The following is a 68,749-nucleotide window of genomic DNA, read 5'->3' on the forward strand; positions in this document are numbered from 1 at the left end:
CCTGTGTTAGAAGGAATGGATCACAGAGACTGGTATGATCCATACCACTGGAAAAGGAGTAGCAATAGAGATGTCTACAGCTAATGCATGCTTTGGGATGTACTTCGCAACAGTTTGTACTAATACTCAAGCTTTGGACATGATTCTGGGTGATTCTGTGACTCAAGGGCTACATCCTCTTCCTCTTATTCACAGAAAGTGACTTCTGCAGGGTGGCCTACTTGAATTTAGAATAGGTCAAATACTGACTTTAAAAATATCAGTATTTTTACTCATTTTAAAAGCAAAAGCTTAAATTTTGCTCCGATGTTTTTCCTTTGGGCAAGAACTGAGTACAGGGATTCCAGTCCAAAATACTGAAAGTAGCGGAGGGAAAGCTCTGCAGGTGACGCCAGGGTTGGAGGTAACTGGAAGATGCAGCCTGTGCTGTCACGTGGATGGAGTTGTGGGGGGAGTTACTTGGGTAAATTTATTACTGGTGTGTGCAGCATCCTGTAAATGAGTAAGAAAAGTTAGTGCTGTTAAGTCAGTAGGTGTTAAACAGGTCACATCTCATCTGCGTGGTGTCATCACAGTGCGCAGCTGCACCCGGGCAGTCGCTAGTTGAAGCACAAGGTTTCTTCTAGAAATGGGTAAAGTGCAAAAAGCTGTTACCTGCGCAGCATTTGTGTTCCTTGTTCTGCCCCGTGTCAGCTGTCGGCGTCCTTGATCAACACCGACACGAGAGGAAACCAATACAGCCAAGAGTCTCTGGAGATCGCAGTGATGCTGTGCAGTGAACCTGGGGGCAATGGTGGGGTGCAGCAGCTGCCCTGGGGTGGCATCTGCTGTTCTGCCCAATGCTCTGGTACACGTACAGCACTCGGTGTGGAGTATGTGCTGATGGTAACCAGAAAGACGGGAGAAAACAATCTGAAAGCCTCTCCGCTTGCCTCGCCCGGGTCTATTTGCTGACAATTAAAAATCGTTGCACTGGGAGCTGAAAGTGTAATCCACCATCTGCCATAATTTAGGTGTCACCTGTATACATTTGACAACCCAGAGCAGAATTCTTTTGTGGTTCCCCATACACAAAAGCCCCCTGGAGAACGTGAAACTGAGGCACAGAATGGCAGGGACTTGCCCAGTGCGAATAAAAGCTACGGATGCCAGTTCATACTTCAGACGTACACCTGTTGCTTCGTGTTTTGTAAGGTCTCTGCCAGGCTTTTGGGTCAAATGAGCACGGGACGTGGCTGTGGGTGAGGACAGGAGTGGCAGGCACAACCGCCTGCAGATGCTGCCGTCCTGTGAGTAGCAGAACACGGGATGAATCCTGGCCTAATGTGTCCCAGAGCATCTCGTGTGAAGCACAGCCCTGCTACAGCCTGCACTAGTTAGGTCTAGTGGGATTCATGGCATGGCAGAGCCTGATAAGCCGTGTCAGAATAAATTAAATAATAAAAGCATTACTAAGAGCTACGTTTAAATAAACAAAAGTTCCTAGAATCACAGAATATCTCAAGTAGGAGGGGACCCATAAGGGTCATCGAGTCCAACGCCCTGCGCCTCGCAGGACCGCCCAAAACTAAACCCTACGACTAAGAGCGCCGTCCAGACGCTCCGTGCACTCTGCCAGGCTTGGTGCCGTGACCGCTTCCCCGGGGAGCCTGCTCCAGGGACCGACCGCCCCCTCAGGGAAGAACCTTCTCCCAACGTCCAGCCTGAGCTTCCCCTGACGCAGCTTCATGCCGTTGCCTCGTGTCCTGTCCCTGGTCACCAGAGAGAGGAGATCAGCACCTCCCCCTCCGCTGCCCCCCCGAGGAAGGTGCAGATGCGATGAGGGCACCCCTCAGCCTTCTCTCCTCCAAGCTGAACGAGCCAAGTGACCTCAGCCGCTCCTCCTAAGTCTTGCCCTCGAGACCTTCCACCGCCTTGGTCGCCCTCCTTCTGGACACGCTCTAGGAGGTCGATGTCCTTCGTGTGCTGAGGCGCCCCAAACCGCACCCGGTGCTCGAGGGGGGGCCGCGCCAGGGCGGTGCAGAGCGGGGCAGTCGCCTCCCTCGACCGGGCAGCGATGCTGGGCTTGGGGCAGCCCAGGGCACGGCCGGCCCTTCCGGCCGCCAGGGCGCCCTGCTGACCCCTGTTCAACTGGCCACCGACCCAAACCCCCGATCTCTGGCCACGGGGCAGCTCGCCAGCCTCCTGTTCTCCCGTTTGTACATACAAGTTAAGACGCTTTACAACAGAGGTTGCAGAAATGGAAGTTGAAGCACAGGAGGGAGAAATGGTCTGGTATTACATCAGCCAGGGGGCTCACTGGGAAGCCAGGAATGCCTCCTCTTTTTTTGCCTAAAGTAATGGTTTCCCAGGAATTCATCATTCTGAATTAATTTTTTTTTTTTTTACAGCAAGCATAGCCAGGAATGGGGAACCGATAGGAGAAGGGGAATGCTGGGTTGCTTCTCAAGTGATTTGAGTTTCACTCTGCTTCTGATTCAAATCTGTTTGAACCTCCCACTGCACAATAGGATTTATATGGGAAAACTTTTTTCTATACTGTGCCACTGAGAGTTTATTTGAAAAGGGGGAAGAAGGCAGCAGCAGCAAAGGAAATACATGTCACTTCCTGATTTTCAGGATCTGATTGCTCCATCAGTCTCTAACTTCATCTTTTGTACTGTATTAAAAATTTTGGAGTACAAAACTCAGGGTGATCAAGAACTGGCAGATACTCATGCTACAAAAAAGAGCTTGTTCCTGCACTCCCCGAAGCGAGCAAGACCACTCCTTGCCCTGGGATCGGTGTGGCAGGAGCTGGCCTGCAGCAGGAGCAGGCAGTCTCCTTGCCCGGGCCACTCCAACACGCATTGAGTGCCCTTCTCAGCAGCTTTTTGGGCATTTTTGGTCCTTGTGCTTCCAGTCTTGGTTCCTTCTGCTCCCACCTTCTGCAGATAAGTGGGACAGCTGTTGTGTAAGTGCCCAAAAGGCACGCTTCTTGTGCGGCCATAAAATACGGCCGGGTGGGCAGGTAAGCTGCCTGGGTTTTGCCCAGGGCACTCGGGAAGCACCGCTCAGCACCGTGCAGGAGCAAGTCCTGCATTTCCTCCAGAGAACTAATCAGAGCGATCCTTTTGCTTCCCAGCGCTCTCGGGGATGTCGCGTTAATGTTCTCGGGTTGTCTTGCGAGCCTGTGGCGGGAGCGCTGAGGAGCGGAGGCTCCCGGCTGGGGCAGCCCTGTCAGACCAGGCCTGGGCAGGTGGTTTGGTCTCCGGGGCCCCTTGGCCGCTGGTGAGAGGTCACGTTGCCACCCGTGCTGCGGTCCCACGGCGCGCCGAGGGCGGTGAGGTTGATACCAGTTGACTTTGAGAAAAAGCAGCTTCTGGCTTTCCAGTCCCCCCCTGTCCCACCTAAGCCCAAACAGGGGGAAAAATCGCGTTTCAGGCACCTCACAGCCCCCGCGCGAGGTGAGGGTGGGGGACCCCGCAGCCCAACATTCGCCTTAAGGCCACCAGCGCCGGCTCCGGGCCCCGCAGGACAGTGGGGACCAGCGGCCGCGGCCCAGGCCGGGGGGCTCGGCGGCCCGGGCGTTGCCATGGCGATACCCCCCCCCCCCCCCCCGCCCCCCCGCTAGGCAGCTCCCCGAAATCTTGCGGCGGGATTAAACACTGCCACTGCGGCGTGGAGGAATACGCGGGTTGCCATGGCGACGGCGCTCATTAAGTGCACGCATCTTCCACCTGCCCAATTACCGCCCCCTCCCCCGCGCACACACTCACGCACAGTCGCTCGCTCCCACCCGGCCCGGCCCAGCGCCCCTCCCGCCGCGGGCCCCCCCCCCGCTCCCCGCCCGGTGCGGCCCCTGCTCGCAGCCCCGGGCCGGGCCGTGCGGGCGCCGCGGCGGCGGCGGCGGCCCAGCCGTAACGCGGCTCTGCGCAGCGCACGCCGGGCCGGGCGGCCCCGCTGCGGCTCGGAGCGAGCGCCCCGGCCGGGCCCCGGCCGCCGGGCCCCGCCGTGGAGGTAAGGAGCGCGGCCGGGCGCTGCCCAGCCCGGGAGCCGCCTCTGGTTTCCACCCCAGGCGGGGCCTACGCCGGGCGAGCGGGGCCGGGGCCTGCCGGGGCCGGGATGGCGGGGCCGGGCCCGCTCCGCGCCGCCCCTTACAGCCGGGGCGGCCCCGGGCCCGGCGGGGGAGGGACGCTCCACCATCGCCGCCTTTTATCAAAAGCCACCCCGGGCGGGCGGGGCGGTCTGGGCCCGACGGGAGGTGGCGGCTGCGGGCCGTGACCGGGTGGCGGGGGACGGCCGGGAGCGGAGCGGAGCGGGCCGGGGGTGCCTGCCCTGCGCCCGCGGGGGACGGCGGAACCGCGGCGGGCCGGGTCAGGGCTGTGACAGTTGTGTCGTGGAGCCATAGAGTGGTTTGGGCTGGAAGGGACCTTAAAGATCATCTAGCTCCCAACCCCCTGCCCTGGGCAGGGACACCTCCCACCAGACCAGGTTGCTCCCAGCCCCATCCAGCCTGGCCTTGAGCACTGCCAGGGAGGGGGCAGCCACAGCTGCTCTGGGCAAGGTGTTTTTTCTCAAGGTGAGCCACTATGCCCGACAGTGTAGGATATCTTACCAAAAATAAAATAAAATAAAAAAAAAGACGTGCAGGTGCTTGTCGCCTTTGGATGAGTTCTGTACTGCTGCGGCTGCAGGTCCTGCTGGGCTGACTGGTCCCAGATGGGGGGGTGTGGTGCGAGGCACTGCCCAGGCGTGACCCAGCGGTGTCCAGCAGAGATAGGGAATGGGACTTGCCTTCCCTGGCTTTCCCAAGGGATCCTCGCTAGGGCATACAGAGGTTGGAAGCCCCTTCCAGGGTGGATGCTTGACCATGTTCCTTCTGGTGTGTCTGCATGAGCACATGCTGTCCTGGAGCGTGAAGATGACACCACTGCAGTCCTTGAAAGGGTCCTGCAGCGTGGAGGGCATTAGTCCAGCCTAGCAGGATGCACGACAAACAGCCCAGGCTATGGAGAGGGTGCTCCACATGGTCTAGGACAGGTTCTGGGTTTATTTCTTTGCTAGTTATAAAAGACTGGACACCTTCAAACATTTCGGGATCATGTATCAATCCTCTTTGGATGTTTCTTTGCAAGTGTGACCTGTACTGGTGGAAGAACACCCTGTGCTATGCCCTAACTGTGCAGGGCTGGATGCTGCAGCAGGGCTGGCACCGTCAGTAGGCAGTGGAGTGGAAGGTGGGACGTGGGTGTCCCTTTTGCGCCTCTCTCAGCGGTGGCTGAGGATCTGCCCCCAGTCAGAGCTGCCCAGGCCTCCTGGCCTCAGCACTGAGCTTGGGTGGTGTCACCTTGAGCCCTTTGGGGTGGCACATGAGGTCACTGGTAACTGCTCGTTCTTCCCAGCTGTGGGTCTCAGCAGATCCACAGGCCCAAGAGCTAGTCATGGTGGCAGTGACACTCCTGGGGACAGCAGGTGGCACCCAGCCCAAGTGTCTCTGCTTTGATAGCTGTGTCTGAACCTAAAGCTGAAGGCTGCTTGCTGCTCTCCTGCCCTTCTTTTTCTGATCTCTGTCTTCACAGAATCTAATTGCTATTTTGAAATGTGCAACATGAACAGCCTCTCACTGCACGGAAGGACGTTTTATCCTGTTTTGAGATGTTGATAAATACCACAGTCCATTCCAAACCTCACCCTGTGCTGCAGCAGAACCGAGGAGGACTTTGTGGCCCCTGGTTTATTCCAGAGGAGGCATTGACTCCTGGGTTTAAAGCAACAGTCAGATTTGGGAGGGAAGAGGCGTGTGTGTTTGCCTTTCTCTACTGGGCCACCTGCTTGTGCAAAGGGTGTTACTGAGTGTGCTCCTCTGTGTATATGGAGCAAATACTTTCTGTGGTGCTGTTAGTCTCTTGAACGCCTGCCCTGGGCAATGCCAGAAGACAGGGGAAGATCCAAGGGAGCAGCTCCCAGCCCGCCATGTCTCTGCAGTGCTCTGATGTACCACTTGCAGTTTTACCATGATCCCACCTGGTGCTTTTTCTTAAAAAAGCCACTGGAGGTAATTAATAATCCATACTTCAGCTGTTGTTAAGGATGGGGAAGTTCTCTGTTATGGCTGAGGAAATTCCTGAAAAAATAGTTCACAGGATCACAGAATGGCTGAGGTTGGAGGCACCTCTGGAGGTCGCCGTGTCCAGCCCCCTGCTCTGTCAGGCCCACCCAGAGCCACCTGCCCAGGACCGTGTCCAGGTGGCTCTTGAGTATCTCCACGGATGGAGACTCTACCACCTCCCTGGGCAACCTGTGCCTGTGCTCGGCCACCCTGACAGCAGGAAAGTGTTTCCTGACGTTCAGAGGGACGCTCCTGGGTGTCAGTTTGTGCCCGTGGCCTCTGGTCCTGTCCCTGGGCACCACCGAGAAGAGCCTGGCGCTGTCCTCTCCGCACCCTCCCCAGGTGTTCAGACACCCTGGTGAGACCCCCTGCGCCTGCTCTGCTCCAGGCTGAACAGTCCCAGCTCTCAGCCTCTCCTCGGAGCAGAGATGCTCCAGCCCCTTCATCACCTTCATGGCCTTCGCTGGCCTCTCTCCAGTATGTCCCTGTCTCTCTTGCACTGGGGAGCCCAGCACTGGGCCCAGCACTCCAGGGGTGGCCCCACCAGTACAGAGCAGAGGGGAAGGATCGCCTCCCTCCGCCTGCTGTGGCGCTGCTCCTAATGCAGCCCAGGACACCGTTCGCCGCCTTTGCCGGGAGGGCACATTGCCGGCTCGTGGTCAGACTGGTGTCCCCCAGGACCCCCAGGGCCTTTTCTGTCAAGCTTTAGCTTTCCAGCTGGGTGGCCCCCAGTGTGTACTGGTGCAGATTTCAGGAGTATTTAAAAATCTGAGAAGCCACAAAGCCAACAAACATGTAACATTGTATGAAATACAGTTATTTTAAGCCAATTTTGTGATGAAAAGATACACGTATTTTGACCAGACTGCTTTATGAAGTGCTGACAGGGCTGTCCAGTGTCTCTTTGCTGGGAGCGGCTTTTCTCTGTGCACCTCTATGGCCTGTTGCATGCAGCGTATCCCTCCTCTTTCCAAACAACGGGTCATTCCCTAGCTTTGCTGTGGTTTTGTGGTAGGGCAGGTGTGAGACTGTGGCAGAGTTGGAGGCTCTTGTGTATAGCAACTGGAGAAATGCCTGCTTTCCAACCCCCTGTGTCACTGGTCCAGGATGCTGGTGTGCTAACACCCAATGCTTTTTGTTTGACGAGCTAGAAACTTCATGAGCAGCAGAACCAGTGAAGCCTGGTTGCCTTAAAATGTGCGTTCTGTGGCCAGTTTCCTCTGCACGTGTGGGTACGTGTGCTCAGATCACCTGTCCCCAGCTGCTCTCTGGTGCTCAGGAGGTTTAGCCCTCGCTCCGTGCTGATACCCTCCTCTGTGAGGTGAGGGGCAATGCAGAGACCCTGTCCTCTGTGCAGGTGCTTGGTTTCCCAAACTCAAAGGTTTTACTCTGTCAGAGACCATTGTTACAGAGACACCTAATCTTGCTGTCAACACTGGTTGAAATAGGCTGGTGGGGTCTGACTGCAGACAGACGGCCATATGCACGTATGTACTCGTACGCGGTGAACGTGATTGGAAGAGCTGCTTCACTGGAGCAAAGCAGGCCAAGAAAGAGCGCGCTTCTGGATGAAAGTTGTCTTGAAAAATTCCTCCTTCCAGCCAGCGTGTTGTGGTGGTCTCTGGAGGGACCGCAGGTCAGCATGGATGTGCGTCCAGGGTTTCCTAGGGTGGCCTTTCTCCTTTCTGACTTCTGCAGAGTGGGAATTTGAGGTCCTTGGCTGTCCCTCAGCACAAGGCAGAGGAGAGGAGTGGTGTGCAGTGTTTTAGATCCCTGTGGACCAAAGGAAAGGCTGAATGGCAGGCTTGTTGTGGAGCGGGGCTGACCTACAGCCTCTGAAAGACATGGGGAGTTTCACTCAGTGCTATGAAAAATGGAGAACTTGGGACCTCACTGATAAGTCCACAAGAGCTTTCACCTTTGAAATTGCTTGCTGTTTTAAAATCTGAGTGGTGGGATTTTTGCAAGCTGCTAAGTGTTGGCTTAATTCTGGTCCCGTTGAGCCAGGCAGAGTTTTATCAGATGTCACTGGGGCACGTGTAGGCTGAAAGCTTTTTAAGGTCCCAACTAAATTAAAAAAATAGAAAATAAATCAACCTTTTGTTCGTCATCTAGAGCAGTCACCAGAAAGGAAACACGTTATTTTGTTTTGATAATTGTTGTGCTAATTTGCAGGAAGTATGGTTTCCATCCTGGGAGGTTTTCAAGACCGGACTGGATAAAGCTCTGAGCTGGTCTGATCCCACAGCTGACCCTGCTGTGAGTAGGAGGTTGGACTAGGGACCTCCCGAGGTTCCTTCCAGCGTGAATTATCCTGCGATCCTTCATGGGTCTTGCCAGGGCTTGCAGGAGACCCCATGAAGTGATCTCTGGGGTGGTACCTGCCCGGGCTCTGGCTTCATGCACTGAAGCAACCAGACTTGTCTCAGTTGTGAGCGTCTTCTCCCTGACATCCGTCAGAGGTCCTGCTCTCAGGGAGGAGGTTTGTCCAAAGGGATGTCTGCCAGTGCCTTTTTCCTGCTGTGGCAGCGATGCTAGGGCAGATCGTAGCTGTGGCTGTGCTCCTTTACAGAGATGCTTGTTCTCTTCTCCCCTTTTCCTCATATGCTACTCCTGACCTGAGATATTTCACAGCAGGTTGGGCTTCTGGGTTTTTTTCTGCCAGGATTTTGAAAACTGTGAGCTGCAAACAATGGCTCCGATCCTGATTCGCACTCCCCTGGGTTGGGGATGGAGCTCTGCAGCCTGGGTGTCGTGTCATGCCCACACCCGTCCCACCAGCAAGGCTCCAGAGCATTGCGGGCCCAGGTCCAGAGCAGTGCTCTGTGGCTTGGGACTGTCTGTGCAGGGGTTATCTCAGAAATCCTGAGTTAAAAGTTTGCCAAGGTGTGCTGTGGTTGATGGGAGCAGTGTTGGTGGTAAATTGTTGTCTATGACCATGGAAGCCCTTGACAAGAGGTGGGAGAGCCCTGGGAATTGCTGGGTTTCAGCTGTGGCAACGATATACTTACAAGTTCACGCCAGCGATGTTCTTGCTGCTCATGTGTGGCCTCGGAATAGCTTTGGGCGTGTCTGCCTCCATGGGTCTCGAAAGGAGAGAAATGTGGCTTGAGATATCTGTAAGCGTAAGGTTTTGTGGTGTCTAGGACCTCAAAGTCTTTGCTCCCCTGTGAGATGGAGCGGAACATGTGCTGGGGGAGCTGTTTTCAAAATCTGTGCTCCACATGTGCTTGAAGGGCAGGAGTTGGGGTGAGGTGTTAGGGAAAGGTTTCTGCCACCAAGAAAGAGGGTTGGTCTGGCCAGAGGTGTCAGGCGAAGCATGGACACCGCTGCTGAGGTGCAGATAAGAGGAACAGGACTGAGAGTTTGTTGTAGGGCAGGGCCGTGGGCTGGATGGGCTCTTCTGCCTCCCTCAAGCTCCCTGGAGGGCTCCTGATCCTGTGAGCTGGGCTGCCCAGCAGTGGTGTGGTGGGGGGACGTGCCCTTTGCTGCAGTGAGGCCTTCCCCAGGAGGTTAAGTCCGAAATCTCAGTTATTTAGTTCTTCCTGTTTAAGGAATAGTGCCACCATCTGTAATCCAAATCCATTCTGCTCCCCCTGAGCTCATGAGGCACAGGAGAACCAGTCGGGACAGTACCGGCAGGCAGCCCCACAAGGATTTGGAGTGTTTGACACATGATAATTACTGCTGGTTCTTTCTCGTGCAATTATTTCTAAAGTGTTCAAATCATAGACTGCTGCACAGGATGAGTTTGAGCATCACCCAGTTATTTCTCTTCCTTTCTAGGCATATTCAGTCCACATTTCTGTTTAAATTAAAAAAAAAAAAAAGCCAACAACAACTTCTCACACAAAACAAAGAGTTGACCTTGAAACACTTGACCCAAGTGATGAATCAAGAATAAATATCAAATTTAAGTGCCTAAGAAAGCAGATAGTTCCTAGTGGGTATTAGGAAGCACCAAGACATGTTGGCTGCCAAATTCATTTTGGCTTTTGGTTGGAGTCCGGTGTCCAGCTGAGTTACTCAGTTCCTTCAGTTCTCCTGACACTTGGTGCTTTTCTGACGGTGCACCTGGAGAGCATTAAAGGTCCATACCTTCTGTCAGTTGAACGTCGGGTATTTCTGATCACAAACCTGACAGCACTGTAAGAGAGAGGAAGAAGTAGGTCTTCCCCTAACACGAGCACACCATCCCACTCTTCACCCTCTGGTTCTAACACCGTTATCTTAATGTCTCGGGTTTTAAAATTCCAGACTTTGCCCTTTGTAGCCTGGCTCTTATTTAACCGTCCTTCACTGAAATGATCATCCTGCTTTCCACATGGCTGTCTTCTCTTTCAAATTCCATTTGCTTGCATCAAAAGCGACCAAAACATGAGCATGGTCCCCTGCTTAGCCCCATAGCAGCCCTGCCTCCATGCTGACCGCAAGTGCTTTGGCGAGGGTGTGGGAAACAGGGCAGGTCCAAAATCTTTCCCTAGCCCAGTGTCCTCAGACCCCACCAGTCTCTGGGACACTCAGACCATCATTTTCAGTACGCATGGGGAGATCCACCTTCCCTGAGCACCTCTGAGAATGCGGCTGGTTTTCTGCTTAGCTCCAGGTGTCCGCTGCACTTTTCAGTAGGGCAGGAGCAGCACCGAGAACCCTCTCTCGCCGAGGCGCCCTAGGCACCAGGAGGCAACGCTGTTCTTCCCGCTGGCTCGCAGGCAGGCCCTGGTCTGGGGACATCCTGGTGTAGGCACTGTACTGCCTGCTGGGGCACAGCAGGGGCCAGCTGCTGCTGCGGGGACAGGGAGCTGAGGAAGGCAGCTGGCAGGGCCGTTGTGGCCAGGTCCAGCTGGGAGTTCGGGTCACCAGGCGAGGTCTGAGATCAAGCCAGGATGCCAGCCGGCAGGTCAGGTCCCGCTGCTGCAGCTGGAGAGCAGCACTGCTGCAGCATGGCATAGACAGGCTGAGGGTAGGCTGACATGGAGCCCCTGGGCCCACGGGTGGGGGTCCCAAGGAAGGCTCGTCAGGCCAGTAAGGCCCAATAGTGTTCTCGGGGCCCTGACACCTTGCCTACTCCTTGAATTTCATAGCCAAATGGGTTGAACATCACCAGTCCTGTGAGAAGCTCAGCTGCATGCAGTGGACTTCATGTTCCCTCCTCCCCACTGAGTTAAGTCCTGTCACTTGTGAAATTCTCTTACGGCCAGTTAGAAGATCGAGGGTGACTGCCCAGTGGGAGAACTGGAAGGGGAACTTCAGGGACCTCCCTCTTCTCCAGGGTAGGATTTGCCAACCCTCAGTCACAGTCTGCATCAGAGTGGTGTAGGCCCCAGTGGGAGCCAGGAGCAGCCATAGCCTGTGGTGGACCTGCTGTGCTCGTACCATCTTATGGTGGTGCCAGGTAAGAAAAAACCCTGGGTGTTTGCAGGCTCTGAGCTGGGATCTCCTGTCAGGGGCTTTACTAGGTCGTGTTGATACCAGCTGTGACCTTCGTGCTGTTCTCTGTTGGGTTCAATGGGCCTTTAATATGTCTTACAGGGGTTTCTGCTGGGAGATGGTGGGAAGGGAGGGACCATCCTCCACAGTCTCTTTCTCACTCCTTTGTCATGTTTGTACTTGTACCCAACTCAATTTCTTTCTTGCTGTCTTCCAGTGTCTCACTCTGTGCACAGGCAGGGTGATGGACAGCAGAGCAGAGATGGAGGTTGTGAGAAGCACGAAAGGGAGTGCCACTGGGGAGGTCAGCGTCCACGTGGTCACCACCGAGAGCACTGTGCAGAGCACCCACCTGCCAACAACTGCCTTCATCATACCAGGTATGCGGAACTGCCCTCTCTTACTGGTGCCTCCCCAGCCTTCTCCCCCCACGTTGATACCTCACGCTTCTCGTATATCTGCGCTCCTCCCAAATCTTGGGAGGCAAAGCTGTGCTGCTGTTGCCATCTTAGAGGTTCTCTGTGGCTATCCCACATCATTTGGATGATTTGTGGCTGATCAAAACCACTTGAATTTTAAACCTGTTGTCTGGGGCCCTGTGCCAGTGCAGTGTAGTGTGCTGGGTGCCTGCTCTGCGGGGCGTGTGGGCTCCTGGGCTGCTGCATTATCATAGAATCACAGAATATCTCAAGTAGGAGGGGACCCATAAGGGTCATCGAGTCCAACGCCCTGCGCCTCGCAGGACCGCCCAAAACTAAACCCTACGACTAAGAGCGCCGTCCAGACGCTCCGTGCACTCTGCCAGGCTTGGTGCCGTGACCGCTTCCCCGGGGAGCCTGCTCCAGGGACCGACCGCCCCCTCAGGGAAGAACCTTCTCCCAACGTCCAGCCTGAGCTTCCCCTGACGCAGCTTCATGCCGTTGCCTCGTGTCCTGTCGCTGGTCACCAGAGAGAGGAGATCAGCACCTCCCCCTCCGCTGCCCCCCCGAGGAAGGTGCAGATGCGATGAGGGCACCCCTCAGCCTTCTCTCCTCCAAGCTGAACGAGCCAAGTGACCTCAGCCGCTCCTCCTAAGTCTTGCCCTCGAGACCTCCCACCGCCTTGGTCGCCCTCCTTCTGGACACGCTCTAGGAGGTCGATGTCCTTCGTGTGCTGAGGCGCCCCAAACCGCACCCGGTGCTCGAGGGGGGGCCACGCCAGGGCGGTGCAGAGCGGGGCAGTCGCCTCCCTCGACCGGGCAGCGATGCTGGGCTTGGGGCAGCCCAGGGCACGGCCGGCCCTTCCGGCTGCCAGGGCGCCCTGCTGACCCCTGTTCAACTGGCCACCGACCCAAACCCCCGATCTCTGGCCGCGGGGCAGCTCGCCAGCCTCTCATACCCCAATTTGTACATAGAACCAGGATTACCCTATCCCAGGTGCAGAATCTGGCACTTGCTCCTGTTAAATTCCGTACAGTTGATGATTGCCTAGCTCTCTGGTCTATCCAGGTCTCTCTGTAAGGTGCCTCTAACCCTCAAGGGAGTCCACAGCTCCTCCTAATTTAGTGCCATCAGCAAACTGTCTTAATGGACATTTGACTGCTGCATCCAGATTGTTTATAAAAAAATTAGAGAGTTCTGGCCCTAAAATTGAGCCCTGGGGAGCTACACTGGTGACTGGCTGCCAGCCTGAACTAGCCCCATTTACCCCATTTACTGTAACTCTTTGAGCCTGACCCATCAGCCAGTTGTTCAGCCATTGTACTATGGACTTGTCTAGCTGTGTGCTGGACATTCTGTATCAAAAGCTTTGCTAGAATCAAACCCACATCTGCTGGCTTCCCTTGGTTAACTTGATGGGTGATCTTTTCATAAAAAGAAATTAATTTAGTTAAGCAGGACTTTCCCCTCGTAATCCTGTGTTAGCTATGACCAACGACTGTGTTGTCTCTCCAGTGTTTTTCAATAACTCCCAGAATAACCTTCTCCATAATTTTACCAGGCACTGAAGTGAGACTGACAGGCCTGTAGCTGCCAGGGTGGTCCTTCTTGCCCTTCTTGAAAATTGGGACAACAATTTTCAGCCCAGCTGACCAGTGTCTTTCAGGAGGTGTGCGAGCAAAGCGTGGATGTGTGTTAGGTGAGATCAGGGGTGTTCTTTAGAAGCAAATCTCCGAATTTTTCCTCTTCCTAGTGCCTTGGTTCCCACTGTGGAGAGGCCCTGGGCTGCACAGTGTGCTCCTTTGAAATGAAACTAAAGTAGAAGATGCAGTCCAGGAGCTCACCAGCACATGCCTGCCACATCAGAGCATCCTGGTCATGGGAACAGTCTGAGGTTAGGCTGAAATAGGAATCCTTGAATGTGGATAGTATTGGTGCCACCCCCCCAGCACAAGCCATTGCTGGCTGCAGACCTTGTTGGGTCACGCTGCCTGCTTGTGGGTGCTTTAGCCCGCAGCACTGAGCCCTCATCTGGGAGACTGTGTCCTCTGTCGTTTTGTGCTGCCTTTGAGCCTTGTTTGCATCAGTTAAGTGTTCTGCGTATGCCTCTGGTTGTTTGTTTCCTTTCTTCCCTTCTCAAGCAAATGCCACTGCCATCAACCTTCCCACGAGCACCTTAGAAATTCAGCGATTCCCCCGGGAACCACAGAGAAGCACAGTGGCCGAGAGGCCAGAAAGGGGAGCAGGGAGTGAGCCCATCACAGCTACTGTCATTCCCCAGATCAGCGGGGTGCAGACCTGCAGCACAGTCCGTGTGCTGGAGTGGAAAGATGGGGTGGCCACTTTGCCTGGGAGTAACCTGCGGGTAAGTAGCCCTGGGCCACTGTGTTTGCCCTCCCGCCCCTCCCCACAGCCACTTGCCCTGGTAAGCGGCAGTTCCCCAGCCTGCGCCAGGGAGGGACCACCAGGACGTGGCGTGGTCCCTGGCAGTACCCACACCCCAACTGGAGGATCCTTCGGCTGTTCCAGCTCCGTGAGGCTCCTCTTGTGCCCCGTCCCCATGTCCATCCCATCTTGTGAGCTTAGCCGAGAGAGCACACACCTGGTGCCTGGGGGCTGCAGCAGGTCTGCCCTGCACAGTGCAGCAGAGGGATGCTGACGGGCTCCGCAGAGCATCTTTCCTTTCCAAGCTGTGCCGTGGAGTTGGCTCTCACCAAACCTGGGCACTCGCCCTGGAGACAGTGGCCTTGCACTTCCCAAACCGCGGGTGCCTTTAGGTGTACCCCTCGGTACGTGAAATGGCTGGCACAAAGTGCACGAATTTCTCAGCTCCAGGGCCCTGCGTCCTCCGGCCGTCACCCTGCCTCTCGCGCCGCCGGCTGCTCTGGGCTCACTCGCCTGCAGGCAGCGTGCTTGCCCTGGCGGGCGCAGCGGCCAGCACCGACTGCGGTGGGGGCAGCAGGACAGGTGGCTTTGGAGCCATGCTCGCCTCCGTCGTCAGGAGAGCTGTCCTCTTGCTGGACACACTAAGGACCGAAGCGTGTCCCTCCTGTTCTCAGAGCTCACGTGCACCCGCTAGCTGAGAAGTTACATTTCTATCCTCCTTGTTAACTATTTTCCCTTGTTTTTTTTGTTCAATGACATAGTTTCGAATAAATGAGTATGGGACGCTGAAGGTGGTGAGTGCTGATAAGATGCCTCCAGTGGAAGCTATAAAGGAGGGTCACACAGAGAAAGATGGAGACTCAGAGGTGGCACCCACCAGCAGGGACAATCCTACTGTGGCTCAGGGTAAGGGCACCATGGTGGCACTTCTGGAGTGGGTACGACCATCGAGCAGGCGTGGTCTGGCATAGCCCTGAGCGAGGCAAGTGTCTCCTGCTCCCTGCTCTCGTTCCTTTGCTGCACCTTGTGCCTCAGTGCTCCTCTTCTCTCTGACTCAGATGTGCCGGAGCAGACCAAGCTGCCAACAGCAGAAAGCATGTGCCACTGTGATACCTGTGGCCGGAGACACGTGTCGGACACAGCCCGGGAAGGCAGGGGCTTCTGCAGCGAGCACTGTCACCAGCAGTTCAAAGAAAGGTAAAGGAAGGGGAGTCTCTCCATGCAGAGCCATATCCATCCACCTGCCTGTCCTCCCTCCCGTCGTCCACATGCTCCAGCAAAGGAGCAAGTGCATCTGTCTCTGTCAGGGGCTGGAGAACCTGCTTGTTTCCTTCCTTCCTGCAGGCAGAGTGCCCTGGCTGCAGTGCGGGGGTGGAGACTTGTCTCAGGGGACAGCAGGAAGCACAGGAGCCAGAGTTTCTCCTGCCCAGTTTGTGGCCTCATAAACATGTATTTGCTGGAGCAGGGCTGCAGCAGGAGGTTGCTGCCGTTGGTGCTTCCAGGCTGAGCAGCAGTGAGAGATGTGGGTCACGAGGGCATTTCCAGCCCCTCTGCTTACTAATGTGTGACTCCTGGGGCTCGTTTTCCAGCATCTCTGTATGACTGTGATGCACCTTAGAGCCCTGCTATGAAACTAGATCGCTTTTGATCAATCCTTGGGTTCAGGTTTCTGACACCCAAGCATGTGAGTGTGATTCTGGTCTATACCCTGGTTCTAACCTCTTGCCTACTTGTGCGCTAAGAGGAGGGATGGGAGCACGTGTGAGTAAGTGGGGTGACAGTGATTCTCCCGCAGCTGCTCCCTCACTGACGCCACAGCCATTGCCACATACTGTGCCGCTGTGGTTTATGCTTCCTTCCTCCATGCAGGTCTGTCATTGTGGAAAACTCTGCCAGCAGCACCAATGCCACTGAAATCCTCAAGCCGGTGAAGAAACGAAAGAGAAAGGACTATCAGAGCCCTTCGGAGGAAGAATATGAATCTGAGCAAATGGTAGGAAGAGGCCAGGGAGGGGGCGTGTGCGCACATGGGCCATGTCCAGGGTGGGCCATGGGCCACCCCTGTATGCTTTTCAGTGTGCCTTTCAGTGCTGTGTCAGCTGTATGTCAAAGGGCTAACCTGTTAGCTGTTAATGCCAAAAAGACTTGAATGCGTGGAGCATCAGGGCTTCTAGGTGCTTGGCTGGCTGGCTGGCACACCAGTCGCCTCAGATGGGGCAGTGCCGGACACGTCCTGGTTGGCCTGTAGGTATCGAGTGCTCTCGACTGCTCTCTTGAGTCTGGGCCACCAAAGTAAGTGTTGAAGTAAGAGAGTGTTTATCTCCATGTTGTATATCCTGGGGAAGTGGCACGGGTTGAGGCTGGGCTGGCTACTAATGAATGACAGACTCTCTCTATTAACCCCTCTCCCCTCCCAAAAGGGAAAAGGAGAGAGAGAACAAGAGAGAGACTTTACGATTTGGAAAAGAAAAATAAAACCGTTTTAATGAAACAGTATCAATAAAAGAAAAGATAATAATAAGAATAAGGAAATAATGAAATATGTACAATATGTACAAATAGATACAACAGCAATACCGACCCCAGCTCCCCCCACCCTGATGACGATACGTCACCGCTGGGGCTGCAGGGCTGGCACTGGGGCAGTCCCAGGCTGGACTGGGCAGCAGACAGGGACGGGCTGCAGGAGCTGGACTCAGGCCCTGGATTCAGGGACACACGGGTCGGGATCGACGACAGAAGGACAGACAGAGTCCTCTTCAGATGTCGCCATCACAGAAGAGAGATTGACCCTCGTGATCCCTCAGCTTGACACTGACCATGACGTCTATGGGATGGAACACTCTGTGGGTCAGGTTTGGGTCACCTGTCCGGTTCGCTCCTCCCTGCAGGGGCGGCCTTTTTCGTGCTTGTGACCCTTTTCACTCCCCCACCCCAACACGGGGTACAAGACTCAGCAGTGACCTTGGTCGCTGTAAGAACAAGTCTAAGCCAGGGCCCCTCTGCATCCCATTCCTTGGTCCGGACTGTGACCATCAGGGGCTGTCACATGCTGCTGCTTCAGAAAGTGCCGTTAGTTAGAGGAGGCTTGACTGAAAAGTGAAAGCACTAAACCAGAATTAGTTCTGGTTCAGCCCAAACCAGGACAGGAAGGGAGAGTGACTTTGACAAGGCAAGGAGCTCTGCTTGCCAGCCCTGACTGTAGCAGATCCACTCCAGGTGTGATTGCTGTCACTTGGCACCAAAATCCCCCTTGGGCTCCCATCAGCAGATCCTCTTGGCCATGCATTTCTGGGCCAAGCATCAGTCAAATCATGGAGGTTGCAGAGGCACAGTACGGCCCTTGGCACTGGTGTGAGGGTACAACACACAGCGTAAACCTCTGTGCAGACTTCCAACATGATTTCTGTTTTGTCTGCTCTTGTGTCTAGGAGGAAAAGCAGGAAGAGAGGAAAAACTCTGCGGGAAACTCTGCCGTCAGCAATCCGGAGGCTGACACGTGGAATGGGAGCCAGCACGGTACGGAGGGCCGGGCGGGCGGTGGGGTGAGCCACGCCATGGCTGTGGGATCCCGCTGTGGGGCTGGGCCAGCATTTCGGTGCTCCAGCAGGGTCAAACACACAGCGCAATGCACTGGTACACGTTCCCGAAGGCTTGTAAGCTCCTTTGCTTGCTTGATCCTGCTCTCTCTGTCTCTTTCCATTTCTCTCCTTTCCTCTCTTTCTCTCCATGGGAAGGGTGCACCCCTGCAGATACGGCTGTGTCTTCAGGCATTGGGCTGTACTGTACAGTGCTTTCTGGTCCCTCCCCCTGGGACCTGAATTTATTACATGCTCGTGGATACACGTTTGCTCCGAGAGGCCCTATCCTGAGCAGTAACATGACTCTGCGCCACGTCTGGCTTTGCCCTCTCTTTGGATGGTCTTACGGGGAACCTCCCTCGTGATCGGGAGCTCACAAGTTTGGGAGCTGCTCCTGTAGATCTGGTGCTGCCGAAGCCGGGTGATTGGGGGTTGTCTCCTCTCGTGGGGATCTATTCCTGGGCCATATCAGAGGATATCTCAAATGCAGAGCTGTCGACACAGCAGGAGAGGAGACAAGCTGAGGGATGCAGTGTTTGCTTGTTTGTTTGTTTCCCTGCAGTGCGATGGAGGCGAGGGGGAAGGAAAACTTGGGAAAATACTGAGGAAAAAAACCCCAAACCAAACGTTTATAGGAAACTTTTTTCTTTGAATAGTGAAAGGTCATACTCAAAGTAATTTTTAAATGAAACTGTTCCAGCTTCATACTCCTCTCCATAGCCAAATGCAGGGACAGTAGTAGGGGCCACATGTCATTAACCCCTGATGTTACACTGGCTTAACCACTATTAAAAAGGGATCTCATACTCACTTGCCAGGTCCTTTTGTCTACACTCTGAGCCCTGAGCATGTAACCTTCCCTCCTGCATTACAAGTAAGCAGTGCTGAGCCTTGTTGTTTCAGCATTCTATTTTCTCTTGTTTTAGAAGTACACCAGCAAACAAAATACACACCTGGATGCTTCAGTGCAGCAGGCGGTGTATGCTCTATCTCCAGGTGTATTTGTCATTCTCCAGAAGGGCAGAGCTTGTACTTACAGATTCCCCAAATGCACCTGCCATTTCTTTCTGTGTCCTAAGCAATAATAAAGGTGTTTGTCACTCTTAAGTAGTAGTGAAGCATCTAGGTTAGTAACCTTGCTCACTGAAGCTCAGCTTTAATTTCTTCCACAAGTTCCTATTTTTTCCATCTCCACTTCCCCTAAGCCCAAGGGAGGAAGGAGTTAGTCTGTTTATCCCCTGTTTCTGGCCCACCCTGCCCAAGGCTCTCTGCCATGGCTGACCTGTAGCTGTAAATTACTCGGTGCTGGAATAGGCACAGCGCTCCTGAAGTCCCTTCAGAGGGACTCCACTCAGAGAAAGTGGCTGGAGAGCAAGAGACTTGGGTTGTGTCTCGTGTGCCTCAGCCAAGGCCTTTGTGGCCTTCCCAAGGGGGTTGAAGGCATGAAGGATCACCTCCTTGCCTAGGAAGAGACAATGCTGTCATCTTTTCTTGAATACCATAAGGGTAAATGCATATCTAGGGCATCGGGGTGGCCCTGGTGTGCCGAGGGGGCTCAAGTGGTTGGCTCAGAGCGGAGGATAGCGGAGCTCGTGCCTCTGGAGCAGCAGTGCGAGGTGAGCCGGCTGCTGGTTTGACTGGCTGGGAGCCCCTTGCAGCTGGGAGTGATTCCCAGGCCTCTGGATGGATCCTGCTGGCTGTCCCAAATCCATCAGTGCTGTGGCCGTTTCGGATGTACTGGCTGGAGGAGGACTGGTTGCAGAGGTGTCCTGACGCTTCGCACAGGATGGCTTGTCACTCAGGCTCCTTAGGTGCCTTACTGGAGCGTTGTACAGTGACGGGACATCGAGGTCATGGGGACCTGTGTGAGAGGGGGCCTGTTGGCTCTGCCCCTCCTTAGGCAGCCGGCCAGATTTGCTGGAGAAGGGGCTCTGGTAGGACGGTGCTGAGCTTTGCAGGGATGCAGGACTGTGCGTGAGCGGGATGCGGCCCCAGCGGGACCCATGCGCTCGCCTGCCCTCTGCACTGCCCCCAGGCAGGCAGGAGCGGAGGCTGGAGCTGACCCTCAGCAGCGCCTCTTGTGTGTGCGTTTGTGCTGCGCTCAGGTGCCAGTGAGGAGAAGAAAGAAGGCTGGTCTTGGGCGTCCTACTTGGAGGAGCAGAAAGCTGTCGCTGCCCCTTTAGATCTCTTCCAGGATGTGAGTTGGGATTTTCCTGTCTTTTTCCCTCTTTCATCTTCTCTTTTCTTTCCCTTTTTTTTCCCACCCCTCCTCCTTCTCCTCTCTTCCTTGCTTCCCTGTTTTGCCGGACTCTGAGCAATAAGCAAGCTCCCATCTTCACCTGGAGGTGACCAGTCAACCTCCAGTTTTGAGTTGCCCTGAGTCCCACTCCCCAGCTGTGTGTTGTTCCCCATCCCGAGCACCCCACATGTGCCAAGGATGCCCCTGTGGCTCTGACAGGGTGCTGGAGCCTTTCCAGCCCTTCCTCGAAGCCAGGCGTGGGCTCTCCTGAGGCCGCAGGTTGCTGTGCTGCACCCCAGGGTGCAAGAGGAGCCAGGCCCGTCCCCCACTCTCCCCGGCTGTGGCTGTTAGCCCAGAGACACCCTGCCCTGCCAGTAGCAAGAGATGCAAAACTGCAAGGAGGTGGAAGAGTGTGTTTCTACGGGGGAAAAAACCTAAAATTTGGATGACAACATAACCAGTGGCCCATGCTCTCCTGTCCCAGCAGCTCCCATTGCCTGATGGTTGCTTCTTGGGATGGTTCTAGACCCAGCTACCTGTGTCGTTTTTTCATTGTACTTTAATTTTTTTTTCCAGTACCAAGTAGCTTCCCAGCACAAGAATGGCTTTAAAGTGGGGATGAAGCTGGAGGGAATCGACCCGCAGCACCCATCTATGTACTTTATCCTGACGGTGGCTGAGGTAAGGCACCGCCGGTTCCCCTGTGCCTTGGTTCCTCCGAGCACCCGTGCGGTGGGAGGCTCTGTGGGAGGGGAGGTGCTGCCGGCTGGCCCGTGGAGGGGACGGGCTTTGGGCCCTCGCCTGCGTGTCGCTGCATGAGAGGAGCTGGCGTGCCAGCACCTCGGTCAAGAAAACGGGGAGTTTCCTTCCAGGTTGTAGGGGCAGGAGACGGTGCTGTGGATACCTAGTGGGTCTCTCCATCACCCCGACGTAGCAGGGCCATGGAGGGAGAGACTGCAGTGTTGGCAACAGCTTCTTATCTTCGAGCTGATGCCCCTCAGACAGATCTGAGCCCTTGAGATGAAGGGTGTGGAGGCACCCCATTGCTCTTCCTTGTGTCCGTGCAGGCCTCTGACTGTGGGGCTCTCCTCTCAGCCATGTGGCAGCTGGACCAGCCTTGCCTCGCAGTGCTCCCCAGGCAGCCAGGGGGATCAGTGGCTGCTGTTCTTGCTGCTGGAGAGATTTCACCAAAGCAGCATGGCATTTAGCCAAAATCCCTGTGCCAGCCTCTCGCCTGTGTGCAGAAAAGGCAATCCTCGTACATGCTGGACCCAGCAAGGTGCCCCACCACAGCATCTCATGCACCAGCCTGAACCTTCCTTCTGGGGAGGGCTTGTGGTGGCCTTGTACTTGCCTTGTTCTGTGCTGGACACCTTTTGGGACTGGCATGTGCCTCCTGATGTGGGCACTGGGCTATGGTTGACTCTTGGCTTCCCTAAGTGATATGCTGAGATTGTGTGTGGGAGGGGAGGTGTGTGCGATGCTCAGCCAGGGCCAGCCCGAGTCCTTTCCCTTCCCTGCCCTCCCTCCTGGTAGGTGTGTGGTTACCGGATGCGCCTCCACTTTGATGGCTACTCTGAATGCCATGATTTCTGGCTGAACGCTGACTCCCCTGACATCCACCCTGCTGGCTGGTTTGAGGAGACGGGGCACAAACTCCAGCCCCCAAAAGGTAAGGAGTTAGCAAGTCTCAGTTGGTGGGTCCTGTTGAAGGAGAGGGATGAGTAGTGGGCCCCCAAATGTCGAGCTGGAGACAGGGACAGGGTGGCTCCATGGGGCCCAGGAGGGGATGCTGCTGTACTGGGCGGGTTCCACAGGACAACCTTTCAGGCACCCGTCACACTAAAGATCTCTGCTCACTCCCATTTTGGGGCAAAGCCCTGTCACCCTGGGTGTCCCAGTGCCAGGCTGGAGCCAGCAGCTGTGTCCCAGGACAGGTGGGACTGATGCTTTCCTGCGAGCAGCTGAGCTCTGGATTTCCACTCCACTGCTAACGTTTTCTAGCACCCCTTCAAAATCAGCCACTGGGCCGAAGCTGCGGGCTTTGGGTTTCCCAGGGTTGCTGTAGACCCTGTCCGCCCCCAGCAGTTCATGCCTGGCAGGGTGAGGGCTGCTCGGGGGTGGCTGGGCTCAGCCTCATGACCTCCTGGCTGCTCCCTGTGAACTAACTGCTCTCATTTCTCTTCCTGAGGGGTTGTAGGTTATAAGGAAGAAGAATTCAGCTGGACAAACTACCTGAAGATAACAAAGGCTCAGGCAGCTCCTAAGCACCTCTTCATGGTCCGAAACACTGTGAGTAGCAGCTTCTCCTTCCTGCCAGGTGTGACTCCTTCCCGTCCAGCTGAGCAGAATGCCTCTACCGTGCTGGACTTTTCTCTGTCCACCGCACACTTCTCAAGCCCACAGTGCAGAGGGTCAGGAGAGAGTACTGCTGGCATTACTTAATGGCATGCGGCACGCTTTGCTGCTGAGATTGGTAGCTTGGACACCAGGTTGGTGTGCCCAAAATTGGTGGTCCGATTTGCGGTTTCATCCAGTCAGTCTCACTGACAGTTAAATCTGTTGCAAAAGTACTGGTGAGGAGAAGTAACCAGTACTATCAACAATTATTTTGCCAAAACCCCTCAGTTAACATTTTGTAAGTTTAACTCTTTTTGCCTCTGTTTTGTGTCTTCATTGTTTCTGTCTCTGCCGTTATTTTTCATATGGCAGCTTGAGTAAGGAAAGTGGGAATATAGCAGAGTGCAGAATGCTGATGGTTTCTTTGTCAGCTGCAGAGGAAACTCAGTCTACTGATAAATCAGCCTCTCCGAGTTATTTATTGTGTCTAAACCCTCCTGTTCATTGCTGCAACAATCCCACTAGCGTGTGTGATGCAGCACTTTGAACAGATTTTTGGATCCAAGAAGTAAAGGCAAGGTAGGATGAAGGGCCCCATCCCAGCTCCTCCTGCCAAGCCTAGGGCAGTGGTCACTGCTCACAGTGGAGGAGCGTGACCACAAACAAGCATTTCGTGACAAAATCTGAGTCAGTGTAAGCTGAAGGCTGTTTTTGTCTTGAAGGTTACTGCTTATAGAAGATCCTAAGGGTCTGAAGGTCTCTTTTCCTCTTTCTTTGTGTGGCCAAGCTGAGTTACTTACCGTCTGCCTCTTTTCTTGCATGCAGAGCAGGGCACTGCGTTTTTGGGATCCTAAGTGGTCCTGGGCCTGCCTGAAGGCCAAGGAGGGTCTAGTTTTGGGAGGGTTTGGGCAGGTGCTTCCTTTCAGTAGGCAAGGGAAGTGGCGAGGAGGGCACTGGGACTGCGGTGCTGAGAGAAACCTGCCCCTCTCTCCTCCCAGCATGAGACTTCCCCGGGCTTCGAGGTGGGCATGAAGCTTGAAGCTGTGGACCGCATGAACCCTTCCTTGATCTGTGTTGCCACAGTGACTGACGTGGTGGACAATCGCTTTTTGGTGCACTTTGACAACTGGGATGATACTTATGACTACTGGTAAGTGCACAGAGGCTCCTGGGGTGCCAGTGCTGGGGAAACACCCTGCCACTGCTTCAGCAAGTGTGACAGGGTGCTCGGGAAAATGTGGGACAATCCCAGCATGCTGCTGCAGACAGGCCACCAGTGGCCCAGTGAGGCAGAGGGTCACCCCACTGTACTGGGGGACAAACCTTTACCTGTTCCTTGTCACCTCCTGGGACATTGTCATGGCCCTGTAGCTAATGTGGGGCAAAGACAGGTGTGATCGCATGCTGTGGGCTCGCCCTGAAACCCGTTTGGGAGATGGGGCCATCTGCAGTGCCTTGTCTTAAAAGGAGCTCCTGCGTCTGTAGGCACGGGATTGTGGCCAGGGCAGGGAGGTGTCCTGGTTGAGCTGGTTAAGCCCGATTAAAATATCCAGTTAGCACAATCTGTTTCCTCTGTGGCTGAAGGCCTCTGATCTTCTCTTCTCGCCCCAAGGAGCTGTGGGGCTGCACTTCACTTGCTGGTGCTGGGCAGCTACCTGCTCTGTCCCAGGGCAGGCGTGTGAAGCAGCAGCACACGAGTGCTGTGACCCACTGGGAGCTGTCACCAGGATGTGACCCCCCCTGACTGCTCAGGTCTCACCACTCTGAAAGGCACGGTCTGTCTACCCACTCACAGCAAAGGGCTGCTCTTCCCTGGGCAGCTCTGCAGCAGGGCTGGCACCCAGGGTGTGTTCGTGTCCCGTCCCTCTGAGCTGGAGTGCCCCTGCTCTAGCCCTTGCCTTGCTAGGGCCCATGGGTCACTTGGGGACAAGGGTGCTGTAGAAAACTGGCTTCTGCAGGGGCTTTTGCTGGTGGTGCTGAGGGCTGCTGCCAAGTGGCCTGCCCTGGGCCCCCGCAGTGTGCACTGTCTGGCGGTGATAAGCCGGGTATCTGAGCCCTGTGTAAGAGTTTGGGTGTGTTTTCTAGGTGTGACCCCAGCAGTCCATACATCCACCCAGTTGGATGGTGTCAGGAGCACGGCAAACCCCTCACACCTCCTCAAGGTGAGTCGGTGGCCTGGGAGTGCAGCCTTCACTGGCACATCCCCTTGGGGACAGGCTTCCCAGGGTGGCATGGGGAGCCTGGGGGCACAAACCCCGTGGCCCTTGCTTGTCTGCAGGCCCAGGCAGCTTCCTTCAGCAAGGCCACAGCTAGAGAGGTGGCAGACTCCTGCCAAGGCTCCTGTACACGTGTTCAGGTGCAGCATGGTGGCTGTGTCTGGCCAAGTGGAGACACAAGGAGGATTCAAGCTGTCTGTGCAGGCCCAGATGTTTCTGCTTCCTTGTACCCTGGATTTCATGGCCCATGAGACAATAGTAGCACTTCTTGATGTCTCTCAGGTTCCCATGTGCCTGGCACAGACTTGGTTGGTCCTTCAAGGCAGTAGAACGTTCTGGGGTACTTGCCATCTTCCTGCAGGTGTGTCTCACCTTCTGCATCTTCCCTTTTCTAGATTATCCTGACCCTGACAACTTCACCTGGGAAAAGTACTTAAAAGAAACTGGAGCATCTGCTGTCCCGGCTTGGGCCTTTAAAGTGGTGAGTGCCACATCGTCTGCCCCACTGTACCTGGGCAGGAATTCAGGGTTTCTCCCTTGTCAGGTCTGCTTTTGTGAAAAGTTGAGTGATGTTCAATGCCACAGGCCTGGGGTTTGGATCTATACTCAAGGAAGTCAGGGCTATCCTGGGCAAATAGTTCAAAACTGGTAAAAATGGGAAGTGTGACCATCCCCTTGGCTAGACAGGAGCTTGTAATGGGAAATCATTTAGGCTTGCTTGGTGATTGTTGTCTCCAACTGCAGCAACAGCAGCTATGTCCAGCCAAGTGTGTCTGCGATATAGATCCCCAAAATATGTCTTTTGGAGACCTCTTCCCTTGGGCACAGCTTTCCCATCTTGTTGAAACACAGCTCAGATCTGGGAGGCCTGTCCCCACTCTCTCCTGTTGCCCCTGTGAGCTGGAATGGCTCTTACCTGGACAGGCCAGGGCTGGGAGCTGGGCTTGAGGAGCACACGCTGCTGGGAAAGCTGCCGAGGGACGTGGGAGCCCGAAGCACAGCCCTGCTCCCCGCTGACCTGGGTTCTTCCTGGCCCCAGCGCCCACCCCACCGCTTCCTGGTCAACATGAAGCTGGAGGCAGTGGACAGGAGGACTCCTTCCTTCATCCGAGTGGCCAGTGTGGAGGACGTGGAAGATCACAGGATAAAGGTGGGTACTGGAGCTGTGGTGCTGAGCCTGATCCAGGCACTGTACTGGCTTGTTCCTGCCCTTCCCAACCCACTGCCAGTGGTGGTGGCAAAGTGGGTGGAGGTCCGTGGAAGCACACCATGCAGAAGTTGGCACATCCCAGTGCCTGGCTCCAGGAGTGGAGGAGAGCCTGGTTCAGCTCTACCTACCCTGCTGCTTGCTGTCAGCTTGGAGAGCTTCAGTGCTCCTCAGGGAGGTGCCCTGAGGTTTGAAGGGTGACCTCTCTGCTTGTCTCCCCAGATCCATTTTGATGGCTGGAGCCACGTCTATGATTTCTGGGTTGATGCAGATCATCCAGACATCCACCCCATAGGCTGGTGCTCAAAAACTGGACACCCGCTGCAGCCTCCTCTCAGTAAGTCCTGTGCCTGGGTCAGTCTCTGATACCAGGACCCAAGCGTGCCAGATCTCCACTGTCACCGCCGCCTGCCCAGGCACAGAAATGGGGGGGCAGGTGCTAGCTGAGGATGGGTAGGGAGGAAGGGCTTTTCTGTGGAGCTGTCAGCTGGAAAAGTCCTCCCTGTTTGGTGCAGGCAGGAAGCCCAGAGCCCTGGCTCTCCCTGGGGCTGCAGACATGACAGTCTCTCTCCTGTTTCTCCTCCTGGTCTAGGGCCAAAGGAACCAGCCTCCTCTGCCCACGGGGGCTGCCCAACCCTGGGCTGCAAGAGCATCCCTCACACCAAGAGCTCCAAGTACAGCTTCCACCACAGGTGAGCTCCCCAGCGCGGCTCAGAAGGGCGCAGCCAGCCCATGCCGGCCTTTCCTCCACACCTGCCACCCCCACCAGCAACCAGCCCTTCCCTGCATCCACCCCATGCCCAGCTCTGCCCCCTGCTGAGGGGCAGCCCCTGCTCTCCCCAGGCCAGGCCCCAGGGCAGCCCTGAGCCCACGGCTAGTGTAACTCCTACGCAGCACCTTTCCTGCAGCACCTGGAGCCCCTGGGGGTGCCCTACATGGCCATCTACCTGGGGGGATGTACGGGCTGTGTCAGGGACAGTGCCTCTAAGATGCTGTTCACCAGTGCCAGCTTTGAGGATGATATTCCTCCCACCCCTCATGGATGCCTTTCACTGTGAGGTTGTGAGGTGAGGAGCCCTGAGAAGGAAAAATGCATCTCCCTCAGCTCAGTCGCTTGAGTGACCTTTCCGAGGGGAAACGAGGCATGGTGTAGTGCTGACCCCAACGTGGCAGGCTGGTGTCAAGAGGAGCGAGTATAGTGAGCAACCATGAGGGTGGGGGAGGCAGATCTGGCTCCCAGGGGTTTCTCTATGTCCACACTCATGCTACTTGCTTCCTCCTCACTCTGAGGCTAGCCTGGATGCCTATGGGGGCAAGGAAGGGAAGATGGAGACCCTGTGAACCCCAATGACTTGCTTGATCAGCACTGTGGTGACTTGCACAGGGTCATAGAATCATAGATTGGGAAGAGTGTTACCAGACACAGAGCATCACCAGGGTCGCTGCGATGGCAGCGGAGGAGGTGGGACGGATGTTTGTACCCAGAGGAACTGCCCTCACCCTGGGAATTTGTTCAACACGTTTTTACTCTGCTTTCCATGGCCAGGGCTACAGCATCCCGTGCCTGGGGGTGGAGGGGTAGCCCTGCTGGCTCACCACCCCGTGCTGCTCTGAGCCGGGTCTAACGCTTGCCTCCCCTCTGCTCTCTAGGAAGTGCCCCACGCCGGGTTGTGACGGGTCAGGACACGTGACTGGGAGATTCACGGCCCATTACTGCCTCTCAGGGTGCCCGCTGGCAGAGAAGAACCAGGGCAGGCTTAAGGCCGACTTGTCTGACACCGAGGCCTCAACTCGCAAGAGGAACCTCATTGGCTTCCCTCAGCGAAAGAAATCTCGGCACCACGGGAGGTAGGGGCAAGGCTGGTGAGCCCCGTGCAGCAGTGCCGGGCCCCTGTGCCACGACTCCTCCCTGGGAGGGATGGCCAAGCCAGGGAGGCTCCTTGGCTGCAGGAGAGCACGGTTGCTGGCAGCTGGTGTTTGTCCTTCCAGCTCTGTTGGGCACTTCTCTTGGTTTTTCTTCCCATGTTTTGTGTCTTTAGCTGTCAACCCTTTGGGTCAGGGTCCAAGAGGTGATCCTTGCTCCCACTGCCAAGGCATTGCTCTGTGCAGTGTGGAGGAGGGCCCTCGGGCCAGTCCCAACCCAGTTGGAAATCAGTCTTCCTGTCTCTTTAGAGGGCGACCTCCAAAGTACCGGAAGATCCAGCAGGAAGACTTCCAGAGTAAGTGCCGTCCTCTGCCACGGTGTCGTCGCAGGGGCCAAGCTTGAGTAGCTGGGGTGGTGGCTGTGGGAGGCAGGTCTCCCTTGCCTTAGTCAGACCTCATGCAGGTCAGCACCAGTGAGGAGCTTGTGGTCAACTGCCAACATTAACCATCTGACGAGAAACATCTCTGCCTCTTCCCAGAGCTCTGCTAGGTCCCTCATCATGCCTCTTTGTTTATGTCTGTGAATCTTTGAGTGCTCCAGGGCAGGGAATTAGGATGCTCTCTCTATGGCAGTGCATCTTCCTCAGCACTTTGTCCTCTTCAGACAGGGATGCTGTGCCTTCATCCTGTGGCTGCCATACCCCAAAATACCAGTGTGGTTGTGAAATGCCAAATTATTGCTCCAGCACAGAAACTGATGCTGAACAGTTTGCTTGGTGTTTAGTTCTGATGACTGCCATAAGACCTTGACTGGCATTTATTCCAGCCAGTATCAGCTTTACTGTGGGCTGTCCTGCTGACTACTCCAGCGCTGGGTGTGAATGAAGAAGATTTCTTCTTGGGAGCCATCCTTGACTCCTTGGAGCAGAGAGCAAGGGAAAAGCTATGTTAAAAACATGAACTGAATAATATGGGGTGGCATTCTGGTGTGAAATTTGACACTGATACCTACTTCAGTATGGAAAATGAATGACTGAAGCTGGTGAGAACAAGGCAAAGCCAAGCTTGTCTCTAAACTTCTTCCCCCGCCATCCCAAATCCCACCAAACTGAACACTTGAATACACTGATGTCCTATTAATCGGAGGGACAACATGGACCTCTTGGACCCATGAGACTGTCTGCTGCCAGCCCTGGGCCCTTCCCTGAACAGAGAGGGCCCTCCCCAAGGCGGATGGGATGGGATGGGATGGGATGGGATGGGATGGGATGGGATGGGATGTTCTCGCCCTTCTACCTTGTATCACATCTTGCATTTTTATTACCAGCTATTTCTTCAGACAATGTGCACCAGTCGCTCTTCATGTCTGCCCTGTCTGCCCACCCCGACCGCTCCCTGTCACTCTGCTGGGAGCAGCACTGCAAACTCCTGCCAGGGGTGGCTGGCATCACAGCAACTACAGTGGCCAAGTGGACCATCGATGAGGTGAGATGGTTTTGAAGACTGCATACTAGCTCCTAACCCCCTGGCATGGCTTGGAGCACGCTACCTGGCTGGGCAGCACCATGGCGTGTGCACTAGGCACGGAGGTGCTTCAGCGGCCACTTGCCTGGGCTAGCGAGAATCACAGAATGGAATCGCGAATGGTTTGGGTTGGAAGGGACCTTAAAGATCATCCAGTTCCAACCCCCTGCCATGGGCAGGGACACCTTCCACTACACCAGCTTGCTGAAAGCCTCATCCAACCTGGCCATCACAGAATCACAGAACGTCAGGGGTTGGAAGGGACCTCTGGAGATCATCCAGTCCAACCCCCCCTGCCAGAGCAGGACCACCCAGAGCAGGTCACACAGGAACACGTCCAGGCAGGTTTTGAATGTCTCCAGAGAAGGAGACTCCACAGCCTCCCTGGGCAGCCTGTTCCAGGGCTCTGTCACCCTCACAGCGAAAAAGTTAATTTGGAATTAATGTGGAACCTCCTGTGCTCCAGCTTGCACCCGTTGCCCCTTGTCCTGTCACCGGCCATCACCGAGAAGAGCCCGGCTCCATCCTCCTGACACTCACCCTTTACGTATTTATAACCATTGATGAGGTCACTCCTCAGCCTCCTCTTCTCCAAGCTCAAGAGACCCAGCTCCCTCAGCCTTTCATCATGAGGGAGATGTTCCACCCCCTTCATCACCTTTGTGGCTCTGTGCTGGACTCTTTCCAGCAGTTCCCTGTCCTTCTGGAACTGAGGGGCCCGGAACTGGACACACTATTCCAGATGGGGTCTCAAGAAGGTAGTCTGCTGGACACGCTTGTGGGGTGCTGTGTGGACAGCTGCCAGGCATGAACCCTGATGGGAAGCACATGCAGAACTACCAGGTTCTTGCTTGGCTTGGATGTGATGCTAGCCCGGGGCAGACAGGTGAAGGCAAACAGCAGTTCTTCATTTAGCGTGTGACAGTTTTCCAAAGCAATCAGTTTCATCTTTGCCAAGTTAAAAAATTAAACCATAGACTCTGCAGATAAGAAGTCACTTCCCTGTTTCTCTGAAAAATTGTTGCCTCAGATTCTTCATTGTCACCTTCATTCACTTTCTTGGCCGTCTGTGACGGCCCCTCTGAAGGCCTGGGAAGCTGGAACTCTGACTTCAGCCGCAGCAGCCAGCCCTGTCCGATTTCCCCCGTCCCTCCTGTGTGCCCCTCTCTTGTCTGCCCTTCAGTGGGAACCATCTCGCTGTGCTGGAGATGGCTTGTTGGAGGTGAAGCTGCTGCAGCACTGGGGGCCAGAGGAGGCCACAACCTGTGCCCTGGTCCAAGAGTGATCTCTGGGCGTGGGAGGGTGCTGCAACTGCCGCCTTTGCCGTAGCAGCCGCGTGTTACAGGGTGCAAAATGCCTCTGTGAAGTGAGGCTGTGGGCTCATGGGGGGTCTCAGCCAGAAACATTGCCTCTGCCTTGACATTTTTCTCTATTTGTTCCAAGGTCTTTAGCTTTGTTCAGACTCTGACGGGTTGCGAGGACCAAGCCAAGCTCTTCAAGGATGAGGTGAGAAGGGCTGGAGGATGAGTGTGGGTGGCCCAGGACAGCTGTTTGCCAACAGGGCAGGGAGGAACTGGCCAGTGGCCTTCCCGCAACAGATTGCTGCTGAATGCTGCGAGCACTTCCAGCACCTGGCAGCGATCCTGCCCCAGCAGCCCCCCTGCATTGCAGCGTGCAGCTCTCTGCCTCGGCGGCTATGCTGGCAGGAGGGGAGATGCTGACCTGGAGCTGTGCTGCCCTGTTGTCCCAGCATGGGTGAGGGAGGCCCTCTCTGAGGAGGCCAGGATTGGGGAGCGGGAGGAGGATGGTGCTGCAGCCTTAATAGCACTGTCACCTCCTGAGGGAAGGCGCTTACTCCTCGCCCATTCAGCCTTCCCCCCCCGCGCCCCCTCACCAGCGCAGCAGTTGGGTGGCTGGGCTGTCAGCCACCTTCATCGTTCTTAGACCCCTCTGTGGGCAGAGGGGCGGCTTTCCCACCAGGGCGGGCTGGTGCTGGGCACGCTGGGCACAGCCAGTGTCCCACCTGTTAGTGAAATGGCCCCTGCGCTTTGAGGGTGCTCGGGCACGCAAAGCTGAGCCGGGGGCAGCCTCCAAGTATACCAGGACCTGGAGCAGGGAATGGACAGGTGTTTGCCCGGAGCGGATTGCCTGCTGGCTGTGTGCTGTGCCCGTTGCTCTGGGGCACAGAAGCCCTGCCCAGCTGCCCTGGGAGCTTCTGGGGCAGCCCCTGGAAGAGCCTTTCCCCCTCTCCGCCCTGGGCGTGTGACCTCCCAGCTCTGGCTTATCTGGGGCAGCGTGGGAGTGCTGCGGGCGGCTCCCGGGATCATCTGTGGTGCCTGGCGGAGGGTGAGTGCGACTGTGCACATCCCCAGGTTGTGCCTGTGCTGGCTGTCCCTAGGAAGTCACAGCCTGGGTTTTCGGTGAGTGCCTTTGTCCCTGCTGTCCTCTCCAGATGATCGATGGCGAGGCCTTCCTCTTGCTGACGCAGGCTGACATCGTCAAGATTATGAGTGTCAAGCTGGGCCCGGCGCTCAAGATCTACAATGCCATCCTCATGTTCAAGAACGCCGATGACACCTTAAAGTGACTTTTCTTGGCCCGATCGGGACCCTCCCTCAGCACCAGTGCTGCCAAACTGCCTGGTCAGGACAGAGATTCCCCCCGACCGACTGCAGCTTGTCATGTCCTGCTCATGTCCTCTTGGGTGCCACATCTCTGCTCTCCTACCAGTCCATCTCCCATCCTCTCCCTTCCACTCCACACTGCTCTTCTCCTCCAGCGCTGGGTACAGGCTGGCCCCAAGCCTCGGGTGCGGCTGCGGGGATGGAGGGTGGATGTGGGACGAGCCTCTCCTAGCGTGGCAGCTGCCCGCCGTGTCCTGCTGTCACCGCACCGGTTCAGGCGGGGGTGTCGAGGAACGGGGGAGCAGTGCAGAGGGTGTAGCAGCTGGGGGTGACCCCCCTGCTCAAGTCACCCAGATAAGGGAAGGGGCTGACTGCCTGCGTACGTGCTTGCACCCGTTAAAGGCCGGTCTTGGCTTTGCTCAGCAACGGAGAGAGATTTTTTTTTTCCCCCAATGTGCTCCTCTGGGGGGGGCTTGTGCTAACGTCGTTTCCAAGGGATGCTCTCAAGGAGCTTCTGCTCACTTTGCCTTTTTCTCTGAATTCTTTTGAATTTCCCTTTTAAGGACAGATGATGACTTTGCTTTGGCCCTTCACCGCGCTGGGAACCAGTGGCCCACCCCTTGCCCCTTCCAGGGAGCAATGTGTCCTGGCTGCTGCTCAGCCCACGACCAGCATCTGTGCGTTATTCCTCTTTACTGTAATGCAGCAGCCCCAGGACCCCACGGGGCCAGGGCTGGGTGGGTGCAGAACCAGCTCCATTTCCTCTTGTGCTTCAGGCTGACTTGACCAGCACGTCTCTGGGAGAAAGGATACTTGGTTCACTTGTTCCCCCTGCAGCAATTGAAATCCTCTGCAAAGGAGTAAGGAGTCAGGCCCTCTTTGGTCCATGTATCAGGAGCAAAGCCTTTTCTAGAGCGGAGACAGCTGCTGAGGACAAGCAGCATCCATTCCTCCGCAGGCAGATACACGGCTCGCTTCTGAAGGTGTTCCCGAGTTGGCTGACTCGATCCTGCCAAGCCACCTTCTCCCCGTTTTTTGCCCTCGCCAAGGCCCCCAGGTTTTGCTGTCTGAAGAGCAGGAACTTCTGCTGTCCTTGGATTCCTTACTTGCAGACCTAAAAGAAATTCAGCAGTTAACTGTTTTTTTCTGTCCCTTTTTAACATAGCATCTTTTCAGCAAGGGTGCAGGCACTGTGGGAGTGCCCACGTAACACTGTCCCTTGTAACGGAGGAGAGGCCAAGCAGGCTTGGACTCCAGAGCCCGGGAAGCCGACATGCCTGGGGGGTCCTGGCAGAAGCCCAGACAGCTTCTGACAGTCCCTGTGTCTCCTGGCATCACCTGCACTGCTCTGGCCATGGTCTGCCATCCTGCACACGCCTGCTGTGGGTGCTGTTGGAGCAGTGGTGTGGCAGTGGAGGGCGGCTGCCTGCCCACAGGGCTCGCCATGGTCTGCAGTGATGTGGTCCCACATCCACATTCTTTCTCATTCCCAACAATGACGTACCAGTAGCAAAACATTTTTCCCTCTTTCCCAGTGCCCAAAGACAGGGATGAAGGGATCTTAGCAAGTGCACCAGCAATGTGTCTTGGAGCAGTGCTGCCTTGGGAGCCACTGTCACACCCGTTCTAGGCTTCTCATGGAAATGTAGCATTTTGACTCTTTGTTATCAAATATTTAGGGTCACATTTGACCTGCTCTTGAAACGTCTGCTGCTTGCTCTTCACGCAGGACTCTCAACTAGTCCATGTATTTGTTCTGTCAATGCTTGGGTTTGATTTAGGCAGCTCTCCCTCTCCTTTTTTATGCTCTTTCATCTCCTGAAGCACTGCAGTGTGGCCAGCTGTGGAGAGAGGGGGAGTGGAAAGGAACAGCCGTGTCCCTGGGTCCCACAGTCACTCCTCAAGTCACCCTTGATCCGCAGTAAATGGTCCTGAAGTTGGTCTCTTCCGTTGAGGGGAAGTCTCTTTCTGGGCCGCTGTGTGCTGGGGGAGAAGAGGAGCCCTGGGACCTTCAGCTGTGAGACTCTCTGTGTGAACAGTGCTGAGACCTCTCCCGGTGTGATCTGGAACGGAACGGCTCCCTTGCACAGGACATGGTAATTGAGCTTGTAAGGAAACACCTTATGAAAGCACCCTGTTCCCGTCTGCTCCATTCCCTCGTGCTGTGTCATTCCTCCTGTTGGGGAAGCGACTAAGCGCCGTCCCTGGGTGCTGGGAGAGGAGTTGCTACCCAGGTGTCAGACATGAAACTTGCGTGAAGGATGGAGAGCCTTGTCTCTCACAGGGCTGCCCTGGAGAGCGGAGGTGGTGGTGAGCTCAGAAGATCCCTGCTGAAGGGGAAGAGGAGCCGTGAGCCGAGCCAGGGCTGGCCCGCAAGACTGGGTACCACCAGCACCATCATCTCCTGCTCTGCTGTTGGGTGGGATCAAGCCCTGCTCTGCCTGGGCACCAGCTGTGCCCGTGGGTACCGCCGTACCCGGGCTCTCCTGACCTCCCTCTAAGAGAGCAGACACAAACTGGACAGAACTGCCAAGGTGCTCCCCCTTGGCTGTGGGGTCTGGCTGCACGGCTGGACCCCCGCTCTGCTGGGCCTGAGCTCTGTCTGCGCGGGGAGCAGCGGTCAGGAGGACGAGCCCGGCTGGACGGGGGATGGGAGGTGTGGGGGTCTCTGTCGCACACACTTACCTGCTGTCTTGAGCATCAGCCCCTCGGGCTGACTCAGCTGTTTGGGTACGAAGCTTCTGGCTTCATCCGGGTGAGAGAGTTACAGGGTTTGTAGGTGGTCAAGGGCTATTTACTGTTAAAACTTATAACCTTCTTGTTTCCTTTAAAACCAAACCCAAAGCATTGTGTGTCTGTGTGTGGATGGGTGTTTGTGGAGGAACCACAATGCCATTTCCCCTACCGTTGGTGTGTCGCTGTTTTAATGTGGTGGTTTCTGTGGCTGTGGAGGTGGCAGGCTCTGGTCCCAGGGCGATGTGTCCTCTGTAAGCAGAAGTTGTCTCTGGTCCCAGCAGCAAAGCCAGGAGAAGGAAGGTTTGCTGCACCCCTGGCCTTGGCAGTTCCTCCATCTCCACAGGGCACCGATTGGGAGTCCCCCCTCAGGGAGCATCAAGGGCAGCTGTGACCAAGGCAAAAGCACCAAAGTTTTTCATCCTTCCCCTGTTGCCTCACCAAAGCCCTCACAGGCGTGTCTGCTGCCGTGTCATTAAGAGGCCAGAGAGGACAACGGGGTTGAGTCTGGCCTATAGCTTCCTCTCTGGGGTTCTTTCTGAGAGATGTGGCTGCAGCCAAAATTTCTAAGTCAGTGAGGGATTTTTAAAATCAAATGGTTTTTTTGAGCGGAGGCCCCCAAGCCTGTGCTCCCATCGTTGCTGCCCCTGCTGCTGGAGATGGTGTTGGCATCAGCTGGGGCCACGGGAGATGTCCCACCACATGCTCCAGCCTCAGGCACGGGGTGTCTTCTGGGGTGGCTGGTCCACAGGTGACTCCGGGTGCATGGGAGCAGCTGGAGCCTCTTGGAGGGTGTTTCTCCCTCCTCGTGGAAATGGGCAGCACCATGACGGTGCAAGGCCAAGGTCTCCATTGCCATGAGAGCAGCCAGCATGGAGCTCAGCGAGGAGGGTGGTCATGCCCCCCTCACCGGAGCACAGCCGCCTGCCTCTGCCTTCCGTGATCTCCATGTCGATCACAAGCACTTTGAGAAAAGAAAGAAACCCCCCAAATTGTCTAGGAGGGTTGAGGGCTTGGGGAAGCTGCTGCCTGAGAGGCAAATTCGGGGGTGTGAGTGCAATGAGGGGCATTGGAGGAGGGAGCCGTGAGGGGGATGTGACTTGGCCACTTCTGCTCCTCCGTTCCTCACTCCTTAACCTCTGGGATGGGACCCTTGGGTGCAGAGGGGAGGGGCAGACCCGAGGGCTGCACCCTGGCTCCCTCCCTCCAATCCACCCCTTCACTCTGGGGCCTGAGGCTCACTTGTCCTTGGAGGGAGGAAAGGGGGGGGTGGTGTGTGTTTTGGAAGGAGCGTGATTATGATAACAAAAGCTTTTTTGCACTTTCATTCATTTTGCACTCGTTTTTAATTTTTTTCCCGCATTTTTGATATTCGCGCCTCCTCTTTCTGTTTTCATAAGAAAAATACTTTTGTTGTAGCCAGTGAAGCTATTCCAGAACTTTGTGTCCTGAGTGTACAGAGGTTTCAAGATCCTATATATATAAATTTATATCTGTATAAAAGTAAATTTATATATATAGATCATGGTGTGATGTGTTTCGTCAGTGTTTTAAAACAATAAACGAACGTGAGCGCTGGAAGGCTGTGCAGCTGAGACTGGTTATTCAGCCCTGCCGCCTCCTCGGGGGGAAGGCGCTTGTCCCTGCTGGGGGCAGGAGGAGACAGACACGGACACACCGGGGCCGGGGGGGGGGGGGGGTGGGGGGGGTGGGTGGACGGCTGTGCCCTGAGGCCCAGCCCCACATCCCCACCCCTTCCATAGGGCCCCACCCGAGAGCCCCGCCCCTTCCATAGGGCCCCACCCCAGAGCCCCACCCCTTCTGCAGGGCCCCACCCCAGAGCCCCGCCCCTTCCATAAGGCCCCACCTCAGAGCCACACCCCTTCCATAGGGCCCCAGCCCAGAGCCCCGCCCCTTCTGTAGGACCCCAGCCCAGAGCCCCGCCCCTTCTGTAGGACCCCACCCCAGCCCAGAGCCCTGCCCCCTCCTAGGGCCACGCCCCCAGCCCAGAGCCCCGCCCCCTGCCATGGAGGTCCCCCCAGCAGCCAGGGCCGAAGCCCACCCTCAACCTGCCCCTCCCGCAGTGACTCCCGGAGGCAGCCGGACGGGGGTGGGACGGTTTATTTGTCCCAGCTGTGAGGCGCTGGAGGGGAACCCCAGTGTTCCCTGACTGGTCCCAGTCCCGGGGAGCTCCGTGCGCAGGGAGCTGGCTCCGGCGGGGGCAGCATGGCTGACTGTCCCCCGAGGCGGCGGGGAGCTGCGCCCCAGCCTAGCGGGGCCCCGGCCTGCGCCGGCAGCTGTACACGGCCTCGGCCACGATCAGCGCCAGCAGGAGCAGGACCCCGGCCCCCAGGGCCAGGCGCACCACGTTGCTCCAGGTGTAATCTGCGAGGGACAGGAAGGGACAGTCACTGGGGACCCCTGGGATGAGCCCCCCCGGGAGCTCCCAGACCAAAGGAATCCCATGGGGACAACAGGGGACCCATGGGGACAGAAGGGATACACCGTGGTGCACCTGGGGCAGAGACATGTGGGTGCTGAGGAGCTCCTGGGAGAAAGAGGGATAAAGGGGAGTTCATGGGGAGCAAAGGGAGCCTCAAGGGCTCCTGTCGGCTCTACCTCCCACATCCCTGCCCCCTGGGACACCCCCTTCCCACAGTCTCTGACCTGTCACCCCACCCAGTGGCACCAAAGATGGGGAGGAGGACAGGAATATGGAGCTGGCCATCACCTGCCGCTACTGCCAGCCTGACGGTGTGACTGGGCTGCGATGAGAGGTCCAACTGTCCCTGGGGCTGGTAGGTGCAGGCGTAGGTGTCCCCTGGCCCTTGCCCACCAACTAGCAACCCTGTGTCTATAGGGTCTGTAGGTCATCTGTAGGGCCTCTGAGGAGCTGGCAAGGCTCAACCACATCTGAAGGAAGCTGTAATCCTCTGCTTGGACCCCTGTTACAGCTGCTTTCTTCCCCCATATCCTCTTTTCTAGTTCCCCCGAGATGTGGCAGATGCCAGAGAGGAAGAAAAGAGTAGGATGTGGCTGGGGGGATGTCTCACCTCTCACCACCAAATCCAGGGTCTTGCTGACAGCAGACCATTCCAACGAAACAACCTTGGAGAAACACTGGCAGCTGTAGCGGCCCCCATTGCCTTTATGCACATGGGAGATGTTGAAGTCTTCTTTGTTTGAGAGTAAGTTGGCTTTGACCTGGCCCTCCAGGTACAGGAAACAGCCAGCACTGGAGTGTTCGATGGTGCAACGGAAAGTCACGTGAGCTCCTGCAGCCACCTCAGGCCCAGGCAGGACAGAGAATTCAGGTGTGGGGAGACGGAACTCTGTGGGGAGAGGAGAGGGCGTGAGAAGTCGTGCAGGGCTTTGGCAGGGTGCCGGCAGCCACTGGGACCTCCATGACTCCACCACCTGGCTCAGGCAGGGGTGAAGATAGTCCCCACCTCTCCAGGCCAGGGAAGAAGAGGAAAAGCCCTGCCCGTCACATGGATGGGGAAGCCAAGTTGCTACGTGCATCCTCATCTGCCCATGTGGCATCTGACCCCGTGTGAAGGGGTAACAGCACTTCCCTCACCGTGCACCGTGACCTCCAGGGTTTCACTGCGAGCCAGCACAGTGTCTCCATCCGTGTAATGGCAGCTGTAGGGACCTGTGTCCTCTTTGGTGGCATTAGAGATGGAGAACTCGGCCCTGCTGCCACGAAGCTTCAGGGTACGGAACAAGTGGCCCTTCTTGTACAGCACAAAGTTCCCATTGTCACACTGGCAACTGCAGCAGATGGTGGTGGAGCCTCCCGGTGCGATCACCCCAGGTGGCTTCAGGAAGATGGAGACCGTGAGGGCACCTGCGCAGGCAGAGAGATGCAGACAGGGAGGAGTCCCCAGCCCCCGGCTGCCCTGTGGTGAGCCTGGAGCTGGCTCCAGGCCCCATCTCCACACAAGGGCGAGTTTTGTTCTGCAGGACTGGGGAAGAGATGGGTGGGGGACCAGATATGTGTCCAAACTCCCCATCTACCTCCTCATGATACTCACTTGGTGTAGCCTTGCTCTGTGCCACCAGCCAAGTACCTGCAAGAGAAACAGCCACGTAACATCTCTGTGGAGTCTCTGGGTGCCTCATGTCACCCTCTGGGAGCCCGCACAGCCTCTGGCACTCACCAAAGGCTAGCACATGGGTCACGGGCAGCATCACGTCCTTCTTGGCACCCTCCGTACTCGGCTCAAGCAGGGCTTCTTCGGAGGAAGGCTTTGGCCGGAGGCGCTGAGCAGCTGGGTGGCTTCTTTTGGGTCCTGATATGCCCTCGTTGCCACAAGCCACTTTCTGTCCCACGGCTTGGGTTTCCACAGACACAATTGCAGGGCCAGGATGGTTGAACTGGAACCAGAACGTCCCAGTCACCTGCCCAGGGCTGGGTACCCGTCACGACGTGGTCTCAGGATCCCACGGACCTTAGGAGAGAAGCTATTGGGGCTTTTTGTTTCTCTTCCTTTGCTCTGGTCACTTGATGGGGAAATGGCTTCCTCTCAGCTCTTGTGAAATAGGGTAATGTTTTGCAACTGGGGCGGGGAAAAGAGGCAGCGCAGGACTTTGTGAATCTCAGTGAGAAAGCTCCAACAAGTGGCTTCATAAAACAGCTGTTTTAATAAGACAGAATAAAAAGGGGACTATAGATAGCAGGAGGCAGGGCACCCTGCTTTCCTGCAGCTTTGGCGGACCCTGGATAGATTTTCCCACGGCATGCTGTGCACATCCCGTCTGTGGAGGTGTGCCCAGCATCTGAAGTGGCGTAAGGTTTACTTGTGATCAATAGTCCTCTTTTTTATTCTATGCCATTAAAACAGACATTTTATTACTCCATTTGTTGTCAGGCCTTTCTCACCGAGGCCCAGGAAGACCTCTGCACCGTGTCATGCCCCCTCACCGTGCCCAGAAACCCTGGATGGTGCCCCCCGCTGCAGTGCAGACCCAGTGGTGGAGGGGGAAAGGACACTGGGTCCAGCCGTAGGCTACGTCCCAGCTGTGCTCTTCCCCTTGGCTGTGGGGCAGGTTTGGTGGCTCCACAGAGTGGAATAAGAGGGAAGTCACTTGGCTTCCCTTTTGGCCTCCTCAGGGGCTGTTTTGTCCCACTGACATATAGTGGCCTTCATTGGAGGAGGGACAGCAGTATTTCCTACCTGGAGGTCTGGATCCACCCCACAGGGCTGGCCCCATTCCTCATCCACCCAGGCCTTCCCAGTCCTACGCTGGAGCAACAGCAAGGTCCTTACTCCAAGTAACTGCTCCCTTCCACCACACCCGGAGCCTGGCCTCCAGCCTCCTCAGCTGCCATCTAGTCCGGGTTGGCCAGTGGCGTTGGCAGAGCTCCTTTTGGCAATAATGAAGGGTTAATTAAACAGGGAAAGTTGCTTGCACCTTCGGGTGATGTGGGAGTGAGGAGAGCAGGGAAAGGATGGTTTGTGGGCCTGGAGCTGTGTAGGACAGGCAGCAGCTTGTCCCGGGATCCCACACGGCTGAAGGCTGCAGCATCTGTAGCTCCCTGCTCTCCCGCAAGCTGCAGGCAGGCACGTCCTGCCCTCCCCTGACAGTGCCACAACTGGCCCCAGCAGGAACAAAACCGCAGTGCTCGGGGCTCGGCAGATTGTGGTTATATGGCTGTAATACAGGAGGAGAAGGCAAAGTGGCCACTGGACTTGGACCATGTGGTCCCCCCTAGACACTCTCTAGCCTTTTGTTTCTTTCCCCTTCAGCCCTTTTGGTCTCCCTTGGAGATATCATGGGGTAGGAGAAGTTTTGCAGCAGGGTACCCTGTGGCCGCCTTCTTTCCTGGGGCACCTCTTCTGGCCTCATCTCCTGTCTAACCCCGCTTTGCCTCCCCCAGGCTTGACCAATTCTTGGCATCTCCTTGGGCTCCTTCCCTTCAGACCCATTCATCTCAACGGCCTCCACTGTCCTCACTGGACTGAGGGACACCAAACCGCTTTGGCCTCACCAGCGCCCGGTGCAGAACAGAGCCCCTGGCTCACCCTGCTGGCTCTGGCCTGGCTGACACGGTCCAGGACATGGCATTGGTGGCATTGCCATGGGGACCATCCATGGGCCCTTCTCTGCAGAGCCTTGTCTCACATCCCCCAGCTGGAGACCCACCTCTGGGTGCAGGCCCAGGGCATGGCACCCTGGAGAGCTTTGCCCTCCGTCACCACCGTTAGGGGTTGCTGCATCCAGCAGCCTGAGCGAGCCGAGGCTGCCGCAGCTCCACGCCCCAGGCCCAGCCAGCTGTGCAGCCAACAGCTGTTTCGGGCAGGCGGGCGCGCAGAGCACTCAAACAGCACCAACAGCCTCATCCTGCTCCCCGCTCTGGCTGGTCAGGATGGACCCCTTATCGTACCCCTTGAGGCCAATGTGAGCTTCAATATAAAAAGCTTTAACAAACGATGCATTGGCCAGACTCCTACCACCATCGGCAGTTCTACAGGGAGTCTGAAAAGATGCGGCACGATCTAATTCCTTACACACGCTTGCACCAGCACCGAAGCACCAATCCTGCAAGCGTGGGTTCACCCCCCAGCACCAGCTCTGCTGGCCAAAGGTGGCCCCTCATCGATTGCATTGCATCATGAGGAGGCTGCTGCACTTCTTACCTCATCAACAGGGAAATTTCACTCCCTGACAGGAGTCAATGTCCCTGGCACTCCTGCTCCCAGACACTTTAACCCTTTCTGCAGCTGGACATTCTCACCTGCCAGGCCAGATCATTCCTTGGTCACAAGTGACCATTGCTGAGCAGTTACATCTTCACCTGCCATAGTTCGTCTGTGTCCGTGTGCCTGCAGATGAGCTTCTCATCACACAACCTAGCCATCGCCAGTTCTAGGGGCCACTGGACTCCAGTGGGGCAGCTGGCTCCATCCTTCTGGTGCAGCAGCAGGCATGTGGCCCACTGTCCACCTGGCTGGGTGGTGGGTCCTGGCACTGTCGGGGACCCCCATCCCCACCCATGCAGAGGAGGAACATCACAGCACTGGCACGTGTAGCAGATGCTCATGGCTGTCCCCAGTCCCACCACAGCTCTGAGGCTCTTGAGGATGAAGAGCTTGGGAGAGTGTAAATCTGGATGGAGAGGGTGTGAAGCCATGAAGCACTGACCTGCACACCTCAGCTCTGTGCCCAGTTGAGTCCACAACACAGATCCTTGCTGGCCCCATACCTCACCAGGCCTCCTGTCCCTGACTGCCCCTGGGCTCAGGGACCCTGAAGGACAGGGACAGCCCATGTCCTTTGTTCCCCAGTGCCTATGTCCCTGGAGATGTCTTTCTCAGAGCCCTCCAGGTCCTTGTATCCTCCCGTTCCTCCTGTCCCCACACAATCCTTGTGACTGGGGGATGTCCTTGACTCCCTGTCCATGGGAACAGGCCGCATGGGATCTACCAGGTCCACCAGGCCTTTTTGAAGGAGTCAGGTGGGCTCATGGTCACCCAGAGTCTCCTTTTGACCAGGGGCATGGGGAGTTGGAAGAGACCTGCTGCCTTCCCTCTCATCGATTCCATCACAGCCCTTCAACCCATGGCCATGTCCCCATGTCCCTCCCATCCCACAGAAATCCCATCCCACAGACATGTCCCAAAGTCCCACCCCCCCATAGCTATGCACCCCCCATATCTGTCCCACACGTACCCATCACCACATCCTCCCTACACCATTTCCACGTCTCCATCTTCTCTCCCTCCACTCCCATGTCCTCCAGGCCCCCACCATATAGCCACATCCCAGTGTCTCCCTGACCCATAGTGATCCCACCCCACAGCTATGTCTCCGTGTCCCCACATGCCATAGCGATGTGCCCTTGCTCACAGCAATCCCACCCCATAGCTATGACCCATGTAACGGCATCACCACATAGCTGTATACCCATGGCTCCCACCCCATTGCCACGGCCCCATGGCCACCTGCCCCATGGCCATATCCCCATGGCCATTGCCCCACTGCCATACCCCAACGGACCCCGTCCCACTGCCACGGTCTTGCAGGCCCTACCCCATAGCCATAGCCCTGTTGCCCCACAGCCATAGCCCCCTGGCCATGCCCCATAGCCCCAGCCCCATGGTGCTCTGACCCACAGCTGTATTCCCATGGGTCTCTGACCCATCGCCATGCCCCAGTAGCCCCATCCCTACAGCTGTATCCCCAAGGACCATTGCCACGATCCCCAGCCCACAGCCATACCCACACGTGCCCCCCCCCCCAATCGCCCAGTGGCCCCCACCCCATAGCCACGTCCCCATTGCCATCGGGAGAGACCAGACAAAGTGCAGGGGTGGCACTGGTGGGTACTGGGAGGGATGAGGGGATACAGGTGAAGACTTGAAGAGGGGTCAGAGTGGACTGAGGGAGCTGGAAGCAATGAGGTGTTCTGGGGTGTGTTGGGGGCACTGAGGGTACTGGGAGGACTCGGTGGTACTGGGGGCACTGAGGGGGATTTTGTGGGACTAGGGGGAGGGGGTGTGAGACTGTGGGGACACGGAGCGTGGGGTTGCAATCCCCCACAGCCACGGCCCCAGCCCACCGCCGCGTCCTCCCTGCCCCCTCCCCACGCGGCAATTTTGGGGTTAAACAGGAGCCGAAAAGGCGGATCCAAGCGGGGAAACGAAACTGCGGAGCCCAGGGGCGGGGCCGGGGCCGCCGAGCCGCCGGGACCGGGCGTGCGGCAGCGCAGCGGGAGCGCCCCGGGAGCAGCCCCGCGCCCCGCAGCCCCCGCGCCCCCCGCCCTGCCCGCCATGGCCCGCAAGCAGCCCAACGCGTGAGTGGGGCTGGGGCGGGGGGGCACCGGCGTGTTACTGGGGTTTTACTGGGGTGGAGGGGGGGCACAGGGGAGGGCTGGAGAGTGACCGGGAGTGACTGGGGGCTACTGGTGGGACTGGGGGCTCAGGGGTTAGCGGAGAGCGCTGCAGGGTTGCTGAGGGAGATGGGGATTAGCGGGGGGGCTCAGGGCTTGCTGGGGGGATATGGGGAAGTTTCAGGGTTGCTGGAGGATCCCAGGAAGAGCTGGGGGCCTTGGGGAGGTGGGAGGGGGTCCTTGGAGGTGGTTGTTTCAGTGGGTCCTGAGAGGGGATAGGGTGCCAAGGAGGGGGAATCCAAGGAGGACGTGGGGGTCCTGGTTACCCATGGAGCCCAGCTGCCCCCAACCCCACCCTGCTCCTTCTCTCTGCTTTGCAGGGAGACCTTCTGCCAGCGGGCACCCATCTTCCTTGACTACCTGCACAGCATCCTGCAGAAGTACCCCGATGGGGGGCAGATCCTCAAGGTGAGACCCCCAGGGACCCCAACCGCCTGGGCTCTCTTGCCCAGCTGGGCAGGCAAACTGCGAGGCAGCTGAGGTGGGCGGTGGTCCTTGCCCAGCACCAGCCTCTGGACCTTGCTGGCCAGCTGGGAGAGCGGTGGGTGCTTTTCCCTGGGGGCTGGGAGGGGGCAGATGTCCCAGCACTGATCCCTGAACCCAGGAGCTGGTGCAGAACGCGGACGACGCTGGCGCTAACGAGGTCGTGTTCGTGTCCGACGAGCGGGAGTTTGACATCACCGGAGGGGGGCTGGCGGGCACCCAGGGTGAGAGGCACTACGGGCATCGGGAGAGACCAGACAAAGTGCAGGGGTGGCACTGGTGGGTACTGGGAGGGATGGGGGGATACAGCTGAAGACTTGAAGAGGAGTCAGAGTGGACTGAGGGAGCTGGAAGCAATGAGGTGTTCTGGGGTGTGTTGGGGGCACTGAGGGTACTGGGAGGACTCGGTGGTACTGGGGGCATTGAGGGGGATTTTGTGGGACTAGGGGAGGGGGTGTGAGATTGTGGGGACACGGAGTGTGGGGTTGCAATCCCCCCTACACGGCCCAAGTATCCCCTAACGCATGGTCCTGACCCCCCAGGCCCAGCCCTCCTGGCCTACAATGACGCCCTGATGTCCCCCCGGGACTGGACAGGGCTCCTGCGCCCGGGGGTTTCACACAAGCGGGAGGACCCCAGCACTGTGGGGCGCTTCGGCCTGGGCTTCACTTCTGTCTACCACCTTACTGGTGAGCGGCACTGGGGGCCTCAACTGCAACTGAACTGGGGACATGGGTTGTACTGGAGGCACTGAACTACAGGTGCTGGGGAGGACTGGGGGGCACTGAGGGGGTGCAAAATGGAGGACTGCATCTGAAGTGAGGAAACCTGAAGCAGCAGGAGGCTGGGGGGAGGCTGGGTGGCAAAGGAGGGCAGGGCCGCATGGGGAAACTGAGGGAGGACTGATGCATTGGGATTAAGCTTGGGGTCATGGGAGGCACTGTGGGGTTGAACTTGAAGGTACTGGGTGGGCACTTGGGGCACCGATGGGTTGGGAAGACCTGGGGAGGCAGTGGTGTCCATGCCATCCCTGTGGCCTCATGGTTCCTGTGTCCCCAGACCTGCCAGGTGTGCTGAGCCCCCCATCCTTGGGGGTGCTGGACCCCGAGTGCCGCGTGCTGCCGGGTGGCGGTGCCCGCTGGGACGTCTCTGCAGCCCAGGACCTTCCTGGCCTTTTCGAGCCCTTCTGGGCTGGGCTGGAAGTTGTGGGACAGCACCGTGGCTCTGCCCAGGGCACTCTCTTCCGCTTTCCCCTCCGCCAGCAACCCTCGGAAATCGCTACAGGGGTCTCCAGTCCTGAGCGCCTCCATAGCCTCCTCCAAACCTTCCTCACCGAGGCCCCTCTTGCCCTCCTCTTCCTCCGCCATGTCCGCCGCGTAGCCCTGTACCACGTGGCTCCTGATGGGGTCCAGACACTCATGGGGACCCTTGTGGCATCCCCTCAGCCTCTCCCTGTCCCAGGGCCATCAGGGGACAAGGGGCTGAGTCTGGCATGGTGCCTGGTGACCCTGCACGGGGATGGGGTGGGGGACAGGAACGAGTGGCTGGTGGCCACAGGCAGAGCCACGGAGGGGCCGGCCGTGGCACTGGGCGCAGGGCTGGGGTGCTGCCCTGAGCTGAGCCTGGCGCACCCCCTCCACGGGCCCTGCCGAGGGCGGCTGTGCTGCTTCCTACCCCTGCCAGCCACAGACGAGATGGCCACAGGGCTGCCCGCCCACGCCAGCGCCCCCTTTGCCCTCTCCGACGACCGCCGCCACCTCCGCTGGCCCGAGGAGGGCGAGGAGGGTGAGGAAGATGCCCGCTGGAATGCCCTGCTGCTCCTCGACCTCCTGCCGCGGGTCTACAGCCACATGGCTGCTGTGGCCACAGCTCTGCCCAACGTAGACGCCTACAGCATCTGGCCGGACCCCGAGCACACCCCGAGCTTTGGCCGCGTCCGCAGTTTGGTGACCCACGTCTGCCGGGAGCTGGCAGCTGCCCGCACCCTGGTGCCAGCCACAGAGGGAGCCACAGGGCGGCTGCGGGCCCGTGAGGCCGTGCTGCTGCCGGAGGCCACGGGGGACATGGCCACGTGGCGGGCGGTCCAAGCCTTGCTGGTGGCAGCCGGGGAGCCAGTGGCTGAGGTCCCAGCCCATGTCCGGAGGGCGCTGGCTTTGGGGATGGCGGAGGGCACGCGGGAGGCCACGGCGGGCCACATGCGGGAGGCGCTGCGGCGCCACGGGGCCATAGGCCTCCCGGCTGCCGACCGGCTCTCCCTCCTGCGCTACGTGGCCGGGGATGGGTGCCATGCTGAACTGCAGGGTCTCCCCCTCCTGCCTCGCGCCGATGGAACCTTCGTGGCCTTTGGAACTGCATCAGCCATGGTCTATGTGGACACGTCCGACTGCCCCAGGTGAGTCTGTGGCCCCAGGCAGCCCCATTCCCTGTGGGAGCGGGCAGGTGAGCCCGTTGCCCAGGGCGCCGCTCCCTCTCTTGAGCTGAAAGGGGGCCATGATCAAACCTGGACATTTGGGTGCCTCACTGCCCTCCTCCGCTCCCCTGGCACCCCCAAGTGGGAGCTGAGCTAGGTGTCCAGGAAGCTGCCTGCCCCCCCATTATGCCTCTAGTCGCCCAGCACCTCCATTGTCCCCACAGGGAGCTCCTGCCCGGCTTGGCTGGCTCCTTCCTGCCCTCAGACCTGGAGCCAGGCTTGGACAGCCTCCTGCGAGGCATTGCCAAGGCAGGTAAGAGATGGAGGGGGTCCCTGGACCCCTTTTGGGTGCCCCGATCTCCCTCTGAAGCTAAATGCCCTGAGGCACCCTTGGACACCCTGGGGCTCCTCTGCAGCCCCAACATCTCCCAACATCATGGTCCGTGATCCCTGTCTGGGGCCCCTCTCTGGGCTTCCCCCATCCATTCAACAGCACTGTAGATCCCAGGTCTCACTTGGTCAGGGGTGCATTGAGTCCAGGGCCACCTCTTCTATCCTGCATCTCCCTGTTTCTCTTGGGACTCCCCTGTTCTTGGTGTTCCTCCCACATTCCCCTGTCCCCTCTGTGCTCCCTCGGATCCTGGGTTTCCCTGTGTTCCCCATCTGAGGACCTCCATGGCCCCCAATACTGGTCCCCCAACACCTCTTTCCCTCGCAGATCTCCTCTATCCCCACCAATCTGGGGTTCCGTTGATCCTCCTCCCCAGGGTATCCACTGTCCCTCCAGAGCCCGGGTCCTCCCATCCCCAGTATGAGGGGCGCCCATCCCCTGCAGATCTCAGGTTCTTTCCCCCACATCCTGGCTCCCCCTGCCAGGTCCCAGGTCCTATGTACTCCTCATCCAGCCTCTGCCTCCTGCACACAGGTCTTTTCCCCAACCTGGTTCTGCTGGACCCAGCTATGACTGCCCAGACCCTACGCTTGGCTCTGCCCCCCACCTGGATGTCCCAGTCTTCAATGCCAGTGACCTGGTACCCAGCCCAAGGCCCCCCCCAGCCCCCAGCCTCCTGGTTCCCAGCCCTGTGGCAATTCCTGGCCCACCACGTGGAAGACCTGAGACCTCTGGAGGGGCTTCCTCTCATCTCGCTGTCCCCACTGGGTGCCTCCAGCATCCGTCTGGCTCCACTGATACCCCGGTCCAGTCTTATCTTCCAGGCATGGGAGGACCAGTGCCTGCCACCTGCTGTGGCCTCTGTGATGGAGGTCCTGGGTTGTCCAGTGGTGCCACCAGGAACATGGCACCGCTCTCTGTCCCGCTATGTCCTGCCTCCATCCCCACTCAATGCCCTGCGGGCCCTGGGCAGGCGAGGGGTTGCAGCTGTGGCCTCCTGCCTGGCCTCGCTGCCTGCTGCAGATGTGGCCACCCTCCGGCTCTACCTGGCAGACATCCCATCCCTGACAGCGCAGGACAGGGCCACACTGGCTGCTCTGCCCCTCTTTGTCCAACTGCCCTGCTTGGCCACCCCAAACCCCACGCAGCTGGTACCGGCTGGCACCACGTTGGCGCTGGAGTCAGAGCCGGAGCTGCCCAGCGCTGTGGTGCTGCCGCAGGCCATGTTGCAGTGCCGGGATGAAGTTGACCGGCGGCTCCTGGGAAGGCTCCAGAGGCCCCTCATCAGTGTAGCCCATGTGGTGCTGGGGGCCATCAAAGCCGTAGCCCAGGGTGCCTATGCAGGGCGGGCGGCCGAGACACAGGCTCTGCTGCTCTGGGTGCTGCAGCATGGAGACATCCTCTTTGCACAGAGCCCCCCACTCCAGCAGGCCTGCAGCAGGCTGGCCTTCCTGGAGACACCCAACGGCCCCGTGTGCCCGCAAGACCTCTATGACCCCTGTGAGAAGACCTTGCAGGCGCTGCTGGGTCCCGAGTGCTTTCCTCCTACTGCTTTCCGCAGTCCGCCTGTCCTCCGTGCCTTGAGAACCCTGGGCCTGCGGCACGGGGAGGGGTGCCTGGTGCCTTCGGACATCCTAAAGGCTGCAGCAAGTGTGAGCCAGGGTGGCACAGCGGCTCTGGACAGGGCTCGGGCACTGATCAAGGTCTGCAACTGCCCCAAGGCACTGGCTGGTTTCAGCGCTGCAAAGCTTAGGCAGCTCCAGGCTCTGCCATGGGTGCCTCGTTCCGAGTGCACTGGAAAGCCTGGGCAGCAATTCCTGCCCCCCAACAAGCTGCGGTCCACCCAGTACCAGCCCCTGGTGGGGCTTGCCATGCACCTGACTGACGCCTTTGTGCCAGAGGCAGAGAAGAAGCTGGGGCTGAGCCAGCCCCCACCGCCAGAGAGAGTGTGGGAGCAGCTGAGACAGCTGGCAGGGCGCCGGGACGTGGCTGAGGTAGGTCCCGCGCTCCAGCCTGTCTACCGGCACATGCAGGAAAACCTGAAGACCTTTAGGGCTGCCCCGGATGATGCTGTGGTGTGGACCGGGACTGGGTTTGTCCCCCCACGTGATGCTGTGCTGGGCTATCCTGAGGAGCTGGAGCTGGGTATGCTGGTGCCCAGGGTGCCTCCTGACTTCCTCGCCTACAGCTGCCTCTTCAGGGCTTGGGGGGTGGCGGCGACAGTGAGTGAGGAGAGGGCGGTTGCAGCCCTGCGCTGCCTGGGGCAGGACATAGACAGGCGCAGCTCCAGAGCGGGCACTGCAGCAGAGTTGCAGGTGGCTGTAGCTGTCCTAGAGTGGCTTAAGAGTCGGGGACACCAGAGTGAGGGCACGGTGCCGGTTCCCGTGAGGATCCCGGAGGGCTTGGGCTTTGCCCTCCGCCCGGCTGTTTCTACCGTGTACCTGGACATGGAGCTGGAGGCAGAGGAGGATATTCAAGAGGTGGTGCATGAGGCAGTGCCATCCAGCACAGCCGTATTCCTCGGCACGGAGCTGCTCAGTACGCGGGTGCTGGGGCCGGAGCCGTTCACGGCCTGTGGCCCCTCAGAGCCCATCACCTTACGGCTCCGCAACATCCTCCGGGAGTACGGAGAGGAGGGCGACCTCTTCACAGAGATGGTCCAGAATGCAGAGGATGCTGGGGCTACTGTGTGCCGCTTCCTTCTGGACCTCCGACGCTGCAGAAAGGCCACCTCTGGGCTGCTAGACCCTGGCATGAGTGCCTGCCACGGCCCAGCCCTCTGGGCCTACAACAATGCCCTCTTCACAGAGGATGACCTCCGTAACATCACACGGGTTGGGGCTGCTACGAAGGAGGGCCAGGCAGGCCAGATCGGGCGCTTTGGGCTGGGCTTCAGCTCTGTCTACCGTGTCACAGATGTGCCGTCAGTGCTGAGCGGGGAGACACTGCTCATCTTTGATCCCAATGGCACCCATCTGGGCAAGCATATCCCCAGGGCCGGCTGCCCTGGCATCCGCCTGGACTTCTCCAGCCGACCACGCATCCTCCGTGCCTTTGCTGAGCAGTTCTGGCCCTACCATGGCATCTTTGGGTGCCGCCTGCCTGAGCCAGGACCATTTCCAGGGAGCCTTTTCCGTCTGCCTTTCCGCACTGAAGAGGAAGCTGTGAGATCACAGATTTGCTCAGAGGCCTTTGGTACGAAACGCATCCAGTCCCTTGGCACCAACTTCCTTGGCTCTAACCGGCTCCTGCTGCTCTTCCTGCAGAGGGTGAGGGAGATGTCCCTGGAGATGCTGCCAGACATGGCCACTTCTGCGGCGGATACCACGCCCCTGGCCACGCTGCGGCGAAAGGAGATCCGCAACTTCAGGGGCCCTGGGGACCCCCCAAACTGGGCAGCCATCGAGCAGCTCACAGCCTGTGATGAGGAATCCAAGACCACATGGCACTACCTAGTTTTGGTATGTCAGGGTGATGGGGAGTTGCTGGAACTGTTTCACCGGAACACACAGGCAGGGCTCCATCCTCTGCCTCCCGTGGCTGGTGTGGCCCTTCCCCTTGCCCTTACTGCAGCTGGCAACTGGGTGCCACGTCTGGATGCCGAGGAAGGGCAAGTCTTCTGCCACCTTCCCATGCCAGTCACCTCAGGGCTGCCAATCCACGTGCATGGAGCCTTCAGCATCCTCTCAAACCGCAAGGGGCTGTGGGACACGGCAGAGCGAGGTGAGTGGAACCGGCTGCTGCTCCGCAATGCTGTGCCGGTCGCCTGGCTCCGGGCGCTGGACCACCTCCGCACCATGCATGAGGCAGGTGAATTGGAGAGCTATGAATATCATGTCTTCTGGCCAGACACTAACACTGCCCGTTACCCCTTTACGGAGGCTGTGACCGGTTTCTACCAGGCTGTGGCAGCCCGGAATGGCCCCAGGCTGTTTTCTGATGGCTGCTCATGGTGCTCACTGCAGGACGCCCGCTTCCTGCACCAGGCTGTGGTCAGACACCCCAAGCTGGGTGCTGTGGCCAAGCGTGTCTTTGCCACCACCCTGCCCCATCCCCTGTTAGCTGTGGCCTTGCCAGAGCAGGTGCAGAGGGGCCTTGGGAAGGCAGCGGATGCTGGCACCTATGACTGGCCCCGCTTTTACTGCGAGCTTGTGCTTCCGAACTTGGAAGACCTCTCTGTTGTTGACCGGGACCCACTGCTTCTCCATGCACTGGATATGTCCCATGATGATGTGGACAAAGTGCTGCAGAGAGTGCCCTGCATTCCTGCCACCCCTCATGGCCACTTGCAGCTCATCAATTGCCTGGTGCACCCCAGAGGCCGCATTGCCTCTTTATATGACCCTAAGGATGGGCGCTTCCCCACTGGAGACACCTTCCTTTCCCCAGAAAGACTAAGGCAATTGGAGAGGCTGGGCATGATTAAGGACACGATCACCCTGCCAGAGCTGCTGGAGCGGGCAAAGACAGTGCAGCTTATCTGGACCAAGGACCGTGCCCAGGGCTGCCGGAGGGCTGCCAGAATCCTTGAGCTGCTTCAGGATGCAGTGGAAAAGAGGGTGAACAACCCCATGCAGGCAGATTTCCAGACTGTGCCCTTCCTCCCTGGTACACTGCCCACCGGCGAACTTGTGCTGTTGCCAGCTGCCCAGGTCTACAGTCATGTCCATGCCCCACTAGTGGGACTCATCCACCCTATCTTGGCTTCTAAAGCACTGGGGGGAAACTTCAGCCTCCCTGAGGAGGTTGCATCCTTCTTGGGGCTGGACCGGCAGCTACCAGCAGCTGCAGTCCTTGAGCAGCTGCAGGCACTGAGCTGTAGCTCCAATGCTCTCCCTTTGGAGAACCTGCAGAACAGCACCTACCACTGCTACAAGCACCTGGACAAGCTAGTCCAGAGAGATCAGTCCAGCTGGGATGAGGTGGCTTCTGCAGTGGCCCAAGGGGAGCCCTTCATCTTGGTGGGCTCCCGCTTTGTGCCGGTCATGGCTGTGGCTGAGACGCTGTCATTTGAGGCTGTCCCGTATCTTCACCAGCTCCCGGAGCAGTACCGGCCCTACAGCCAACTCTGGAAGTGCGTGGGGCTGCGCCACTCATTCACCTGGGATGATTATGCCAAAGTGCTCTGCATCCTGGCAGAGACGCATGCTGGAGAGCCGCTGCCAGCCGCGGAGCTGGCTCTGGCCGTGCGGCTGGTGTCTTCTGGCTTGATGGCAGATGACAAAGAGCCAGATGCGTACCAGACCCAGCAACTCTTTCTACCTGACCAGGAGGGCATTTTGCGTCCACGGGACAAGCTCCACTTCAATGATACACCATGGTTGCCAGTGGACAAAGATGTCCTGCTGTGCCATAAGCAGCTGTCCCGAGCCACAGCCCTGCGCTGTGGGGTGCCTACCACATGCCACCGGGCACTGCAGAGGATCCAGCTTCACAGTACAGACCTGAGCCTCTGGATGCAGCCATTTGGTGCCTGTGAAGACTTGCCAACACGCCTGAAGAACATCTTGCATGAGTACCCAGCATCCGCTCATGATATGGTGAGAGAGTTGCTCCAGAATGCAGACGATGCTGGTGCGAGGCTTGTGCACTTCGTGTGGGACCGCCGGCAGCACCCAGAGGATGCCACTTTCAGTGAGAACTGGAAACTCCTGCAGGGCCCTGCCCTCTGCATCTATAATGACAGCCCCTTCCAGCAGCAGGACATTGAAGGCATTCAGCGTCTGGGGGTGGGTGGCAAGCAAGGCCGGCAGGATGTCACAGGCAAATATGGCCTTGGCTTCAACACTGTCTTCCACTTTACTGACTGCCCAGCCTTCCTTACTGGAGACAGTGCCCTGTGTGTATCTGATCCCCATCTCTACTACATTCCTGGAGCCACAACTGAGAGTCCTGGTGGGATGTTCGCTGTCAATCCTGAATTCAAGAGGACCTTTCCAGATGTTTATGACACCTTCCTACCCTCCCTCTTCAACCTGAACCAGGGTGTCCTTTTCCGGCTGCCCCTCCGCACCGCAAGTGGAGCTAACATGTCCAGGGTGTCTGACATGGTTGTGCGGGACCAAGACCTCATGGCCATGGAGAGAGTACTGGCTGAGGAAGGTGAGGACTTGGTGCTCTTCCTCCGGCACCTCCGCACTGTGGTCTTCTCTGAGATCCCCCCAGATGGGGAGCAGTTGTTGGAGAGGCTGCGGGTGGCCACAGAGCTGACAGATGGTGATGCAGAGCTGAGACAGGATTTTCAAGAGAGCCTGAGCCAAGCCACAGATGGGAACAGCCCCATCTCTGTCTCCTATATCATGACAATCAAAACCAGCAAGGCCAAGGCCAAGTCCAGCACCGTGTGGAGGGTGATCTCCCAAATTGGGGTGCAGGAAGGGGCTGAGGAGTCTCCGGTGCCTGGGCGGCTACCCTACGGGGCGGTGGCTGCCTGCCTGGACCCATTGGGCTTGGATAAAGTCATAGGCAAAGCTTTCTGCACCCTCCCACTGCCGCTTACCACAGGGCTACCTGTACACATCAATGCCAACTTCTCCGTGGATGCGGCCAGACGCAATATCCGCCAGGACCCAGACAGCACAGAAACAGCCTGGAATGGCTTCTTGCTCCAGCGCTTGGTGACTCCACTGTACTGTGCCTTTCTTACCAGGCAGTGGGAATCTCTGGACCCTGAAGGGCTCAAGTTCTTGTCCCTGGAGGACTGCCAGAAGCAGCTGGCCTCCCACTACCTCCAGTTCTTCCCTACTGTGACAAAGGCACTACCTACCTTTCAGGACCTGGTGAGAGATATCTATAGGCACATCAGTCATGCACGCCTGCCTCTGGTGCCTGTGTACCACATGAAGTCACCTAACAGAATGGTGACAATGACCTGGGCATGTCCAGGTGGTGGGAACGTGCTAACAGAGCCATACTTTCTCAAGGTGAGGCCTGAGCTAGCTCTCCAGGAGGTGCTGCAGCGCCTGAACATGAACCTGGTGCCAGCATTTATCAACCTGCGGCAGCTCTATGAGGAGTTCATTGAAGCCCACGTGGATGCTGTTTCCTTGCAGCCGGCCTCTCTCCGGCGCTTCCTCAAGGCCCTGGCACTTCCTGTGCCCTGCAAGCTGGCTGAGACACCCCTGCAGAACGCAGAGAGCTGCTGCATCCTGCTGAAACACTGCCTGAAGCCCACAGATGCGGACAAGACAGAACTGGACAAGGCAGAACTGGAAGGCCTGCCTCTGCTGGCCACACAAGATGGCTGCTTGAATGCCCTCAGCAGCCACCAACCAGTCTTCTGCAGCTCCTTTGCCCACCTCTTCCCCCGCCACTGCCACCGCTTTGCCGACAAGTTAATTTCTGACTTGCCTCCTCCTTGCTTCGTGAAGAAGCTTGGCCTTCTGGAGGCCACACCACTCATTCTGGAGGCACTGGGTCAGCTGAACTGGACCACAGAGGCAGAGAAGTGGCTCAAGAAGCTGTGGATGTTCTTCAGCACTGTGGTCTACACAGTTGGGAAGGCCAAAGAGGAGTTGGAGGCGGACATGAAGTCATTCATGGATCATCTCCAGGATGTGGTGGTGCTGCCTGTTCAGGGGGATGAGAAAGGCTCGACGCGCCTACTGCCACTGTCCTCCCTCCCCAATGTTCTTTTTGAGTGTGAGACGGATGTGGCTAGGGTGCTGCACAAACTGGGCATCGCTGTGCTCCAGCAGTCCCTACTGCCTTTCAGCTTTTCCCACCACTGCCTGAAGACAAGGGCACTGCAGGTCACAGAGCCCAGGGCTGTGCTGGCCCAGCTGGTGGACACCAGAGCTGATCTCCGCTGGAGGGACTTAAAGAAGCGGGATGTGACTGTCCTGCTGCACTTTGTGCAGGGAAAACTGGATTCATCGGCGCTGGAGAAGCTCCGGCTTCTGCCTCTCTTCCAGAAGTATGATGGGGACTATGTATCTGTGGCACCCTACCGCAAGGTGCTGTTGCTCCGGAGCCAGATCCAAGAGCTGCCCCTGGGTGCCCGAGCCCTGTGCAGCCTGGAGAAGGGCCTGTTGCTGCTCACAGCAGATGAGATCCACCAGCAGCTGGCCAAGGATTTGCAGTGGGAGCTCACAGATGACTGGCAGCTCTTCATGACTGTGGTGCTGCCCCAGCTGTCCCAGCTCAAAGCGAAAGAGCTTATGGAAGCTGTGCGCTTGTTCTTTGCCCTGCAACGTTTCTCTGACGCTAAGTTCAAGAAAGCTGCTGTGGCAGCTTTTCAGACTGTGGCCTTTATACCTGATGCCAATGGTGTGCTGCGCCAGGCCTCCTTCTTCTATGACAACACACCCTCCTTCAGCACTCTGCATCTCCAACACCGCTTTGTGCCTCAGTCTTTCTTTGTGGAGCTAAATTACAGCCAGGAAGATATTAAGTATTTCCTGCTTCAGGTAGGTGTCCGCACCAGCCTCTCTGAGGAGGATTTTGTGGAACTGGCCCTGGAGATAGAGCGTGAAGCCACTCAGGCTAGGTACCACACTGAAGACCTGCTGGAACGACAGCAGGAGATGCTCAACATGCTTGGCACCATGTTGGATAGTCCCTTATCAGTGAGTTTCCTGGAGAAAATTGCCTCAATCCACTTCCTGCCTTCAGCGGACATCCCCCCGAGCTTGGTGGACCTCCACCCCCCTTTTGCAGCCTGCATTAAGCCTGTGGCCCTGAAGGGCAGTGTTTACCACTGCCAAGAAGATGTGGCTGAGCTCCTGTGGACATCAGCCACCATCCTGCCGAGGTCCTCTGCACTCAGGCAGGACCTCAAGGATGTCCTGCAGGCCATGGGAGTCCTCGTAGAGATACCCACTGCCCTGGTGGTGGCCAACCTGGAGCAGGTGTGCAGGGCAGCCTGCCAAACGCCACAGCAGGTGAACACACGGGCCAGAGTGCTCCAGAAGGTGTACAACTTCTTGCAGACCTGTCTGAAGGAGGTGGACACAGGGCGCCTTGCTGAGCTGCCTGTGGTGCTGGCCAAGTCAGGGGACATGGCCATGCCATGGCAAGTGGTGATATCCCTCCCAGATGAGGCTGAATTTTACCCCTATCTCCTCAAGCCTGACCCCCACATAGCTGTCTACGGAGACCTTCTGCAACATCTTGGGGTGGTCCTGCTCCCCACGCTGACTCACTACAGCCGTGTCCTGGCCCAAATCTACCAGGAGAGCCATGTGAGTGGGACCCTCAATGCTATCCAGAAGAATACAGTCCTGTTGGCCACACGGCACTTCTTCCAGCTGCTGCGAGATGCCCCAAAGCCCCCTGATTTCTCCACTGTGGATGAGCTGTACTTGCTGAGCACTGCTGACTGCCTCGAGTCATCCCACAAGCTGTACTTCAATGACTGCGTGTCCTCAAATACCTGTAGGGCCTTGGGGAAGACCTTTGTGTTCATGGCTGAACTGCCCGGGACCGCATATAATGCCTGGTGGCTGCTGCAAATGCTACCATCGCGGCTGCGGCCACGGGCACTCTCAGAAGTGACAGAGCAGCAGCTGGAGGAGGGCAGTCTGCGGCTGTGTCGCTATGGCTTTCACTGCCCTGGGCAGAGGCGTCTGCAGACCCTCCTGGTATCACTGCAGTTTAGGATGGGGTTGAAAGCCCTGCTCCAGTGGCAGAGCCACAGGGCTATGATGAGGATGGAAGGGGATGTTGACTTTGCAGCGGAGCAGCTGAGAGTGCAGTGCTGTGAGGACATCTGCACTGTGCTGGTCCACTGTGGTGCAAAGGTGGAGGGGAGCACCCAGTCGCGGGTTGTCTATGTGCACGTGGCTGATGGTGCCCAGCGGCTCCTCTACATCCGGCATGCAGAGATGGTGCTGGACCGGCACCAGCTGAGGGTCCTGGAGACGCTGGCGGAGGAGATCAATATCATCCTGGGTGGACAGCTGGAGGCACCTGCCTTGTCAGTGCTGCGTGAAATGCTGGTCTGCCAGAAGCCACAGGACGTGGTCTTTGTTCTGGAGGAGAACAATGTGGCACTCGTGGGTGCTGCACCAGAGCCAGAGGAGGTCATGGCACCAGATCCGGAGCCAGATCCAGAGAAGAGGCTGCAGGAGGACGCTGTGGCAGAGGGGAAGCCATGCAAGGATTGGCACAGCCTGATGCCAGAGGGGAATGGCAATGTGGATCACAGCCTGGCAACCTTGCAGCATCTGTGTGCTCTCAAGCGGCCAAAGGTGTTGCAGGATCTCTACCTCCAGCACAGCCCTGCGAGCGCTGCCCAGCACCACAGCAGGGGACAGGAAGGCCATGGATCCTGGTTGTGCAATGAGGAGGCCATGGCCCAGACTCCATCCATCCCAGAAGCCCAGCGGTGGCTGCGGCAGGCCGAGAGTGACCTGCAGGCAGCCCACAATGACATCAGGCACTGCTGCCCCAACTGGGTCCTCTTCAAGGCACACCAGGCCCTGGAGAAGGCGCTAGTGGCTGCTGCACTTTGCCATGGTGAGGCCTTTAAGGCCCCAGTGGGGCTTGTGGGGCTGTCTCAATGGCTGGAGGCGGTGGAGCCAAAGTTGAGGGGCCTGGCAAAGGAGGTGGAGTGGTTGCATGGCTGTGGCATGGATGACAAGGCCACACAGTACCCGAGTTACCACCCCTTCCCCATCACCCCCAACGAGGCCTTCCACAGTGTGGATGAGGAGGAGGTTCTGAAGCGGGTGCAGGAAGTGCTGGGGAGGCTGCAGAACCACGTGAGCAGAATGTGAGGATGCCCCCACAGAGGGGGCACTGGCAGCTGGGCAATGGGACCACCATGGACCCACCACAGACCTGTCGCAGACTCACCGTGGACTTGCCACAGGGAATTCCAGACTGTCCAGCCCTGCAGCAGGGCTGGATGAAGGTAGGAGGGGCGTGGGGGCTGATGGGATGCCTAGGCCACTGAAGGTTGTGGGGTAGCATGTGCTGTTGGCATGCCTTGAGAGCGGGGGAAATAAAGTACAATAATAAATGTTGCAGTGCTGGTAGACCCTTCATGAACAGTGTGGTCAGTGGACACGGAGAGGTTGTGGGCGACTGGGGGTGTGTGGAAGGTGAAGGTGGTGATGAAGGGGTTTAGAGGACTGTGGTGAGTTAACCCTGGCTAGCCACTCGGTGCCCACCAAGCTGCTCTATCGCTCTCCCTCTTCAACAGCACAGGGGGAGAAAATATGATTAAAATCTCATGGGTCATGATAAGGACAGGGAGAGACCTCACCAATTACTGTCACAGGCAAAACAGACTCGGGAAAATTAATTTCACTTATTACCAATTAAACAGAGTAGGATAATGAAAAATAAGAACAAATATAAAAGCACCTTCCTCCCACCCCTCCCTTCTTCCTGGGCTCAACTTCACTCCTGACTCTTCTACCTCCTCCCCTCAAGTGGCACAGGGGGATGGGGAATGTGGGTTGGCGTCGTCTCATAACACTTTGTCTTTGCTGCTCCTTCCTCCTCATGGTGTTCCCCTGCTCCAGTGTGGGGTGCCTCCCATAGGAGACTGTCCTGCACTAACTTCTCCAATGTGAGTCCTTCTCATGGTCTGCAGTTCTTCAAGAACTGCTCTGGCAGGAGTCCTTTCCATGGGGTGTGGTCCTTCAGGAACAGACTGCTCCAGTGTGGGTCCCCTGCAGGGCCACAGGTCACGCCAGGAGACCTGCTCCTGTGTGGACTCATGTCCACAGGCTGCATCCCCTGCAAGAAGCCTGTTCTGATGGGGGCATCTCCATCTGCTGTGGGGTGGGGTCTTCCACGGTCTGCAGGTTGGATATCTGTTCCACCATGGTCCTCCACGGGCTACAGGGCAACAACCTGTGTCACCATGCGCTGCAGGGGAATCTCTGCTCTGGTGCCTGGAGCATCTCCTCCCCCTCCTTCTTCACCGACCTTGGTGTCTGCAGAGTTGTGGCTCTCACATATTCTCACTTCTCCCTCCCAGCTGCTGTTGTGCAGCAGTTTTTACCCCTTCTTAAACATGTTAGCACAGAAGTGCTACCAACATCGTTGATTGGCTCAGCTTTGGCCGGCGGCAGGTCCATCTTGAAGCCAGCTGCAACTGTCTCTGGCTGACATGGGTGCAGCTTCTGGTGTCCTCTAACGGAAGCCACCCCTGCAGCCCTGCTGCTACTAAAACATTGCCACATGAAGCCAACACAAGGGTGATGAGGTTGTGTCAAGGGGAGCATGGGGCACTCAAGAGGGCACAAGGCAGGTGAAGTAGCAAGAGGAGCTCGAAGTTTCAACAGTCTGGAATCATGGCCCAGAGGCCATCACCAAAGTCAAAGTTTGATTGTGTTGGTATGCTGAGGTGAAACATCATGATAGGGATCATGGGTCCAGTGGTTGCCAAGCTGCTGTGGCATCATGTCCAAGTGTTGAGTGGTTCTTGCCATGAGGTCAAAGGGCAGCTCCTTGGGAGACTAGATCATCTAATTGAGCCACGACTATAGGACCAGGATGCTAGCACTCATTGCTGAAGGCTTACTGCCAGGTGCCCTGATGCGTGACCAGATGGTGGAGGCTTCTATGCCTTCAAGGCTGGGAAGACTGAGCACATGGCTCCTGTCTCTCTTGTCTGTGGTTCTTCCCTGTGGTGAGCATGGGATGCAAGAAGGAGCGGAGGCTGGATGTCATGTCAGTGGGCAGCGTGTCTGTGAGGTTCTGGGGGCCATAGAAATGAGGTGGGGCTCCAACCAGGAAGATGCAGTGCTGTCACTCAGTGGGATCTTCTGCTCCGGTGGCACCAGGACTCTATAAGCTGGACAGGCATCAAGGCTGTGGCTTCCCATGGAGGCTGCTGTGCAAGCGTGAAAGCTGGAGTCCTCCACAGTGGCCACCACAGGATTCCTCTGTGGGGGCCTGTGCCATGGGCTCCGCGTTCTCCACCCCAGCTGAGTAGGAACCCTGAGGTTACAGCAGGAAAAGGGTGCTTTGACCCTGCATGCCTTTGTCCTCCCAGAGGTGAGGAAAGTACAGGGTTGACCTGAACACCTGGGTCCTCTAGCTTGCAAGGAGGAGGTTCCTTATGCCCTGGGTGTTCGGTTGCTTCTACAGTTTGTGGATGAAGTGTCCAGTTGAAAGAGAAGGGCAGGGTGCCTGCAAACCTGGACACCTGTGTTTGTCAGCCATTTGTGGAAGTGAAGTCCTGAGGGAGCATGTCCTAATGCCTTGATCGCCTGTGTTCTCCCCAGGGCACTGGATATCTGGGTCATCTTATAGCTAATCAACAAGCCACACCTGCCTCTGAGAAAGCCATGCTCTGATTAGCATCGTAAGAGCAGCGGCTAACAGGGCATTTGAGAAGATCCTGAGGAGAAGCATGCAGTTATTATACAGGAGGAGTGTTGGGAACCCCCTGCCATAGCAGAGAGGCTGCCTGTGAGAGGACACTCGCCTGAAAACCCAGTTGCTGCTCTTGGCTGCTTTCTGGGGACAGCATTCCTTTTCCCTTCTCTCCTTCTCCCTTTCCCTCTTCTTCTCCCTCTCCTTTTGCTTCAGTTCTGCCCCCTGCCCCCCCCAGCATAACTTGTCTAAAATTACAGTCAATGTCTGACATCAGCTGTAGATGTCAGCTGCAGGTCATTATTTCTGAAAGTGATTTGGAAAAAAAAAAACATTCTCCACCACCCATCCATCTTTAAAACTCAATTCCCAGCATCTTTTTTCACCACCACTTTTTTTTTCTTTTTTCTTTTTTTCTTTTTTTTTTTTTTTGCTTTTATCAATTGCAAACTATAGGTTTAGGTTTTGTTTGCAATGAGTGAACTTTCCTTCTGCTCTCTCTTTTCCTCTTCATAGAATTTACTCTGTGGAGGCTTATATAGAGTTTAAATTTTTAACCAGACAGAAAATACCTCGTTACCAGGAGCTGAAACTGCTACTGCTGATTCTGCCCTGAAAGGACAGTTCAGACCTCAGAAGAGCCAAACAGGAAGCAGCTGCACGCAAGACAAAGACAGAGTGTGGCCTTTGTCTCAACTGTTCTTGAGATTTCTCAAGAACTTTTTAGACTCTGATGTGTAAAACAGATCTACACTGAATTGCTTCATGAGAAGGAGCCCTGCTGCCTAACGGACAGGACCAAGAGTCTGCCCTCTACCTGGAAAGTGCTTTAGTGAGCACTTCCTCAGGGCCAGTTTGATTGTCCTTTTAATAAGTGGTTTATACATTCACATCAGCTCTGGAAAGAAGAGTTAGAGAATGCCTTTATTACAAGAACATAAAAGCAGTCTGCTGACCAAGCAGGAAGTCAGCAGTGCCAGGAAAAAGTACACTTTGTGTCCTTCCTTTCTGATCTGAGGTCGGTCAGGAGTTCCCTGTTCATTTGCTCCCCGGTCATCCAGGGTCATGATTTTGCTCTTCACCTTGCTAAATTCTCTCATTTAAAATAATGCCCTCCACCCTTGACCTTCACATCCTCACCCAGTTCTTCTTGTGTGTTTTCAGGATCAAGAAGTCCTCACTCAGATCAAAGCTCACCATAAAATAAGTGGATTATCCAGACTGGGCAAGTTTCAGCTTAGATCTGTTACCATTAATGGAAGAATTGAGCTGGGAGGGAAAGGATCTCATAGAATCACAGTTTCAGCCCTTGGCCAGGGAGGAAGTAAATTGTTCCTGGTCTCCACAAAACATGGGCTTATATGGTTTGAAGAATAGTCTCCAAATCATCTCTAAACCCCAGCTTTCAGTTTCCTTGGAGTACTCCTTTCCACAATATGTTGCACCAGTCTAGCATGGTCCCTGTACAGATGACATCCGTTGTCACCAACAACAGCACTGCTTTTTCTTTACCCACCTCTGGTGAGGAGGAGAATGGAACATCAAATTTTTCCCCATGTATGACATGGAACAGAAATCACCATTGCAAATCCTACCAAATCTTTCTGAATATGTACCAGACAAGAAAACGTGGCTTGCTCAAAATCACTACCTCCTTGGCTACATGGTGATCAGTGGCATGGAGCTTGGTGGGAGGTCAGAAACTAGCAGCGTACCCCAGAGGACAATACTGGGGCCAGTCCTTTCTAACACCTTCATTAACGATCTGGATGATGAGGCAGAGTGTGCCCTCAGCAAATTTCCTGATGACACCAAGTGGGGAGGAGTGGCTGATACACCAGAGGGACGTGCTGCCATCCGGAGGGACCTCGTCTTGCTGGAGAAATGGGCCAACAGGAACCTCACGAAGTTCAACAAGGAGAAGCACAATGTCTTGCCCCTGGGGAGGAACAACCCCAGGCACCAGTATACACTGGGGGCCACCCAGCTGGAAAGCTAAAGCTTGACAGAAAAGGCCCTGGGGTTCCTGGGGGACACCAGTCTGACCACGAGCCGGCAATGTGCCCTCCCGGCAAAGGCGGCGAACGGTGTCCTGGGCTGCATTAGGAGCAGCGCCACAGCAGGCGGAGGGAGGCGATCCTTCCCCTCTGCTCTGTACTGGTGGGGCCACCCCTGGAGTGCTGGGCCCAGTACTGGGCTCCCCAGTGCAAGAGAGACAGGGACATACTGGAGAGAGGCCAGCGAAGGTCATGAAAGTGATGAAGGGGCTGGAGCATCTCTGCTCCGAGGAGAGGCTGAGAGCTGGGACTGTTCAGCCTGGAGCAGAGCAGGCTCAGGGGGTCTCACCAGGGTGTCTGAACACCTGGGGAGGGTGCGGAGAGGACAGCGCCAGGCTCTTCTCAGTGGTGCCCAGGGACAGGACCAGAGGCCACGGGCACAAACTGACACCCAGGAGGGTCCCCCTGAACGTCAGGAAACACTTTCCTGCTGTCAGGGTGGCCGAGCACAGGCACAGGTTGCCCAGGGAAGTGGTGGAGTCTCCATCCGTGGAGATACTCAAGAGCCGCCTGGACACGGTCCTGGTCAGGTGGCTCTGGGTGGGCCTGACGGAGCAGGGGGCTGGACATGGCGACCTCCAGAGGTGCCTCCAACCTCAACCAGCCTGTGATTCTATGAAAAAATAGGTTGCAGTTGAATAAGGACACATGAAAAAGCTCCACACATCGGAACATTCTTCTGCCCTCACCTAAGTGGCTGATGCTAGATGTCTCAGTCTGAGTCTGAGTCTGCTTGCTGCACAGTCAATGCAGAAAGATAGGCACTTCCAGAGGAAAACTTTTACCTGAAGATAGACAGAAGCAGGTCAGATGAATTGGCATCTAGAGGTTCGTATTTCTCTCCATCAGCTGCCCAAAGACAACACTGGCAATGACAGGCTAGAGATCCAGTCTCCAGAAAACAGCTGGGGATTACAGCTGATTGCAAGCTGCCCTTGTGTCAGCAGTGTCCTACTGCTGTAAAGAAAGCAACCACCACGAATAACCAGTAGTGCCAAGAGTCAGACACACAGCATCATCTCCTCACTCTGCTCAGCTCTGCCAAGTCTTCAGCTTGCACAGTGTCTGATCCTGAGACTCGAGTTCAGAAAGCACATGGACAGGCAGGATGTACCCCGGAGGAAAGCAACAAGCATGGTCAGGGGTCTAAAACATGCTTCCAGAAAGGATGGAAGAAACTCAGGTGATGATTTAGTTTAAAAAGCAGATGGATGGGAGAAACTGTTCACAAGATCCCATGCAGAAGGGACATGGAGTCAAAGGCCAAAAGAAAGATCTAGGTAACAGATAGGGAAAAAAATCAAACCCCACAAATTCCAGTAGTAACAGTAGGAAACATTGGGGAAACTGAAGGCTTTTAGGGGCACCTGACAGGAATGACTTGGAAAGGCAGTTTCTGAACTGGCAGTGTGATTTAGAAGCCCTCTCAAGCTCTCTTCCAGCCCTATTCCTTTATTTATCCACGTGGCTATTCCTTTTATGCATGTTACCACCTTGATCTGAGTCTCAGTTTATGATTTTTTCCCCCTAATCATATGCTAACATGACCAGGCAAGATGGTCTACCCCAACCATATAGAGATATGGGAACCTTATTCACAGGGAGCTTATTGTCACTGGTGACACCTGCAGCGATTTGCCTCATATCTTCAGTGCCACATCCCCAAAGGAGTTCAGCAAACTGGAAACATTCAGAGAAGCTGATTCAACTCAGCAATTTAGCCTTCACAAGCACTACCATCAGGCTTATATGCCTCATGCCTCTGGACTTCCCTCGTAGTCAATGGGGAGAGATGGTCTCTTCCAGAGGTAAGTCAGATCAAAACTTTGATTTTTACTACCATGAATCTCTCTTTGAAGAGCTCTGTTCTTTTGATTCTGACCAAGGGCTTGGACAGACTGCACTAAGTTAAACTGAGTCATTAGGAGCACCCATCTCTGACTCTTCTGACCATACTAAGTGTGTGTCATGGCCAGAGCCTCTGCCACTATCTGCTCCTTGAAGGAATAAGGCTCTGAGTCCCAGACACAAAGAGGGGTTTATTAGGATAAGGCACTTATTAAGCAGGTAACAATTACACCACCCCACAAGTGCGGACTATTCTGCTTCTCTTCCAAATTCCTTATAATCCACTAAGAGGTATCACTCAGTTCCCAGGAAAGTATCCTTACCTGGCATCCCAAGTAAGGGGAGCTCACCAAGGTGCAGGCCTGCTGTTCCTCAGGAGCACTCAAATCAGGCTTTCAGGGAGTGGTTTATGTATGGTTCGTGTAAGGTTTTATCCCTTCTTCAGGGGTTTTGTGGTCACCACCCAGCCATATCATTTCTCTGTTGCTGGGCAAACCCGGGCCCAGCACAACGAAAGGCCAGACCCCCGACCAAAGCACCGCCACTCAGTGTGGATCGTCTCCCCGCAGTGTGCTACAGCAGAGTCAGGACCCAACGCCCTGCACGCAGATCCCAGCACACCCCTGGTAGCGATGCTGACCAGGAGACCCCTGTACATCAGGGAGACACTGTTCCACGTCACGGTTAACCTGACAGGCCCCAGCCTGTGCTGTGCTATACGCAGAGCGTGGCCTTCAGGCCTGCGTTGTGCTGCACAAATTCCTTGGCTGCATGAGAAACTCAGCGACTCCCGGTAACGAGGACCCTGCAGGCAGCTTCCACCCGGTACCTGTGATTACACCATCCACCCAGCCATGCCTTCACCTAACAGTGCAGCAACAAGTTCTCATGAGAACTTCTTTTTGTTTCACAGTAGAAACGATGAATAGAATTGTTTTCCTGCAAGAAAATCCTACAGCAGCTTGAAGCACTGAGAGGGTGTGCCTTCTTCACGGACGGGGTCTGCACAGCAGGCTGCGTATGGGCCAAAGTCTTGTCCAGGGTTCCCAGCACCTAAAGGGGCCCCAGGTTATCTGTGCCGTACTCCTCTTGTAGTGTTAGCTTCAGTAAGTAGCGATGCGAATGACACCTTTTCCCAAACAGAACATGAGCTTTCAAAATTTGAAAAGTCTTCCTTTTCAGCCACACTGTCTCTCTTTTACGCTCTGTGTCACTCCTTTGGCTTTTGAGGGTATGACCACTACTGAAAAAGAATAACTTGTACTAAAGATCATGCTCCAGTTGCACATTTTTACAGATAATGATGCTCAGCTTTTGGCAATGGAGCATACTTTGGAAAAAAAAGAAAACCAATCTGTTACTCTTTAGCAAGCCACCAGGAGGATGCTAGCAAGAGTGGCTCCGTAGCAGCGTGGCTGCCTGCTTACTGCTCGGGAAGCCACATGCAACGGAAGTCAGTGAGGCAACAGTGCATTATGATGGGAGAACCTTTAAGCTGAATCCCATGGGAATGCCTCATACCTTTGAATCCTTTGTTGTCTTAGAGCTGGGAAAAGAAGTGTTTGATCCAAATTCTCTGGATTGTTGCAAGAGCTGTTATGGGGCAGAGTCAGAGGACATTCAGTAACGTTTACACCTTTGCATGTTTTCTTAGCACTTGAACTCTTACTGTTATGTTGCATGCACTTTTTTTGTTTTTCCCAAATACCTGTGAAGGTCTGTGCAATGAAACCCCCCGGTCACCTGTCGTAGTTTAACCTTGGCCAGCAACTAAGCACCACGCAGCCGCTCACTCACTGCCCAACAATTTGATAACTGAAATAAATTTAGTAATAACAAAAATAATAATAAAACATAATAATAATAATAATAATAATGAAAAGGAAGATAACAAAAAGAGAGAGAAATAAAACCCAAGAAAGGACAAGTGATGCACAGTGCAGTTGCTCACCACCCACTGACCGATGCCCAGCCAGTCCCTGAGCACCAACTGGCCCCCCAGCCAGCTCCCCCAGTTATATACTGGGCATGACGTCCTGTGGTGTGGAATATCCCTTTGGCCAGTTCAGGGCAGCTGTCCTGGCCATGCTCCCTCCCAGCTCCTTGTGCACCTCTCACAGAGATGGTGAAAGCTGGTGAAAAAGCTGGTGAAAGGCCTAGAGAATGAGACATATGAGGAGCGGCTGAGCGAACTGGGGCTGTTTAGGCTCTAGACAAGGAGGCTGAGGGGGGACCTTACTGCTCTCTACAACTGCCTGAGGGGACACTGTAGAGAGGCAGGTGCTGGTCTCTTCTCACAGGTAAGTAATGACAGAACAAGAGGGAACGGACTCAGGCTGCACCAGGGTAGGTTTAGGCTTGACAGGAGGAAAAATGTTTTCACTGCAAGGGCTGTCAGACGTTGGGATAGGCTGCCCAGGGAGGTGGTGGAGTCACCATCCCTTAACGTGTCTAAAGGTCATTTAGATGTGGTGCTGGGGGATATGGTTTAGGGGTGTGCTTGGCAGAGTAGGGTTGATGGTTGGACTCGATAATCTCAAAGGTCTTTTCCAACCTGAATGATTCTACGATTCTCTCACTGGCAGAGCGAGGGAAACTGGAAAGTCTTTGACTTAAGATAAGTGCTACTTAGCAACAACTAGAACATCAGTGCGCAAGTTGTAAGGTACTTCCTCAACTATGAATGTGCAGTGGACAGAGTAATAGTGATAGTTTATGCCTTTTGTCTTTAACAGGAATGTGATTAAAAAGATTTGTGGTTTAATGGAATGTTTGCAGTTCCCTTGATCAGGTTTTTGAAGCGTGAATTTTGTAGTAAAGGTTTCAGAAAAGGCTTTAGTTTCAGCATGATTTTTTTTCCCCTTCCTCTCACTCACTCACTCCAGTTTAACATGCACCACTGAGGTAAAGGTCAGGGGGAGAACATGAATGTGCTTTGTGAGAGTAGGTGGTGTATCTGAGAAAAACTAGCAAGCTTTTGAGCACAGTTTTTAAAGATGAAATGAAGGACTTTTGTGCAAAAACCTTGCCTGTTTTTCCCCACAATATTAGTTGTTTTAATAAAGTATTTCACTTTCCACAGAACTTGCTTTATGTGCTTAAACTATCATGACAACAGCAACTTCACTAAAGCCCAGATTTTACAACTTCACAGCATGTATCTAAGTTAATGAGAAGCATCTCCCCATTGCATCTGCTCTCTGCAATAGGCACGAATGCAAGCTGGCTGTCCTGAGAGCAAGGACTGTGTGCGTGTGCAGGAGGGGGTGAGGTCAGGACAGCTCTCTCATTGTGCATGCCCCAGAAGTCTTGCAGAACAGAACTGAAAAATGAAGGGCTTACACTGGGGAAAATACAGGTGAAAACCAGAAAGGACTATGTAGTTACTGCAAACCTTTCAGAGGCAGAGTTAGGAATATTGGTGTTTTGAGGACAATGAAAAGGAGTAGGAGGTGATCAGCAGACAAACTTTCCTCTTTCTGGGAATTCTGTCACATTAAATAATGAGGAATAAAGGCCTCTAATACTTTTCTCCATGTGCAACCGTTTTCAGCTCTTGGGGTCTCCTAAGTCTGTAACGATCTATTGAGATCCCTCAGTGGCTCTCTTTCAGGTACTTTTCCCATCTCACCATGAGCCCACGTAAACGTTTTGCATTGACAACACCCTGTTGCGAGGCGCTCAGCAGGTCTGCTCTGCTGCAAGAAAAACCACCTCCCCTGGCTTGCTTGTTCCTGCTGGCTGTAGCTGATGGCCGTTGTTCCTCTGTTGGGAAAGAGTGAACGGTCACTGCCAGCTCTTTCCCTGACTCTCAGGATGCCACAGGCCTTTCCTGTGCCAGCCTACAGGCCGTGTCTTTCCCCTGCTGAAAAGTCCCAGCTTTACTCAGATGGTCCTTTGTGGAAGCCATTCGCCTGCTGAACTTCCATGCTGGATTGCTCTGAACCTCTCAGTTCAGCTGTCTGGAGGTACCAGACCGCACCCAGGACTAAGGTCCAGGCTAGGCATCACGTAGACCCTGGCGTAATGATTTTCTTCCTTTTGTTCTCTCTTGCTTTCCGAATTACTCATAACATGTGATTTCCCTTTTAACCCAACCTTTTCCTGGACAATATTTTCGTGTACCAACAAATAACCAAGGAGTTTTCCCTGACCCCTGAGGGAAACAGACAGCTCAGAGCCTCATCTTTTCCTTGTACATGAAGCTGAGACCATTTTCTACCTCAGTATAACCTTTTTTTTTTTTTTTAATTTATAGGGAGAAGGAGTGGTTTTTTCTCCTTTAATTACAGATAAAGATCTTGACCAGTATTGGACAAAGCTCTGTGAGCTTCCCTGGAAATACCTCATTTGGATCATAATTCCACATAAAACTTACATGTGTGTGATTTTTGATCCCTTTACATGAATGTCTACGTTAATTACATCAAGGTCTACATTAGTGCTCAGTCCTATTAATACACTTAACAGAACATCACACAGGATGAAGTTGAATGTGTAAGAGAAGCCTGAATATTCCAAACTGTTATCATCATAAACCACATTAACAACCCAATAAATTACTAGACCTATTTGGCACAAAACTGTGATGACTGACAGTATTTTTGTTCCTGCCTTATATTGCCTAACGATTTGAATCCGTAATACAGGGGGTGAACCAAAGCGTCAGGACTACGGAAAGTTCGTTGCATTGACTGTCCTCGCCTCGCGTTGGAGGAGCTGTACCACGTTCGTGCA

The 68,749-nt window shown here is 56.1% G+C and overlaps 3 protein-coding genes across 3 annotated transcripts; 2 read left to right on the forward strand and 1 right to left on the reverse strand.

Annotated features, from left to right (window-relative positions):
* The first annotated feature begins 11,765 nt into the window (after positions 1–11,765).
* LOC104344603 (L3MBTL histone methyl-lysine binding protein 1) lies at positions 11,766–31,882 on the forward strand. Its single transcript, XM_086474520.1, is given in 22 exon segments — positions 11,766–11,901; positions 14,082–14,305; positions 15,087–15,231; positions 15,384–15,522; positions 16,195–16,318; positions 17,757–17,844; positions 20,012–20,103; positions 20,722–20,826; positions 21,682–21,817; positions 22,337–22,437; positions 23,484–23,635; positions 24,571–24,647; positions 25,097–25,182; positions 25,741–25,851; positions 26,131–26,245; positions 26,501–26,600; positions 27,559–27,756; positions 28,081–28,127; positions 29,099–29,256; positions 30,739–30,801; positions 31,668–31,715; positions 31,718–31,882. Coding segments are annotated over 22 exon segments (2,610 nt in total).
* A 1,937-nt stretch (positions 31,883–33,819) lies between these two features.
* Positions 33,820–39,088, reverse strand: LOC104350356 (osteoclast-associated immunoglobulin-like receptor). The gene is made up of 10 exons (XM_086474940.1): positions 38,816–39,088; positions 38,690–38,725; positions 38,233–38,502; positions 37,706–37,984; positions 36,938–37,037; positions 36,221–36,298; positions 35,563–35,681; positions 34,605–34,664; positions 34,396–34,521; positions 33,820–33,902 (listed from the first exon to the last, which is right to left on the reverse strand). The coding sequence occupies exons 1-10, from the start codon at positions 38,844–38,846 to the stop codon at positions 33,820–33,822; spliced, it is 1,182 nt and encodes a 393-aa protein (XP_086331066.1). The 5' UTR covers positions 38,847–39,088.
* Positions 39,089–43,429: 4,341 nt separating this feature from the next.
* Positions 43,430–57,818, forward strand: LOC104349102 (sacsin-like). The gene is made up of 8 exons (XM_086474797.1): positions 43,430–43,452; positions 43,869–43,956; positions 44,153–44,255; positions 44,574–44,720; positions 45,091–46,423; positions 46,666–46,754; positions 47,367–56,854; positions 56,891–57,818. The coding sequence occupies exons 1-8, from the start codon at positions 43,430–43,432 to the stop codon at positions 57,548–57,550; spliced, it is 11,931 nt and encodes a 3,976-aa protein (XP_086330923.1). The 3' UTR covers positions 57,551–57,818.
* The last annotated feature ends 10,931 nt before the right edge of the window (positions 57,819–68,749 follow it).

Source organism: Leptosomus discolor, chromosome 17 (assembly GCF_034619465.1).
Source record: "Leptosomus discolor isolate bLepDis1 chromosome 17, bLepDis1.hap2, whole genome shotgun sequence".
NCBI lineage: Eukaryota > Metazoa > Chordata > Aves > Leptosomiformes > Leptosomidae > Leptosomus > Leptosomus discolor.

Coding starts and splice junctions, on each gene's coding strand:
- LOC104349102 (XM_086474797.1), top strand. CDS start 43,430: ATGGCCCGCAAGCAGCCCAACGC. Junction 43,957..44,152: donor ATGGGGGGCAGATCCTCAAG/GTGAGACCCCCA, acceptor CCCTGAACCCAG/GAGCTGGTGCAGAACGCGGA. Junction 56,855..56,890: donor CTGCACCAGAGCCAGAGGAG/GTCATGGCACCA, acceptor GATCCAGAGAAG/AGGCTGCAGGAGGACGCTGT.
- LOC104350356 (XM_086474940.1), bottom strand. CDS start 38,846: ATGCTGCCCGTGACCCATGTGCTAGCCTTTG. Junction 36,299..36,937: donor GTGTACAGCTGCCGGCGCAG/GCCGGGGCCCCG, acceptor TCCTGCCCCCAG/CAGGGACAAGCGCCTTCCCC. Junction 33,903..34,395: donor GGGAGGTCAGGAGAGCCCGG/GTACGGCGGTAC, acceptor CTTCTCCCCCAG/CACACAGCGGCCCAGAAAGA.